This window comes from Thalia democratica, chromosome 9 (genome assembly GCF_965202585.1).
Source record: "Thalia democratica chromosome 9, ktThaDemo2.hap1.1, whole genome shotgun sequence".
NCBI classification, from domain to species: Eukaryota; Metazoa; Chordata; class Thaliacea; order Salpida; family Salpidae; genus Thalia; species Thalia democratica.
The window spans coordinates 34,189,890-34,261,978 of record NC_139173.1 but is presented as its reverse complement, the minus strand read 5'-3'; the positions used below and the strand labels follow the sequence as shown (position 1 = coordinate 34,261,978).

General features: G+C 25.1%; 2 protein-coding genes across 5 annotated transcripts in view; both read left to right on the top strand.

Annotated features, from left to right (window-relative positions):
• The window catches only part of LOC145844077 (uncharacterized), a 16,633-nt gene extending 16,581 nt beyond the window's left edge, over nucleotides 1-52 (top strand). Inside the window, exon 15 of the mRNA XM_082951418.1 lies at nucleotides 1-52. This exon is cut by the window's left edge and continues 680 nt beyond it. The gene's annotated coding sequence lies outside the window, so the exon portion shown is untranslated.
• A 15,304-nt stretch (nucleotides 53-15,356) lies between these two features.
• On the top strand, nucleotides 15,357-58,098 carry LOC145844664 (arf-GAP with SH3 domain, ANK repeat and PH domain-containing protein 1-like). 4 transcript variants are annotated; one of them, XM_082952070.1, is made up of 26 exons: nucleotides 15,357-15,536; nucleotides 16,563-16,635; nucleotides 17,484-17,635; nucleotides 19,569-19,643; nucleotides 21,140-21,189; nucleotides 21,587-21,662; nucleotides 25,483-25,536; nucleotides 26,437-26,522; nucleotides 32,325-32,400; nucleotides 36,159-36,308; nucleotides 36,735-36,860; nucleotides 37,182-37,272; nucleotides 37,536-37,584; nucleotides 39,884-40,077; nucleotides 40,502-40,635; nucleotides 40,949-41,037; nucleotides 46,726-46,915; nucleotides 48,693-48,804; nucleotides 49,569-49,679; nucleotides 49,929-50,068; nucleotides 50,604-50,862; nucleotides 51,470-51,524; nucleotides 51,875-51,915; nucleotides 54,229-54,516; nucleotides 54,989-55,163; nucleotides 56,961-58,098. In XM_082952070.1, the coding sequence occupies exons 1-26, from the start codon at nucleotides 15,399-15,401 to the stop codon at nucleotides 57,139-57,141; spliced, it is 3,165 nt and encodes a 1,054-aa protein (XP_082808196.1). In that variant the 5' UTR covers nucleotides 15,357-15,398; the 3' UTR covers nucleotides 57,142-58,098. The 4 variants fall into 4 exon arrangements, with proteins under 4 accessions (XP_082808196.1, XP_082808198.1, XP_082808199.1 ...); XM_082952072.1 differs by lacking the exon at nucleotides 54,229-54,516 and adding an exon at nucleotides 52,872-53,009; XM_082952073.1 differs by lacking the exon at nucleotides 54,229-54,516.
• The last annotated feature ends 13,991 nt before the right edge of the window (nucleotides 58,099-72,089 follow it).

Sequence of the window (72,089 nt, the reverse complement as noted above, 5' to 3'; positions counted from 1 at the left end):
TTTTCTTTTTCCTTCAAAATATTTAATCAGTGATTAATATTTTTAGTTAATCTACTCCTCTTTTTTTTTTTTTGGTTTTTAAAACTTCTCACCAAAAATTTGTTTAAATTATTCTCAGAAAATACGTAAACTAAGCTTACTTTTCAAGTTCAGCTTTTTTATAATGTTTAGTACAAAACTTGATTAAACATGGTGATTTTTAATTTTTATGTTATTTGCACTTATCAAAATAAAACACAATTTTTTTAAGTTAACTGTCTTCCTTCAAATGTTTAGTTCAAATTATTTTCTCATGAAAACCTAAATATTTAAAGAGGTGTTAATTTAAAAGTTGTTTTAATTTTTAACATTTGCATTTTATTTTTTGTTTTATGCACTACTTTTTAAATTTATTCTAATAATTGACACTTTTTTTTGAACAAATGTGTTTTTATTCGTAACTTTTTAACATTCTTGGACAAAAGTTGAATTCACTTTGCGAGCTTTATACAAAACACTATTATAATGTTTTATTTTAATCTAGTTAATTCTTTGTAAAAGTAGCTCAGTATTTTTTTCATAATTGTCTGTTTGTTTGTAGTTTTTAAAAACAACCAGGATTTTTGCATATAATTTTTTTAATAATTTTACGAATTGGTTATAACTTTAAACAAACTAAGTTCAATATATTTAATAAAAGTTTATGCACACTAATTAAATTTTTTATTTAAATACTTTTGATATTATTCAAAATTAAGTCTACTAAAGTTATTAATGTTAAGTAAACAGTAATATAGTAAGTATATATTTTAACTAGTTGTGCACAAAAAAAAAAAAAAACAAACATTTTGAATGTGCGCAATAGAGTTTAAAGTTGAAAATTAAACCGTTTGCCTACAAATATTTTTACTTCACCCAGAATTGTTGATTAATAGAAATAATATCATTAATAACTATAATCAAATTCTTCTTGCCTACAAAGGTTAGGTTTTCTATATAAAATACATATAACTTCCATTTTAACTAAGTTAAACACGTTACAACAACTTTTATTTATCTTACATCTCTCTAAATTGATTTTTTAGCACAACTCTGATTGTTTACTAAGTGTTCCGCAATAGCTGATTTTTTTATTGTTTTCATAAGTTTATTAAAATTCTCTTCTTTTTCAGCGAAATTCAAAAACTTATCAATGCAAGCATGTATGTTCTTTGACCTTTTTCTTCAGCTGTATAGTAGTAAGACCAAGTAGCTATTGTCGCAATAGCATTTGTATTGGTATACAACTATGCTTTTATTATATGTGGGTATTTGGTCTTTGCCTTCAGGTGCCAACATAGCAGTTGAGGTAAAAACTACTCTGGAAATTGCGGGTGAAAAAGAAGTATTTATTAGTTGCTTAATTTTTATACAGAAACTTAATTTATGTGTGGAATTTTCAAGGTGATTAAACACTTATCTGGTCCAATATCCTTATATATTATTAAACCATCAAGGTGAGATTTAATAGTTCTACTTATTAACTCAGGAGGATATCCATTCCTATATAACAAGGTCTTAATGTAAGTATTTTCTTCTTCAAAGAATTCAGGTGAACAGATTAAGTATGCACGATGACACAGTGTCTGGATTAGATTGACTTTCCGTTTCAGACCACAATGCTAAAATTCAGATAGTTTCCTGTAAACGTTTCTTTTTTAAATAGTAGTCACAAGTTTAGTATTTTGTTATTTCACTATTACATCAAATTAAAATAACTAATCATTCTTTTCTTCTGTTAATTATAAACTTTATAGAATGATGCTGTTCATTTGTTAAAATATAGAAGTTATCCAGTTCGTATTCGTTGTTGGCTATAACAATAATACGCATACCTTAAGTGATGAATTCTATCTTAAACCTTAGAAACCTTGTTAATTAATATTTGATGGGCTTCTTACAGTAAAAAATATGATATAAGATATGAAATACAAATAGTTTCTTAAAAATAGGGCTTAAAGGAGATTCCATAGCGAGACCATTATGTTGTCTATTCATGACATTAATTAGATATTTATGAGAATAGAAGAGTAAAAAATGTTAAATTAAAAAAAAAAACAATTAAACATGGGTATACGAATATAAAAAGATAATTAACTAGAAATTAATTAATTATCGATCTATTTTTTAACAGAAAAACATCATTTTGTCAACTTTAACAAACAAAATGAATATTTAGAATTAATCCATTAAAATGCTTGTTTAAACACTTTATAGTACTTTGATTGTACAGTATATATAAGCACAATTGTACTAAAACTACTCATAAAGACAATATTTATAAAACTAAATTTAATATGAAGCACAAGAAACTGACAGAATCCTAGAGTATGTATTGTTTATTTTAATTTAAATAAGCTGTTAGTAAACTTAAAGTTGTTTAGTTAAAAATAGTCTAAGCAACATAACCTGTTGTATAACAAACTTGTGTTTTTTATCAATATAAGTTTTGTTAAAAGTAAAAACAAGGACTATAAAAACTTGTTATGAAACGAAACATAATATTGTTATTTTTAGTTGATTTTAATCTAAGAAAAAACTCTTGATTAAATCATCAAACTAATTTTATAGCTTATCGTTAATTATTGTAAAATTTCATATTATTTTCATATGTAACATTCTAACAAGCTCTTAATTTTGATAAAAGTCTATAATGAACATATAAATGCAAACTAACAATGATTAAAACAAATGCTTTTATATACTTATAAAAAATGAAGTGAATATTATAAAACTATTGATTTATATATATTTTTTTAACTTAAAACGTTTTGTTTGATGCATTTATGAAAAACTACAAAGTAGTTTAATTTTTTTTTGTAAAAGATAAAATTATGTTCAAGATCTAACCGACATAAACTTTTAAAGCTAGATAAAATTATTAGTTATTCTAAAAATAAAATACATTAAAAATGCGCTGTAAAGAGTATAATGACGTCATGAGTAGAAAAACAAAGAAAAGAAACAAAATTTAAGTATAAAGCTATGCCATTATATACAGTAACGTATCTGGTCTTATATTTAGAATTTATCAGCTTGTACAAACAGGCTTACGTCTCAATAAATGTCATACAAAATTAAAGCCTAAAAACCTGTCTTGTACAACTTAAAAAGTTACATCTATTTAAAGTTTTTAATTTTTTTTCTGTACACTAATATATAATGGATTTATAAGTATCCAGTTTATATTTGTAACATTCTCAAACTTTTGAGCTATTAAGTATTAAAAACACTAAGAAATGATGTTACTTAATTTAATTAAAGTATAACTTAAAATAGTAACTTATAAAAGGAGATAAACAACACTTATAGCAAACATTTGAATACTTGAATGATAGGTTACAACCTCTTTAAAGAAAGCAAAAATGTGATAAGCTGAAATATTTTTACTTTTTACGTTTACTTTTATCAGTATTTTGTGTATAAACAAAAAACATCGGCGAAAGTCAGCAGTGTCGAAGCCTGGACTTTCGTTTGCCGTGAGACAAGCTCAAGTTTAACAATAGGGTTGATCACGCCAATTCGATCATCAGACCACAAGTTTCGGTAGACTGAGACCGGTTTCGTCCTTATTAGGAATCATTAGTCAGTCACAACCGAAAAACTTGTAGTCATCATTCTACAAACGGTTTATCATGCTTTCACATGAATCAACTATTTGCTAGCAATGATCAGTGACGTCAGCATTGTCATTTGCCGTGCAACGTTTAAAACATTGTCCACTAAGCAAGACATCTGGCACGCTCGTTTTAGTACGATCAACAAAATTTAGTACGATTTATATTTTGTGTATAAAGTGTTATTATTTTTACTTCATTTAATAGTTTCAGCTGAACAGTATAAGCATTTTACACTCGAATATATAAATAAACTATTACAAAACTTTTAAATAACTTTAAAGAAATGAATTCTACAATAACTAAACTGATACTTTTTAAATGAAAACAAAAAAGTTAATTACTTTTAAATTTATGCTTCTAATATGAAAACAAAAAAAAAAACAACAATATTAGCAACAAAAAATTTCCTTCTGCTTTAAAACATACTTTTTTTATATTTTGAATTATTGTCTAAGTCTAAAATTTTAACACTACATGGCAAAAAAATATTTACAAACATAAACTTTTTTTTTCTGAATTTCTGAGAAAAAGAGATTTTTTACATAAGTTTGCTTGAAACAGTTATCTCAGCGTACTTTTTAAATACTTAATTTTCTGTTAAAGTGTATACATCTATAAATATTTTTTTACATTGGCATGCTAAAAGAAAAAAACAAAATGTTTTTAAGTATTCTTAACTTAATTCAAAATAGTAATCTTAAAAAATAATCAAAATAATAACCAGATAGAAAATGCTGCAATCTAGACTAAACCACTGTTATTCTATCCAAAAAATTCAACTTTTGAACATAAAAAACTACAAAAAAAAAAGTTGTTTAATAAATGATAAATACTATCAACTCCTTAAACAAAAGTAAATAGACGAGTAACAATGATCACTAATGACTATGTTAATCACTTTTTAATAGATAACTTTTAAGTTCATACTGGAACTTTCCAAAATGAATTATACTTTTTAAACATAATGGTAGCTTAGTCCATAACTTACTACCTTGGAAGGATAGCGATTTATGACTTATTTTGCTATTAAATCTAAATAGAAAAACATTTGTTTCTAAAGACCTGGTATGACAATTATGGACATTTTTTAAACTTTTACAGTAACTTTTTAAGGTATCTGGTAACAAATTATTGTTCAACTTAAACACAAACAGTAATTATTTATATAGATACAGACTTTCAACATCTAATATTATTTTCTGAGTTTTTAATTCTCTTACACTATCATCATATTTCTTATAATGTATGCATCTAATTTCTCTGTTTATGAGAACATTGATATCATTTATACAATTTTTATTTGCTCTTCCCCAGCACAACAAGCCATATCTAACATTGCTCATAAGCAGAGAATTAAAAATCAAATATAATGCTTTTTCATTTAAGAAGTGTCTGGTTTTATATAATATACCCAGTCTTTTTTGTAATTTCATTTTTATAGTTTCTATGTTTTCTGACTGTTTTAAATTTCTGACCCGAATATTTATAGCTATTTTTGTTTGTTATATCTGTTTTATAAATATCTGACAACAAAAGAACTTAGCTAGAATGTTGAACTAAAATAATTGTTTCAATGACTACATCATTAATTTCGAATTGTTGTAAAGTCATTGGAAAAAAAAAACTAAATACATTTTAAGTACTAACTTAAAAAACCATAGAAGGAAAATAAAAAAGTTACTAATATAGCATCTAAAGAAAATTTTTAAACAATTTGAATTTTTTGTTACTTTTTGCAGTAAACAGTTTGAATTAAACTAGTAGGTTAATAAAAAAATTCAAACTCAAATAAAAGAAAGTTAGAAATTTTTTTTTTAGTTTTTTCACTTAAATGACTTTCGTTAAAAACTTATTAATAAAATGTTCAAAAATTACAATACTACGAGACAAAACTTTTAATCTTGCATAACTAGTTTCGTTTAATAAAAGTTAAACGTTTTTACCAATTAAGTTCTTTAACTTAATATCAATAGGTTCATTTTGTTTTTTATATTTTATTACACAAAGCTTTTCAAAATCATACAAGATTTCTTTGTCAAGTGATAAATTTTAAATGAAGTTTGAAAAAAAAATTTCGTTGAGTGAATAGCTTAAAAAATAACTTTAAATTATGACGTATGAATAAATTAAAATAAATACAAAAATTATAGATTCAGTAATTAAAACTAAAGGCTATTAATAGATTGTTAATAATTTTGTTTTACCATTTAATGCTACTTAACTGAACCTATTGATATTAAGTTGCAAATGGTATATAAATATGTTCAAAAACCTTCCTATAATAGTACTTAAGTTCTTTAAAATTTTAGATGTAAGTATTTTTAAGTTACGATATTTATCAAGCTACTATATATTTAAATTTATTATGATGAACACTTTATCTTTTAAGGTTCCAAGCTGTATTAAAACTGTGAAAAATGATTACGGAATCACTGTAGTTAAATACTTATGATGTGCTTAATTATTACTAAATTAGTTACTTGGCCTCCTTCTTAAGATAATAACTCGTTTTGATTTATATTGAATAGTTTTTTTGCTCTAATTTTATTTAACAATTCAGTTTCTATGAACTTTTTAAGATTTTTTTAAGAATGACGAGCTCTTTGAGTTGAACTTAGCTTGCAAATAAACTATGGAAAAATAAAAAGTATATCCACTAAAATAAGGAAACAACAAAAGTTAAGTCAAATTGGAATAAGAGAGCAGCTCTGTTTGACAAAAAATTTACCATGATTTTATTAAAACGTTCTTCAAAACTTTTAGAATTTTATAAAAAGAATCTGATCTAATTTCAAAAACTATAGCTGTAAATGATCTTTTTTTAGTATTTAACATACATAGTGTTATCAACTAAAAAAATTTTTTTTTTTAAATAACCATAAACTATTTTTAGTAACATATTTTGACCTACTTAATTTTGGTAAGTATGATTTTTATTTTTTCTTTGAAAATAAATTCAAAAATTTACTACTTGAAATTTAAAAATTCATGTGAAGTTTAAGAACTCAAACATGTATTGCTGTATGAATAATTGTAATTAAAAATAAGGTTTTAAACTATTACTGTATTAATAACGTTTATTTAAAAAAATGTTTAATGACAAGTGTAAATTGTTAAATTAATACTTTGAAGCTTAAAAAACTAGAATAGTTTATTATTATATAAATGTATAAAAATAACGAGTTAAAAACTCAAATGCATTTAAATATAAACCCAGCAAAACTAATTTTATAAATTATGAATATATATTATATATTATAAATAAATATGAAGTTCATTAGTCTTTTGCCAGACAAATTTTTCAATATTTTTTATAATATGTTTTATTTACGCTGATATTCATTTAACTGAAACAAACTTTTTTGTAGTGAAATCATTATTTCTAACTGAAACTATGTAATAAAATTTTTATCTTAATTCATAAAAAAAAAATTGAAAATATTTTCTTTGCTAATGACTTATTAATCATATTTTTTGTCATCTTCATTATATCCTGACATATTAATGATATATAAACAACTAGTCTTCAAATTGTTCAAAAAAATTTCAATGCTAAACACATATCTTCATAACAAAAACTTTTTTTATATAAAAAGTCAGTCAACTAACACAAATTTAATTTTATGAAGTTTTTACATAGGTTATATTGTATACACGTTTCATTTATCTATATTCCATTATAATAAGATAATCTAAAGTTGTAAAGCTATAAATTAAGTTAACAAAACGAAAACACTACAAACAGCAACCAGGTCTTAAAAACATAGTTTAAAGTTAAACTGTTTTTGTTTATGTTTTTCTATTACTAAAACAATTTAGAACTGTTGAAAAACATCAAACTTTGTTTATTCTGTTTTGTTAATAATTCTAACTTTCAGTTTGTACGAGTTTTAAGTTTATGTTTATTTTGTTTCAATTCACTTACAAAAAACATATTTTACAATGATTTAATACATGTTGTTTTTAAAAGCAAACGTATCTTTAAAGTTTAAAAAAGTAAAAGCAGTTAAAATAATAAAATAAAACAAATTTATATAAATACTAACATTTACCTAATGTTAGTGATGAAGTTAAATAGCACTGCTGCCTGATAAAAGCTAACACAAGTTAAAGTGTTTTTTTTTATTATAACACAACAAAGCAACATATTTATTTTTAGTTGACATTGAAATGTTAAGATATACAATAGGATAGACGATTAAAGTTGCTTTAATTACGAAAAAACACTGTAACTATAAACAACATACACCTTGTTTTTCCTGCAAATTTTGAACAAAATTATTAGAATTAAGCTTAAAATAAAAGCGCACTAACAACTGATATCTACTTATTAAGTAAACAAAGTTGCATCGCTTTGCTAAATTTAATCATTGACTTTATGTTGTTTTGTTTAATTGTTTTTCTCCTTCAAGTTAATTGATCATAGTTGTGAAAGTTCACATTTTTTACTCTTTCGTTAAAAACTTTTTAAATTTTTTGTTTACAAAGATATTTTCTGTTAGATTGCTTTAGATTGAAAAATGAAATTGTAATCAGTGTGAATCAAGTTTAAATTTAAAGTACTAAACAAGCCAAATTTTAAATTGGATTAATCATAGTCAAGTAAACACCAAATAAAATTTAAAGTTTTAAAATTCATACAAAGACCAGCTATGCAAAATATAACAACTATGATTGAAATTATACTGTTTATTGAATATTTTGTTAATTGAAATTCTAGAGATTTAAGTAGTTTGTAATGTAGAAGTTTATAAGTAATAATTATGTATTGTATAAATACCTTTTTAGTAAAAGAAATTTGAACAATATTTTTGAAATGTTAATAAAAAAATTCATTTTTATTGCATGAATAATTTGTTTTAAAAGCGAACAAAAAAACAAACGTTTTGCTAAAACAAACAAAGTAATCAAGCTACATACACAAAAATTTTGTTTAAACATTTTGCTATGCATGCAAACAACATTATCAGTTAACTTATATTTTTGTTATTTATTTAAAAAAAAAAGAATTATTAACTTTAATAAACAATTAAAACATAATTAAAAGTTTTATATTTTTACACATAATATAAGATTACGTTTTTACTGTTACCATAACGAACTAAACATTAAACTTCGCAAGTATTTGTCATTATAAAACAATGTAAACTTGAAAATAACATAGAGCCACAATTAGTTGGAACACAGTGTTAACTATTATGAATCCCTACAAAAGATTAGGTATTACAATTGTAGTGAAATTTTTTTAAGTTCGACTTAGGACTACGCTTTTAACAATTGCAACGAGCCACAACTGCAAAAGATGTCTCTAGAATCTTATACTAAAAAAAACTAATCTATTTTTTTAAAGTTGTGGCGGAGAAATAAAAACTTTTTGATGGTCTTTGGAAGCAATCGATTACGCTTTTGCTCGTACAAACTACCAGCTTCAAAAAATAATCATACATAATACACAGAAGATGATGATGCAGAAAGGTATTTCCTTACAAAGCTGGCAAGATGTGTGCTTTGTTTTGTTCAATTTCCACCAATTTAAGATTTTCGCCTCTTCAGTTTCTTGATTCAAGTTTTTTTGTCTAGCAAAAAAAAATTAATTTTTGCTTCGATAGAACCCTGTTGCTGGTTTTCTTGTGTAGCTGTGTATGGTTCTGTCTTGAAAAAAGAACAATAAGTTAAAAATTTTCTTGGATTAAAATTTGCAAAGAGTTCTGGTTTCACCGATGGTAATGTAAGAGAATCACGACTTTGGTCAACCTAACAACATATATGCTTTTTGTATTTAAACCCAACAGCTTTTTAACATTGTTTTTGAGGTAAGAAGGGAAAGCGGAAAGTCGCTATCGTGGATCAGCAGCTGTTGTGACTAACAGTAATTTGTTGTCATTCATGTGTAAGTTATTGTTATAAAGACTTCTTTCGCAAGTATCTCCTTATTTGGCTAAAGTGCTAAATTTATACAAGCAGTTGATACTTATGCTTAACTATTATAAAAGTAAAATACTTCGTCAGTGATCGAGCAAGCGGAATCACACTTGAGAGCAATACATTGTTTTTACTACATTCCTTTTTTAAAAGTATAAAAAGTTTAAGTTTTCTTAAAAAGTTAAGCAACAAAATAAAGTGATTTACAAGTTGCCATTCTTCAATTGTAACAATCAAATCGGAATCGAATTTATATTTATCAAAACAATGCTGCACACTTAATTTTAGCTTTTCAAGTCTCTTTAACATAAGGTGAGTTGACTTTCACCTCTTGCATCCACACCTTGAGCAAGAGCAAGGCTTTTTATTTTGTTAATGCAGAGTCAAAATCTGTTTCTTTTTTTTAGCATTTCACGCACTATAAAAGAACGGCTGAAATGGAACACTAATTTTCGTGCTTTTGCTAATAGCATATTTATACGATCGTCCACAAACAATGAATTTTTAATGACCAGCTGGAGCATATTGATAAAACAGGGTACCAACGAGGATTTTAACAGTGAAAATGTCAGCTTAATGTTGCGTGTATTGTCTAGCAAAAAAACGTAAACATGATTTAAGGTAATGTTTCAATTGCTAAGCATATTCTGAATGCAATTGCAAATATTTTGGTCAGAGCGATCAACCTCCATATTTCGGCAGTACAAAACACGATGTTTGTACTCAAAATTTACATTTAACCATTGCGATGTTAAACAAATATATAATACATTTGTCCTTGGATGTCCACATATCAAATCAATAGATGTTTTTAGCTTCAGACTATTATAAACCTGTGGAAGCATTGTTTCATTAAAGTAATTAGTACACTGAATTACGTGTATTGCCTCTAATTCAGCCAAGAGCTCTATGAATCCTTGATCATATACAATCCGTGTTAAAACAAATTATATGAATACCGTGTTAAAACTCAAACATTGCTAATAACTTGAAATTTCCAAAGGTGTGCTCGAAGTGAGCTTTATATTTTTGAATCAATGCTAATCAAAAAAGAAACACTGAAGTTAAACACACTGGTATCCGCAAGTAGAAAGATGGTTTTATTGACGTTACATTAATTTACATTCGTTTCAAACTTTAAATGCTTGCTTTTTTATAACCTTGTTTGTTTTACATCCTATTCAATTTAAATTTTGATAATCTTCCAAGTTATATTTTAGAATTAGGATTTGGATCCGAATCTTAGGATCCGGTAGATCTCTACTTAATTATCAAATTATTTTTGTTTACATATTTTAATAGCAAGTTTATTTAGAATTATTGAAGTATCCTCTAATTATACTAAGTCAATTAAATTACTTCATTGGTTAGTTTTAATTTCGATAGCTTGTAGTTATTTGCACAATCAATGTTATTAATTAAATGTTCTGCTATCGATAATCTTCAGCATTGGTGACCGCTTTTATTTTACTGCTCGTCTTTTCTTTCATAAAAGTTTAACATACGTTTAGGTAAACGCCCTTTAACTTTTGTTTTAAGGTGCCTGGTACTGGTAGTCTGCCCAATATAACCTTTTTAATAAGAGCAGCTGAATCTGCATACGACACAGCTTTTGTCTAGTCTACTGGGCTTGAAACAAATACTTACTAGGTAGGTACTAAATGTTTTGTTTTGATGTGTTGAAAACTGTGCGTTTATCCAACTGTCTTTTTGTTTTAAACAAACAAAGTTTAAAACTGTACAACCAGGGTTATATCTATTTAGCAATTAGCAATACTAAATGCATATTAAAGTAAAAGAAAAGAAATGTAACAATTAATCATAAAACTTGAACATTCATCTAAACATGCATGCTAAAATAAGTTTAATATTTAAACAAAGTCAAACATGCTATTGATATTGGTAAACACCCTGTTTTAAACTTTGTAAATTTTAATTGTTTTTTTGATATACATAAAAAAGACAGAAACTTAAAATATTATGATCAAATGCTAGCAATCCTACAGCCTTAAAAAAGATTCAATATTTAAACTAAGGTTGACCAATTTTTTGCAAATTATAGTTTGCAAAAAAAAACTTTAGAAATATTATCATATACTTAAACGGTTACTTCAAGTAGATTTAATTTTTTACTTAGTTTAGTAACTACTTGTTATAATTTCTTTCTTCATAAACAGCTTATGTTTTCGTCATGCTGTATGGCTTTATAATTTACAAAAGCCAAAAAAGCGAGTATTGACAAGCTTATTTATTTTCAATACAACTGGGTGGGTTATAGTAAAATTACACATTTGCATTATTAGAAGCATTGATTTAACATAAATGAATCAAAATTAAATATTTACTTATTTCTGATATTTCACCAATTTTTCTCAAATAAAAAAGTTTAATGAAAATAATTCTTTTATGAATATAAAGGTTCTATATATTTACCATTTGTTTGACATTTTTCTTAAAAGTTACTACTATAATTATAAAAATAAATAAATTTTTAATGGTACCGATGTTTTACACAACTTAACACATAAAAATAGTTTAGTTTTAAAGTTTCTACAAGATAATTTTGTTGTAGTAATTGATTGTTGAACAATTTTTAAGTATTCATTTTTAAACTTTGTGAAAAATAAGAATTTAATCAGCTCTTTGGGTCATAAGTTAAATATTTTCATGCCAAAATAATAACATAAAAAAGTGTTTTTGCTTAGTTTTATAAATAAAACAATTAATTTCTCCCCCAAAGTTCTATATACTTTAGAAAGTGATATTTTTGAACATTTTTATAATTAATGCCTGTTTATTAAACAAAACATGTGTTTTAAAAAGTTTTGTAATACTATTTTTATTTCTTTCAGAAGATAGATTGTTTGTTAAATTAGAAATAATTTCTGAACTATGAAATTGAAGACTATTTGTTTTTAATCAAAACAGTTTTATTACACCAGATCAAAGCAGTGTACTTTTATTAACATAATCTGTGTTGGTATTTTTTTAGCAATGTTTAAAACTTTAATTTTTTATGCAATAAGTTGATAAAATGTAATTTTAAAGTTTAACAATTTAAATCAAAAGCTCTTATGACTAGTACTTTTTCCAAGGTTGCCACTCTCACTAAATGCTTCATAATAAATTTGATTAGTTTAATTTTAGTTTGATATTTTTAAAAGTTTGATTTATTCTAAGATACAATTTGAAAAGATAAAAACTATACTAATTACTTAATTGATCTTAAACACTTTTTGTTCTTAAATCACTTACTAATTTTTACTTTTTTTGCCACTGTATTAGCTAATTTTATAAGCTTTTAAGAACTGAGTTGACTGGTTTTACTTTAAAACTAAGTTTTAATCCATATTTAGTTATATATAAATAAGTTCTACTCTAAAACATGAGCAGATGTAATTCAGCAGTCAAGATTTGTACTATTGAACTAATTAAAAGCTGAAAACTAACATTTAAGTTAATTGTTTCTTACCTTTTGAAAAAGTTATTGGCTTAAAGCTTTTATTTTTTATAACTGAGCAGTTTATACATTCAAGAAGTAAGCAATTGAATTTATGTAATATCAACAAAGTTAACTGATCACATAACTGAAGAGCTATAATTTTCAATTAACTAATTTTTCTTTTGTTTAAGAACTTAATTTTTTAATAAGTTAACAGAAAATACGATTATTTGAAACCAAAACTTTTTGTACTTTAGCAATTATATTAAAAACTGTTTTTTTTTAAGTTCAGTAAAACTTAAAGAGAAGTAAAGTGATTTTATAGTTTTTATAAAAATAAAGAATAATCACACTTTCAAAATAGAAAATTAAAAAAAAAATCATTGCTCAATGAGAGTTGTGTTATTATTTTGAGCTGCTGAGCTGTGTATTATAATTTATTACTAGAAACTGATCATGCAATAATTGCTATATTTTATTTTATTATTAAAATGAAAGTTTTACAATCTATGTTAGTACTGTAATTGTTTTAAGTTTTCGTATTATCATTTCAACTGTAAAATTTTATTGTTTTGTAATTTGAACATTATAAAAAAAGTTAAGGACAAATGTCTTAAATTTTTTTAAGTCTCATTTCAACTTTTCTTTGAAAGTTGTCATTTGCCATAGTACTGTTTTAATCAATTTTTTTAAACAGTTTAAACAACATGATTATTAGTAAATTTGTAATTGACAACTTGTTTTAGTTTTGTTTTATGAAAATCATTTATTCAAATAAAGCTAACTCACTAATATAGTTATGGGAATCTAGAACCAAAAGATAATTTAACTGGTATAAGTAAACACTTAAAAAGTTGTATGGGTTTATTATTATGGCAATAGTAAGAGTTTTAGTGTTTATTTAAATTTGCTGAAATAAAGCTGAAAGCAATCGAACAAAACATTAATACAAATTGTTTTCATACAAATTAGATGGATTTTTTTTCATCACATAAATGATGGTTTATATATAAAATTTTAGCTTGTAATTTTATTGCTAAATTAAGTTTTGTTTTATAAAATTAGCTCACAATTTGTTGTAATAAAAAAATGATTATAGATAATCTCAGTTAAATTTATACCAGTATTTTGTTACTTATAAAGTTGTTTTAAATCAAGTAATTAAAAAACCATAAAAATTAGTTTTTGTTTTTAATATTAATTTTCTTACAACTACTAAAATTTCTTCATTGTTTTTGAGTATACTAAATTATTTAACATAACTTTTTTATTTCTAAAATCTGTATATTTCCAGCCTAGCTTGTAGTTTTTTTTCTAAAATTAGTTTTAAAAATATTGATGCTAAATTTGAGTTTTTGTTGATTATGATAATTAAAATTTTAATAATCTTACTAAAAATTTAAAGCTAAATTTATTTTTATGATAAAAAAAATTATGCAATCAGTACACTACTATGATTTTAAAAATCTTGAAAAAGAATAGCTTACACAGCACATATTAAAAAAATATTATATCCATGGCTCATTTAAGTACTCATAGTTCATTATTATACTTTTGCTCACAATGAATAGCCGCAGCTTATTTTAATTACATTCGTATTATTTAATAAATTGTCTAAAAAAATTTCATGGTTATTTTGTTATTTTTCAGTTAAAAATTGTTATTTATTTAAAGATATGACTTTAAATATTCTACAGCTCAATTTTAATCATTATACATAAAGTCAGATCAACCGTTATGACAAAGAATTATTTTCTTCTCTTGATAACTTTCTCATATAAGTTATGTTAATATTGCTTAATTGATTTATATATTTATTAATTCTACAGCTATTTATAAACACTCATACATATTTTTTAATCAACTGTTTGTGGCAAGAAATTCTGTTCTTCTATATGATTATTATCAACTTAGTAGATATTATTAATATTACTCTTTTTATTTTCAACTCAACAGTAATTTTTGCAGCTTAGTTTTAATCATCATACATAAGTATTTAATCAACTGTTTGCAGCAAACAATTATTTTCTTCTCTTGATAACCTTACAATCATTATTTGTTTGGTTGACATACTAATAATTCTACAGCCAGTTTTAATCACTCATACATATTATTTAGTCAACTGTTTTTGGCAAGAAATTCTGTTCTTCTGTATGATTATTATCAACTTAGTAGATATTATTAATATTACTCTTTTTATTTTCAACTCAATACTAATTTTTGCAGCTTAGTTTTAATCATCATACATAAATATTTAAACAACTGTTTGCAGCAAGCAATTATTTTCTTCTGTTGATAACCTTTCAATCATTGTTTATTTGGTTGACGTACTAACAATTCTACAGCTATTTTTAATCACTCATACATATTATTTAATCAACTGTTTGCGGCAAGCAATGAAGACGGATGCCAGCAACATCATTGCTGTTTCAGATTTTCTCAAGGAATGCAAAGATGACATCAACTCCCCCACAACTTCCACTTTCACCGACAAGCTCTCTCTGTGCAGATCGACTGTCTCATGTTTAGAAGAAGTTAGTTTGAATTAAAAAATATTGATTGAGGCTTAGTTAAATTGCTGAAAATTTGTTTTATTGAGTCTTTTTTTGGTTTAATTGAATATTTTTTAAACAATATAAATGTAAACATATATCAACTCAAACACATACATCTACTGTGTCGTGTTCGGAAGAAGTTAGTTATGTTTGGGTGGTAAATTAGAAATTACAATTTTTTCTTTAGATTTAGTTGATATTTTTCAATATGTGAAGAGTAGATGGTGAGCATGTACTTAAACTGATTAATTAAACATTTTTTTATATCATAAGTTATTATCTCCTGCTTGGAAGAAGCTAGTTCAAATAAAAGTGTTGAAAATTAATATTGTTATACAAACGATTGTAGCTGAGTTACACAGCCAAGTTTTTTTTGACTTGTCATTGTTTTTATAAAGGAGTTCTATTCTGAGCAACTCCTGTTGCCTATACTTGAATGGTTTCTTGCCTACTATTTATTATTGTCAACTGCCTCATATCTAAATAGTACATTTTGTTTATTAATGGAAAAAGTTATGCTGCAGTTTTACTGGTATATAGAATACAGATCATAATAATTCGATCACCAGACCACAAGCATGATAATCGAATATAATCAAATCTTTATGTTAACTTGAGCTTTTCCAACTACACACATAAGTCCAGTCTTTGGCCTCATAGACTTACCCCAATGTTTTTTTGATTATTTTTACTAATGTGGAACTTAAATGCTATGTTAAAATAGTCATTCTCAAAATGAGAGTTGTGTTTTTTTGGTCCATTTTGAAAATTATTGTTTGTTAGTGTAGTACTCAATCTTATATTCTCAGTTAGCAAAGAAAAATCTGAGTAGTTTTTTTTTTTGACTTTTTAAATTGATTACAAAGTATTTGAATATATATACTAAAAAAAAATTTAACGTAAAGTAAGTTATGTGGAAAGTATTACTAGCAAAATTATTATAATTTTCCTTTAAACCAATTTAATATTCATAGTATTAGTTTCTAACAACTTTATTTTTCATAGTGTCTGGATGGAGATAGATCTCAGTTGAAAAAATTAAAAAATTCCACAAAAGCTTACTACAACTCTGGACAAAGTAAGTTAAAACTTTAATTAATTTTATTGTCTTATCATAAACTATTTTGAAATAATTATATTTTACCTACTTTGCATAGTTGCACAAACAATATATATTATATTTATTCATTTATAAAATTGTTACAAAAGATTTGAAATCTTATTCTTTTTACTGAACTAATGTTTTTGTAAACTTTATTGTGCTTTTCACAGTTTCTGTCTCTCCTTTTCATTGTTGTACTTTATTTTAAAGATATTTTAAATAAGCTGTAAAAAACATAAAGCATATTTGCCACAATCATTGTACTAAATATTATAGTTGATTAAATAACTTGTTTATAAGTATCAAACCTAACATAGCATTTAAACCTACTATAAAAGTTTACTTTTAGGACTTATAGTACATTTGTAAGTAGGTTGTTACCTAGCCTGAATAATAGTTTGTTTTTAGATATTTAGAATCAAAAAACTGTCGTTTATGATTAATAGAATTAGATAATTTTTATTTTGTTTTATTCACTATTGTTATGTTATAACTTAAATCAACAATATTTAAAGTAAAATTTTTTTTTAATTATTTGTTTCAGCACTCTTGATATAATCTTATGTATTAAATTATTAGACATTATAAATTAACTGTAGAAATTATAACAAAACTAACTATAAAATGAAACTGTAAAAATTAACTTCTAAGACTTAAAAAACACTTATAAGTGGGATGTCATTCACTCTTTATGTAAATGGTTAATAATATTAAAAAAATATTTATAGAATATAAAACCAATAAAGTTTTATTCTGAATGAAAAAAAAAAAAGATTAATAATATTAATAGATATTAAATTTTCTTTTTTAATTACTTGTTTCAGCGTTCATCAACAACGAGTTGTCCTTTTGTGATAATTTGGAGAAACTGGGCAATATTGAAAACTTGAAACTTCAGAGCAACACAGATGTTTCCTCTGCTTTTATCAAGCTGTCCCAGTTCATGAAGTCCATACATTACCTCGTTGAAAGACTTGTTAGTTTTTATTTACTCTTTTTATTTCAATTCATGAAGTCCATACATTACCTTGTTGATTGACTTGTTAGTTTTTATCAACTCTTTTTATTTGAATTCATCAAGTCCATACACTACCTTGTTGAAAGACTTGTTAGTTTTTATTAACTGTTTTTATTTTAATTCATCAAGTCCATAAATTACCTTGTTGAAAGACTTGTTAGTATTTATTAACTCTTTTTATTTCAATTCATCAAGTCCATTCACTACATTGTAGAAAGATGTGTTAGTATTTTTTGACTCTTTTTATTTCAATTCATCAAGTCCATACATTACCTTGTTGAAAGACTTGTTAGTTTTTATCAACTCTTTTTATTTGAATTTTTAGAGTCCATTCATTACATTGTAGAAAGATGTGTTTGTATTTTTTGACTAAAACAAAGTTGAGTAGTCCGCAAATTACCTAGTTAAAACACTTGTTGTTATCTGATATTTATTTTATTCAAGTTTAATTTCATGGAATCTATACATTATTTAGTTGAGAGACTTGTTAGTTTTTACTAACTGTTTTGTTTATGTTTATATAGTCCATTCATTTTCTAGTAAAGAGAATTATTAGTATATATTATTTTTTTTAAATCAAATATTTTTTAAATTTATGTAATGTATGCATTTCTTCAAAAGACTTGTTATTGTTTATTAATTTTATAAATTAATTTTACTTAAGAAAAACATCATAAAATACAAAAATTATCATGTGAGAAATTTTTTAGTTTTAATAAAAAGTTATTTTAAATAAAAATTTAAATTTCCTTAAACCTATACATGTTCTCATAAAAACAATGGTATATGTTTGTTAAAAAGTTGTTAAAATTTACTAAGCACTATATGTATTTTTTTTCTTAAAAAAACTAAAGCTTTAGCATTGTCTATAAATAGAAATGACTTAGTTTTGTATATATATTTCAACTAGTTTTATGTTTTTTTATTTTATTGTATATAATCTTTAATTTAAAAATTCTTTATATTATTAGTGTGTGATTTATTTTAAAAGTTAAAATTTAAAAAATATATAAGGCTAATGTACTTCAAATATGTTTTTTAAGCTGCATTATTATAAACTTTAAAATTTGCATTTTACATATAGCTCAGACCATTTTTATAAAGAATTTAGCATTAAGTTCTTCAAAGTTGTGCATGTTGATAACATTGTATACTAAAGTCACAGTCTATTGTTAAGTGTTAAATGAATTATTTTCTCCTTATTAATGTTGTTTTATCTGTTATAATTTTATGTTTTCTCATAAAAAATGGTATGAATTAGTTTTCATAATTTTAAGTTAAAAAAGATGATAAATAGTTTAAATCAGTAAGTTTTTTACTTGTTTTGAAGACTTGGTCACAAAATTACAAAAATTAACTTGGTAATTTTAAAATTAGACTGGTTTATGAACAAAAAAATTTATTTTTTTATAACAAACTTGTTTTTTATGCTTGAATAATTATGATTGGTTTAAAAAATATTTTTTATTAATTTACAATTTGTTAAATATTAAGTTTGCTCTATACTATAAGCACAATTTTAGAAAAAAAAATAATTATTTTAAAACGACATGAATTTTCAAAGTCTGCACTAAACAAATATTAAACTGATTACAGCTTAATAACAAACAATTTTTATATAAAATTTTGAAGCATGTAAAACTCTGAAACATTGTAATTATGTATGCAAATAACTACAGAGAATACAAGTTAATATTTCAGAAAATATGTTTAGTCTATAAAAGTTTGGAATAAACGTCTTTTATAAAATTTTAATCATTAACGTTTATTTATTATTTTTTAGTTAAGAGGTTAAAAAAAACCTACACACTCCTTAATTTATAAAATACATAAAAGTGATTAATAACTTTTTTATGTTGAAATATCTGAATAAAGATTATATAATTTACAGAATTCAGGGGTTCAGAAAAACCTGTATATTCCACTGGAATCACTGCTGAAAGGTGATTTGAAGGGAATTAAAGGGGTGGGTTTGAATTTTAAAATGATACTATTTCTTATAGAGTATTGAAAAATATGGTATGTGTAAATGATTAATGTACCGTTTGTTAAATAATACATTTGCAGTTGTGTGTGTAAGTTTAAAAAAAAAAAGAAAATACAATAATTTCAATCTTTTAAACAAGATGAGTTTATTAATCATCTGTTTTTATTTAATTTAAAATACCCAATCACTTTTAAAGTTAAAAAAGTTAAATTATTTGTATTTCAGTAAAGAAATACTTTAAAAGCATACATAATTGTATTCCTTTTATTACAAAATATAAAAAGTGTATATAAAAAAGTGAACAAATCTTCTCAGACATTAATGAGTTTTTTACATTTTCAAAAAGTTTTTTTTTAAGTTTAATAGATGAATAGAAAATAAACATTGAAAAACAAAAGTTTTAATGATTAAAAAAAAATTAATGGTAAACATAATTTCAAGCACTAAAAATTTGGCTAAATAACCTATGCTTGTGCGAAAAATTTTTAAGCGTAAAAATAAAAATAATATCTAATAAGTTTGTGCAAAATTTTACGTAAAACTTATTATCAAAACAATTATACTTTGGCAAATCGTGACAAAATTATAAAAAGTAATAAAATACTTTTCATGGGAAATAAATTGAATTTAATTAGTTTTATTATTATATAGTGTTTTTTGTATTTTGTTAAATTTTTTTAGCTCTAATAGTACTTAGATATTAAACTTTCAAAAAACCATCATATTAAGGTGTACACAAAGTTTTCTTTTAGAAATGTTTAATATAGTTTTCACTTACATATTTTTAGTTAAAGTTTTCGAATTATTTTAAGTAGTTATTCCTCTTTTACCATTTAAAAAATAAATTTTCTAATAATTTTTAACCTTTTTTTTTCCTACTCTCACTGTTTATTCTTTAAAAATCAGATTTGTATTTATATTAAAAGTCATATTTTTACACAAAAAAAAATTTTTTTAGCAAGTTTCTATCACAATATTTTTTTGTTTAATTTGTAAATGTTTTATAATTGTTTCCTTACAATTAAATTAGATTTCCATGGTTGAATAACTTCACATATTTGAAATTTCTGCTTTTTATCAAAAATTATTTTACAATACTTGTATCTAAATCTTGAGATTTTAGCTCAACAAATAGAACTAAGAACGTTAGAATACTGATAGAAATTATTTTTGTTCAAAAAAATTGAAGTTTCAGAAAAACTATCAGAATAAAAATAGGAATAACAAAAGAAGTAATTTTATAGCATCAAATATATAGCAGTTTTTTCTAACATAATATAATTAAAATTTAAATTTAAATTTATTGAATATATTATAAACACCAGTAGTATTTTCAGGATATTAAAAAAGACCTTTCGACGAGACTAATAATGCTAATAATTTAAACTTGAACTCGACAATTTTTTTTTGTATTTAAGGTTATTATTTACTTTTGTTTGTTTTGTAAATAATTTAAAATTTAATGTTTTTTTTAGGATATGAAAAGACCTTTCGACAAAGCATGGAAGGAATACGACACCAAAACGTTTGTTTTTTCATTTAATATATTAGTAATTAAATATTCAGTTCATTTTGTATATTAAACTAATGATTATTTAAAACGATGGTTTTATTTTATTTATATTGGTCCTTAACATTTTAATTTTAAATATCTATGTTTATTAATAAATGTGTCAATATTTCCTACATGGATGCACTTTTTGCTTTACCTATTTTTTGAACTTAAACGTATTTTTTTAAATGAAACAAAAATAGAATTATACTACATTTATATATATTAATAGCCTTAAAAATTTTCAACTTGTTAACTCAAATTTTAAAATCTAAGAAAATGAGAGCATTTATTCGTAGAAAGCTTTAGATAAAAATAAAAGTTAAAAAAAAATAAATAAAAACAATATAAGTATTTTTTCTGTTGCTAGGAAACAAGTAGAGAGGGAAAAGCGCCAACTAGCGAAAGAAGCCGGAATGATCAGAGGGGAAATTAATGGGGCTGAGGTAAGTTAAAAACTTTCAAAAAATAATACTAAATTTTTAAAGTTTATCAACTGTTAACTTAAGTTATAAAACATAATTATATGAACAAAATCAATATAATTCGAATTATGGTCTATAAATTTCAAATAAATAATTAAGTTTAATAAGTATAAAATAATCTAATGTACGTTTGTGATAAAAATGTATTGATGTAAACTAAATACTATTGTACATTTGAGAATTTAGTTTTGGTTTTTAATATTTTGAGGCGGATCTCATTATTTAAATTATAATTATTAGTAACAATGTGTTTTTTATCAAAATGTTTTATCATTTCATAAGCACTAGACTGCTCGACCATCAACAACAGTTTATTTGGAAATTTGTTTCGTCCTGGTATTAGGACTCATCAGTCAGACATTTTCACGATGAGGACAAAAAGCAGTTTAGAATTTCTGATATTGTTTGCGTTTAAACTGTACTTAGTTTTGTATTTGTTATGTTTTTTTTCATATAAAGTAAAGAGTTAATGGTTTGTTGTAAGTGTTGAATCAGAAATAAGCTTATTGTTTTATTATCCAGATATTATTGTTATTCCGTTAATCTAAACAGTAGATTTTTATTTAAAAGGTAAACTTTTTAATGAAATATGTTTTTTCCAGAATGTTTAGGACTCATCAGCCAGACATTGACTCGATGTTGACGAAACATCAGTTTAGAGTTTTTGATTGTGTTCAAATTAAAATAGTACGATGTTTTGTATTAACCATCTCTTGTGTTTTTGAATTGAAAGTTTATAGTTTATTATTAGTGGTATTGTTGAATTATCTATATTATGGTAAATTATTATTTTTTCCTCTAGGCAGTAGTTGAGTAAACAGCTAAGTTTTGTTAAAACAATCTATTTTTCAGAATTTTTGGTTGATTTTCAGAACTACAGAAAGTTATAGAAATGCTGCAGACTCTAAAATTTACTGACGTTTTGACTAACTTAAAAAGCACAAAAGGTAAGTTCAGAAGAAAGAATTATAAGCTGGCAGCAAAAACAAGTCTTTAATAAAATACAAAGTGTTGTATTTATAATCATATTAAAATCATATTTTCGTTTGTTTAGTTATTTGCGTTTGATAAAACAGTGAAGTATGAGTTATTTTAAGCATTAAATTCTAGTCTTAATTGAATGAATTCTTTAATTAGATGTGGTAGAATTATATTTCACTTAAAAAAAGGCATTTTTTGTTTGATTATAAACAGACCTGTCAATCTTTGTATTTATTTAAAATAGTATTATCACAAAAGATAACAACATTTTTGTGTTGAAGTTTATTGTCTTTTTTTATTATGAATTTTGATATGTTGTATAAGAATTATCATTTATTTATGATAAGAATTCAATGTTTAATTTTATCAATAGGATTTAAGTTATCTTATTCAGTAATTGAAAAACCATCAAAGAAAAGATGATTGCTAAACTATTTGTAAAGTTTGATTTGTTATAAATATAATTTTTGATATGAGCGATAGAATAGTGTTTACTGAGATGCATTATTAATAAATATTTTAGATTTCACACGATTAATTAGAAATTTGTTTCAGCATTAAAAGTAAGTTTTATCACTAAGTATTGCTGTAGTTAAATTATTTAAAAGAATATATATTGGTTAAGCTAGCGGTCTGAAAAAAGTGTTGTACATGACTGTAGCGGTTACATGACATTTCAAGTTCAGAAATTTCCAATTGTTATGAGAAGGTTACATCTAAAAATTACTAATGTACCAGAGGTTCCTATGATTAACAGACTATGACGTTTCAACGAGTCATAACCCTAACTAAGGTTATAAAAACGTCATTACAAATCAATATATTAGAATCAACTACAAAATTTTACCTACATAATCTTGCAATGTTGCAACTGTCTCTTTTATTCGGCTGAAGTCCCAGAATATGTGATTATTTGAAAGTCTATTAATAAAACTAATTAAAAAAGGATTTTTTTTTAAATAACTAATAAACATGCTTACAGCTTTATAAATACTTGTTCAAATCCATTAAATGTTATATAACAGCCTTTGCTTAATGTTCTCATTAATTAACCGTTAACGAGTTTTAAATTAAGTTTAGTAGTATTATTGTGTTACTTTTAATAATGTTTGCATTTTAAATTTTTACATAGAAAACTACACATTAAACTGTATCGATTGAGTATGTCTCGAAACCGAAAGGTTTTTCGTACTCCGGATCTTTAAACCAAACTTTTTGACTGCTTGTTTGTTTTATCGTTCAACGAACAATATTAAAATACAAAGTTTCCTTAAATGTTATCCTTAAAACATTTACTATCCTTGGTAAAAGTTGAGAAAGTAGTTAAAAATAATATTCAGCGCGTTTTTATAACTAATTACTCTATGAAAACTTGTAACTTTTTATATAATTTTTTAAGTCATAATGGTAAACTATGGGAATTCTTCAATATATTTTTAATTTATTTAAGTGATGTAATAATATCCGAAATTTAACTTGGTATTAACTTAATTTAAATATATTACTGTTTATGTATAATTAAACTTAATGAACAATAACACTTATTATAAACTTGATCATATAATATTTATAAGTATAGTTGCTAAAAACAAGTCAATTAAACAATAATAAACTTTTTAGTTCAATTTTTTTTCTAAGCAAAAAACATTTTGAAGAAATTTAATCACCAAGATTCTTATCTGTTAGCAAAGTAATTAATCTGAAAACTAATAAATGTAGTTAAGCTTTACATTCTTAAACTTTTGATGTTATATAACAGCCAGTAAAAATGTTACTAATAATTAAAAGGTTTAGAAACAAAAACGATTAAAACACTTTCGAGTTAAATTAAGATAAGTCCTAGTAGTAAAAAAATGTTTAAATCTAATAGCTTTATTTTTAATATAGTTACATAACAAAATACAAAAAAAATTGTATGTACAACTAAAACCAGTTAAAAAAGAATTAAGTAAATAAGAATCAGTATATAATTAAAAAACGAAGGTTTTTTTGCTGAGATTTTCTTTTATATGTTAATTTAATAAATGCAAAAGCTTTCCCTTAAAAGACGCACTTTTCTTCCTATGTTTTTAAATTCAATGAGCTTTAGATAGCAAAAGGTTTAAAAAATACATAAACAGATTACCAAGTTTGATAAAAGACTGGTTATATACCAAATTCAGTTACTGTCCTGGACAAGACGGTATCCGTGGTGTGCGACTCAATAACCAAAAATTTTTTCGTGTACCATGTCCTTGGGTTAAATATTTTGAGTGTTTTTTTTTTTAATAAACTATATCTACATTTTGACAACACTTATATCGGTCTAACAGCTTAAGAAAATGGTTTAGGATTGTATACTTACCTGTGTGGATAAGTATTCATTGCTTAACATTTGGTGAATAATCCAAAGTTGTGCTGATAATTTTGATTTTGACAGATTTTAAAATGATAGAAACTTTTACAATATTTTTTTAAATTAAAATGAAGGCTATCTGTATACTTTTAAGAAAACCTACTCCTTTTAAGAAAAAAAAATTACAGTGTTGCTTTGTATGTATAGTGCGTTATTTATTTATATATTTTTATAATCAATAATTTTTGATCATATTTAATATGTTGATTTATTTTTGGGTAACAATTTCTATGTGATTAAGGTTTGCTCATTATTATTACTACTTCTATATAAGTACAAAGTTACCCTTTCATTTAATACGTGAAAATTTCTTTAGTTTTATTGTATAAATTTTGTTTTTACATACTGTTTTCAAGAAATAGTTTGACTTCAAGTGTTTGTATATTAAAAAAAAATATTATTTAGATCGCTGAAGAGTTGGAACGGGAAAGAAGAATGTTCCAACTTCAGATGTGTGAGGTGAATAATTAATTAATAAATAACTATTTAATTTATTTAAATCAGATGATAAACTTGTAAGTGTGTTTTAATAGATAATGTATAAACTAACAATTAGGTACAATTGTTTCAGTTGTAATTGTCTAAGGTAGAGATTAAATGACAAATTATATGTTAAAAGTAATAAAAACTAATTTTGACTGTACTCTTTCTTTATAAAACTAACATATGTTTCTGTGCAAGAAATTTAAATTATGGAAAAACGTTTTTTTTGATATATAAACTTTGCATAACTTAAAAAGATAAGTTATGTTTTTGTTTCGAAATTTTTCATAAAAAACTATACTGTAAATTTCTGTAAACTTTTGTCACGATCTATATGACGAAATAATTTTGAGAAAGTTGCTAATATTCTTTTAATTACTGCTAATTACTAAAATTTTAATCATACTGTTTTATTTACGTTAAATTATTTAACAATTTTTTTTGTTGTTAAACATTTTACAGAATGAATTCTTCAGTCTAAATTTTTACTGCTCCTCATTTTATAAAATGTTAAAACTATCTAAATAATTTCAAAACTTTAATCTTATAAGCAAATAGCAAAACTTTTAAAAACTCGAAACCATTTAAAAATTAAAAATAACTGTGAGTACATTTATGTATTATTTTATTTTGCAAAAGTTTTATCGTATTTGTTCAAAGCAAATAAAGTTAAAAGTGATATTTAAGTTCGATTAAACAAATTTGTTTGTTCAAACATTGTTACAAAACTAATATAACACTCTAACTTTTTATGTAATTTACTGTAACAAAAAGTTTTAAAATCTTTTCTTTTCAGTTGATACAAATGTTGAAATTTTGTCTTTTAATTGTTAAAAACTTAATGGGACGCATACTTTAAATAAATCAATTTTGCAGTACCTGATCAAAGTGAACGAAATCAAAACAAAAAAAGAGGTGGATTTGTTGCAACATTTGGTAGATGTGTACGAGAATCAGCAATCGTTAGTTTATAATAATTTAATAATAATAAAACTATTGATTGTATTTAATTCTATTAAGTAAATTGTTGGTAAGTTAATGTGCATCTGTATAGACTAGAATAAATTAAGTTTGCACCGCCTTTACTTCAAGTTAAAAAAAACAAAAACAAAATACTTGAAAATTTCAATAATTAGACTTAATGTTTAGTTTTTTAAATTAGAAGTTATTAAACCTTTAATGTTAATTTTATTACTAAATAAACTTTTGTAAAGTCTGTTGAAAAATGTATTAAAAATATTGCAATATACCAAAACTCAGATTTACGAAAAAAAAGTTGTTTACTTTAATAAATATATTTAAACTTAAAAAAAAAAATATTTTGTTTTATAATTAATTATACTTGTTGTCTTCTATACAACAAACTTTGAAACTATTCTTGTTTAAATTACAAAAGCAACTTAGTTTATTTATAAACAGCTAAAATTAAAGATTGTTTTAACTTTTAGATTTGTGAGATGGGCTACGTTCTATAAAAAGTATTAATAAAACAGAAATACTTAACATCAAATAATTTTTGTATATAACCATAAACTTGATATTTTTCAACCATATTTCTCTTATAAGTTTGTAAAATATTCCACTTAAAGTTTATGATAGCTTTTGTGAAATGAATTGTCATATATTTGAGAATGATCTACAATTTTACTTTTTAATCTGTTAATCATATATCCTTAATTTACACAAACTATTAAAAATAAAAATTATTTATAAGTTTCATTGATTGTATGTTCTGAAAACTTACATAACTTTTTTAACATGAATTAAATAAAAGAAATTAAATGAAAATATACATTTAAAAAAGTTAATTTAAATTTACAAAAAATTGCAACATTTTCAGTAAATTTAGCTGTCAAACTTAACAAACCTTTTTACAGACATAATTCTATTTTTATGAAAAGAAAAAAATTGGGTGATTTTCACTTTTCTAATAAATGTAATTTTTATTTGTTTTTTTTAAACTAACTTCTATCTTACCGGAACTGTTACTTTCGTTGTTACTATTAAAGGGTATAAATAAAATGGAATCCTTTTATTTAATAAATGTAATTAGATCACTTTCCGTAAAATACTACTTACTAAAACTAGCCCTTTTCCGGTTTCTCAGAATAAATTTTACAAACTTGTTTTTTTAGGTAACTAATTTGATCAGTATTAGCTATTTTTAAGCAAACCTATTAGTCCACAAAATTTTACTTTTAAATTTATAATTAGTTATTTTCTGGATTTTACCAAATATTTTGTTATATGTTTTTATTATAATTCAAACAATATTTTTTTATAGATTAAATTGAAAAATTACTAACATTAATTTTAAATTGGTATTTTGCTATGATGTTGTATTTTGGGTAATTGTAAACTCAGTGTAGAAATACTTTTTTTTGATGAAAATTGAACAGGAATGCAAAAAAAAAACCAATTAAGTTAATAGCACCAAATTGTTGTAACACTATTTTGTTTTTTTTTTTTTGTTGTTTTATTGTTTTATTGTAAAAATTCTTATTAAACGTTTTTAGTGGTTACCTAAGAACAGTTTAAGTTTAAAAAATTTCAATTACATTTTACAATTGTCAAAGTTAATTAGTTAAACAATAGTGTTTTCTGTGCAAAGTAACTAATTATACTTGAAAAATGCAATAAGATAATAAAACTTTTTGATTTTTTCGAGTAATCTAAAACTATAGATTTTGTAAGTTTACTTTAGTAATATTGCTCCTAAACGAACTTAGTTTGTTAAAAATAAATCATTTCCAAACTAAAACCTAAATTGCTAAAAACTTGACTAAGAAAATATTCAAGTAAACGTTTCTATAAAACTTTAATGTTTGTAATAAATATTTAGTTGTATTATAATTTTATTGTCTGTGAGAACTTTCGCAAAACACAAAGCTAAAGAAGTTTAATTATATGGTTTTTGTTAAAATTAAGATTACAATAACTAGCTAATTAGGTATAATCGTTAAAAACATTCTTACAAACAGTTTATGTATTTATTGTTATATTCTAATTTGTACATTTTAGCTTTAAAAACAAGTTGTTTAAAAAAACTTGTAAATGTCTTTGTTTTTAAACATATTTAGAATTTATTAAAAGAGAAGCTGTTTTAATTAGAATTATTTTAAAGTACTTTTACTTAAGTTTAATACGTAATTTAAAAAATAAAGCTAAAAAAATCGAAAAAAAAACTATTTAACATTTTACATCAAAATCCTGTCACAAACTTAAACAAAATGTATTTAGAAAAAAAAAAAAATTTAATTGTTTATTTATTTGAAAGATTTTATGTTTTGTTTAAAATTTTGACTTGTTATTGTTAAAAAGCTCTTATAGTTTATTGATAAATTTAAATGCAAATGCACAGAAGAAAAGTTTTCAAATGCGTTTAAACTAACAAAAAAAGTTTTTTTAGTTGTAATAGAAAAAAAAAAATAATGCAGTATATTCTCAACTTTGCTTTGTGACGTAATACAAGTCTGCTTTGTACTGTAATTACTCAACATAAAGTTTTAATAAATTCTGTTAAATTGAAAAGTTGATGAGAACTAAAAGTTTCCGTTTATTGTTAACAAAAAAAAAGTTATGTTAGAATAGGAATCATAAACTAAAATTTATAACTTTAATCTCCATAATATGTTTTCGTTTATTTAATTTAAGTTAAAATTTAAAGCTTTTGTACTCAATTTTAACTTTCGATAGTTTTAGACACTAACAAGTTTGAAAATGAAATCTAAACTTGTCTAAAAAGTTATAATTGAAACATGTTTAAATTAAAAAGCTGCGGGCATTGAATTAAATATGTTTTTTTATGGTATAAATAAAATATATATTTAGTCTTGAAGTTTATCAGTTATACATTCAAAAACTAAACCAATATGTCTTTCATAATATTATTAAAAAAATAATTTCTAGTATGAAGATTAGCTTAATATTTGCTTAACTACGTAGCCAAAAGTTAATCTCATGCAATTAAATACCAGAGCAAATGAACCTTTTACAAATAAAATGTTGCCAATCATTTCTTAAAAATGCTTTTGTTTTGAAATGATTAAGTTTACCATAAAGCAATATTAGGAGATATTTAAGTTAAAGAATTATAAGAATTTTTTTTTTTGCTTATAAACATAATATTATAACAAAAAATATTTAAATATGTCATTCAATTAAAAATTAATTCCTTTTTTTTTTGTTGCTTTTGTTTTATTGATTTTGTATTCGTTTTTATTTAGAGTAAAATAATATATAATTATGTATAGTTAGTTACAAAAAACAACCTATTGAACTTTTAGTGCTTCTAGTGAACCTAAATTTTATTTTAATATCAAAATTTTAAGACTGTTTTCTCGCTTAGATCTTTAATGTTAATTTTAAATCAACAACAGGTTCTAAAGTTTAAAATAATTTTAGCAATGTTACTATAATAATGTATAATTATGCATATTGAAAAACTTCTATTAATTTGCCATTAAAAAAGCATTTGATTTTCAAACTATTCAAATTAATGGTCATTTAATGATTTTTACTGCAATTTTATACCCAAGAACTTTTAGTCAATTAATTATAGTTTTTCAAGGTAATTATTGTAAAAATGTTCAGTTATTACTCAATTATATTACATCAGTGTTTTTCAAAGTTTGGATTGCTTGAAATTTAAATTAGAAATGTATGTAAAAAGTGTCTCTAAAGTACATTTAGTTTTTAAACTACATTTTTACGGTTGTTTAGCTAAAAAATGTTATCTTTTAATTTGTGTTTATTGTTTTATAGTTACAAACTTTTACAAAACAAGTCCTTTACATATAAGTAGCTAATATCTTTTAAAAAAAATTTTAAGTTATACACTTGTTCAAACTTTTTGTCTACATTAAACTGTTTGCTTATTGTTGGTATTTTTGCATATTTTTGGGAAAAAGATATAAAAACTATATTAGTATTTTTTAACTAAAAAATATGTGTAAGTATTTTAACTTATATGATTTTATTTAAATAAGAAACTAATTTTAACTAAGGTTGTCATTAATATTCGTTATTTATTGAGTTAAACATTGTTCTATAAATGAATTCGTAAATAAATAATTGTTTTTTGTTTAGATGCAATATGATATTTTTGGTTTTTACTCTTATAATAATTTAAAGTACATAATTAATAGGAATCCATAAGTTATTTTGCTAATAAGGTTTAAAATTTCAAAATCTATGGAAAAGCCGAAATTGTAAATCAAGCTTCACAATAAGTAATGTTTAAAACTGAATGTTATTTAAATTCAAAGCTGCTAAGCGTAACATGTTAGTAAAAATTTTACTCAATCCACTCTTTATCACACTCTTGCGGTGAAATAAAACTTGAATTCAAAACTTTAGTTTCAACAAGTTTGTCATACACGTTTGTAAATGCGACTAAGTAAGTTAAAAGTTGCTTTTGTCGTAAACAAATTTACTTGGTTTTTTATTTGCCTTTTTAAACATTTAGTATATCTAAAATAAATATACTAGCTTAAATTTTGACTAGAGTTTTATATAATATTATTTTACACAATTAATTCTCATTTGGACACAGATAAACAAGTATGCAAGTATTTATTATTTTAAGCATACTAAAATTAGTTTCTGTGAAGCTAGCTGACCTTTTTAAATAATGTGAAACAAAAACATTGTTTTTTAAACTAAAAATTTTATGTACTCAACAGAAATCAGTAAAGTATTAAATTCAACTGAAAATAAATTATGAGTTAGAGTATTCCCATATTTTTTTTTCAAAAGGCTCCCTTTAAAGAAATTTAAGCTATGGTCCACTCCATAAAGATTACTCAAAAAAATACCAAAAGACACCTAAGACCTTTTTTTGCTCTTCATCATCAACTCCAGAATATCTTGTGTAATTTTCAAATTATGATCACATGGGTCCCTTGTGGCCCCTTTACTGCTCATGGCATCCTAACTTTCTGTCATTGCCCCTAATAGGGCCACTTGGCCCACTTTTGGGAAACACTGAGTTAGATTGATTGTTTTGCTTTTAATCAGTGTTTAAAATTTAAGTTTAGTGTAAATTGTTAAGATTTTTTAACATTTAAGTTTTTAAACAGTGTTTGAGGCATGATTTAACTTTAGTTTTCAGATAGTATAAATAAGTTTTTATTTCTTGATTTGGCGTTAAAACTATTTAATTAATTGTTGAAATAAAAAAAACCTTTAAATATTAAGGTATTCATAAAGTAACATTTTTATTTAAAATTAAATTTAAGCACTTTGACATTTTTCATTCAAAATACTCTCTCAAGTAAGTTGAGATATAAAAGTTTGCAACTTTGACGTCAAAACTATTTTGAAAATTTTTAAGTAGCAGCTATTTTATTTTTTATCAGTTATTTTATAATATTTAGTATCTTATTTAAATTTAAAATGATATCTGCTCAAAAAATTTTTACTTATAAAAAATAAAAAAATATGGTTATTACGTAAACAATTTATTAAGTTTCTTACTTATAATACTAAAAATGTATATCTCCTTTTTAATAAATTCATAAAAGTGTCTTAAACTTTAACTTAATATTGTAATCTTAGTTATATTTATCATCTACAACACTAGAAACTTTCAAAAATAAAAGTATTTTAAAACGTTTAAGCTTGTCATATTGTAACTGATTTTTTGTTACCTATAAATAGGTGTAATGTATAAGTTCTAAAAGGTAATGAGCTTTTTTTTAATTTGTTTCAATTAAAATTATATAAATTTTCATAAGTCACTTTAGAAAATTACATTATTTCAGGTTCTTTCTCGAAGGAGCCAAATTAACACAGAAGTTCAAATCCTACACAGACAAGCTTTCGTTGCAAATTAAAACTGTTAGTTTAATGTTGAAGTATTTATTTTTGTATTAGTTAAAGTATTACAGGCAAGCTTTCGTTGTATAATTATTTTATATTTAATTAGATAAGTAAATAAAACCTAAGCGTAGTTCACTTTAAATATATTTGAAATATTTAAACTTCTTTTGATGCTTTAGTTATTTCAGAGTAATGCACTTGTTTTCTTGTAATTGTTTCTTCTTTTTCTTGTTAAAAGTTAATAAAAATGCATTTACTAACTAAGTAGATTAAAATATGTTTCATAAAGCTATATAATATATAGTTCTAACTGAAATTTAAAATTTTCAAGTAAAATTGTTTAAATGCTAATAGTAGCACTCAAGTGTACTGGACAAGTACCGCTTTGATGTTTTACATTTAATACTGCAAAAATTATTTAATTATCACTTATGCAAATGCTTGAAATATTTTATCAATTGATTTTTATACAAGCTGTTTTTCAGACAAAAATTTAGTTGTGTTGTAGTAACAATCTAGAAGTAAGTAGTAAAATGTAAAATTATTTTTATAACGTTTGAATAGTTTTTTGATAAAAAAAGTTTTTTGTTTGAGTAAATGAGTTTTGTAGTAGTGTTGCTTTATAATTAATTTAAATTAATTTGTGTAAAGACATAACCATTTATAGTAGAACCTCTTAAATGTTCATCCAAGCGTTTAATTTAAGCTATACATTTATTTTTCCTAAATTCTAACTGTTTATAATAAGTTCTTATAGTGTTAGTTTAATTGATTTTAACCATTGAATTGATTATTTTAGTGATTGCAATAGCCATATAAGTACATATAAATTTAACAAGTAATTATTATTAAACTTTTAGCACTTACTTATTTTTTATTGTAACAAACACTTTTGTATTGAATTATATTTTGTGTTGCTAGTGTCTGTCTATTTATTTACATAATTTTTTGGCATAAAATATTATTAAAAACACTGAGTTGAAAGAAAATGTTTAATTCATGTATAAAAGTAAGTTATTTTTTGTTTAATTTTGGTTATTTTTTCTGTGTGTTGTTTAGTTCTTTAAAATTGAAAGCTAAAACAACAATTTATTATGTTGGATTAACTTTATAAATCTATGTTATTCTAAAATACTTGCAAATATATTTAAAACAGGTAGTAGATTATTAAATATATTGGAGCAAAATTTAAGTTAATTTTTTTTAATCATAAACATGCAAATATCATTTAGTTTGAAGCATTAAACATTATAGACCTGATTAAATGTTGAAATTTATACAATTAGAAAACTTGAACTTATAAGACAAATAGAGTTTGATTGTATTGCTTTTATATAGAGTTATTTTGTTTTTAATTTGTGTTTTATCTCTATTCAGTTTTTACACTGCTCCTATTAGAATGTAGCTATTAGTTTTATGTTGTTTAGAATTTTTGATTTTTTATGAAGTATCTTTGTTTGTAAGTTGTCTTTATAACTTGTTTTTACGAGATAAGAAATCTTTATTTTAAATATGTTTGATTATAGTTTAAGCACTTTGTTTCTTTGAAATTTGGCTGTGGTTAGACATTATTGTTTTACATTTTTATGTCTGTTATATAGTTTTTTGAAATGACATAAATTTTATGCTACATTGTTTTTCTAAAAAATAAATTTTTAAATATTTTTTTAACTTATTTTTTAAATTTATAACCATAAAACTAATTTGGATATATTTTATTTAGCACAAAAACGAAATATTTATTTTAAACTAACGATTTTAAGTATTAATAATTTTGTTGTATACAAACTTCTTTAAGAAATTTATAAGGAATTAATATAATGTGAGAGTTAAAAATAAGAATGCTTTTTACGAACAAAAGTTATAAATTTCGTTCTAAAATGATTTACTTTTCTATTAAAATATACTAGGCACAAAAACTACTATCAGTATAGATTTTCAAGTCTAATAAAAAAACAAAATTTCAACGGTAAACAGAATGTTGCTTTAATTTTTTACTACATACTTACTTTAACTTTTTTTATTTTGTTGCCAAAAACTTGTGACACTTTTTCAAATAGTTTTTTCAGCTGTAAGAAGTATTGATTTTTAAGAAATCTCACATATACATATTTCACTTGCAAGCTCATACATCTTTGAATAATAAAAAAAAACTTTTGCTTAAATTAGTTCTAAATGCTTATTTTTTCATGCTATGAACTTTAATTATTAGAATATTTTGAGGTAGCGTATTTATTTTATTTATAGTTTTTAAAAACTATAATAGCCAAATGGATGGCTAGTTATAATTTTATTAATTGGAATTTAACATAGGTTATTAAAGTTAAACTGCTTAGTAAATTGTTTTTTACATTACTATGCAGTGCAGTGATTAAAACTTTGGTAAGCACTGGTATTTATTTTGTTATTTTGATTTAGAATTTGTAAGCAAACTTTAAACTTTTATGAATTGAGTTTTTTTTTCAAGTTAAAAATGTTAGTTTTGAATACAGTAGAGGAAAAAATAATAATTACTTCTACCTTAATATCTATTAATTTGTAATTCTATTCAACATCAATTATTTGGTTTTAAATAACAGATATTGACTTTTTAGGAAAACACTATGTTTTAAAACTTAGCTTGGCAAGATTATTAAAATTAAAAGCTATCTAATATATATTCTTAAATTATTATTTTTATATAGGCTGTAATTTTAGTTCAACTAATAAAATATTATTAAAAATATAATTTTATTTATACATTTTAATTACATTTATCACTTTAGTTTTTTTTATGTATATTACAATAAAACTAACTTTGAAATTTAAGAAAATAGTTTTCAAAAAAAGTATATATTACGAAAACGTTAACTTTAGTTTTTAATGTTTTTAAAAAAAATAACTATATTGTTAAATTTTTTATATTTTAAAATAAATTGCGATAAACACGAAAAACATAACTTGATTTTTCCAAGTTAAATTGTAACAAAACTACTTAATGACGTCATGAATTTATTGTCGTTATAAACAAAAGAACCGTTTATGACATCAAAACAATAATTATTCTTCAGCTCTTATAACTTTGTCTGTTTGTCTAACTTGTTTATAAAAAAATCTCATTTTATAACAATTAAAAATTTTACCTTTATTTTGTCCTGGTAATTCACAATATTCTAGTTAGTGACTTTTTTGATAATATGTAAATTAGAAATGAAAAGATAAGTATAACAGTGTATAATCTAAGATAAAAATATTTATAAATGTCAAATTTTTGCAATGAAAAGAGTAATTGAAAACTCTTTATAAATATTTTTTAGAATAGTCAAACATGTCTGTTTATTTATAAAAGCAAATACTGGTTTAACAACAACGACTTTTTTTTTGTAATTATGGACTATTTATCAGTAAACGAACTACAAAAAGACTTATCTTTCGGACCAATATACAATTGAATGTTTTTGAAACCTACAGTAATTTTTTTTGAAATCATTGTGATTTTTTATAGCTTTCGTTTTAGTTTTTCTCAAAATCTGCCAAAACTTGAATCGTCAGATATTGTTTAGATGTCTCGAAAAATAAAAACAAATTTTGTCAGAGCTAATTATAAGAGAAAAATGTGCTCACCTACAACCGTATTATAATAACTTTTAATAAAATATTTATGACGTCAAAATAAAAAACAATTATGATCTCCTAACAAGCTGCATCAGATTTAGAGATATTACATAGCTTCTTATTTTTGTGTGACAATTATTATTTTCTATGACGACATACTAATACTTATTGTGACGTCACAGCTGCGTCAGGGACACGAGAAGGAGAAGAAGGAGCTGGTTGAGATGAGGTCGATGCTGAAAGCTTCATTCAACGACAGGGACGACAAAGATCACAAGGAAGCGAAAGAGAAGATGAAAGACACAACTGTGTATAACCTCCATCAGATGCAGGTTTATTTATTTGTTTATTTGTTTACTTTATTAGTTTTTTATTAATGAAAGACACTACTGTGTATAATCTTCATCAGATGCAGGTTTATTTATTTGTATATTTAATTTATTTTTTAATGAAGGATGCAACTGTGTATAATCTCCATCAGATGCAGGTTGAAACGTGTTTGTTTATTTAATTTATTTTTCCAATGAAGGACACAATGAATCTGCCTCAGGTGAAGTACTTTTTTATAAAAGCTAAAAAAATCATTATTTTAAAAAATCTTTTTTATTTTTTTTTTATGCCTTGCATTAAACCCTTCTCCAATGGATATATTTTTTTGTAGTCAAAAATCTATAAAAAAGAGGTGCTTCCATTGGCATAGGGCTTTAAAACAAATAAAAACCCAGAAAATACTAACAAACAATCACTAATGTTACTAGGGTAACGAACATCTGGGTACTGAAAAGGAAGGGTACCTGCAAAAAAAGAGCGAAGGTTTGAGGAAAACATGGCAGAAGAGAAAGTGTCTCGTTAAAAATGGAATACTTATTGTCAACCACCATAATGTGAGTAAAAAATTATTTAAGTTTATTAAATAGATTGTCAATCATAAAAATGGGAGGAAAAAAGTATTAAGTTTGTTAAATAAATTGTCAATCATGAAAATGAGAGTAAAAAGAAAGAATTTAGTTGTTGGTGTTCTTACGTGTCGTGAAGCACGGGATACTAATTGTTATTATAATGTATGTTTAAAATTTTTAAAGTACTCCAACCGATTTAAAAATGTTTAAGCTGTGTGAAAATTTATTTTGTTGCAAATAATTTAAAACTTATCAAATAATAGTTATTATCCAAGGTTTTTGAATCTTGTTTGTTTTTACAAACAGTTAAGTTCGAAGCCTCCAGTCCAGTTGAACTTACTAACAAGTCAAGTGAAGCCCGCACCAGAAGACAAAAAACAATTTGACCTCGTTTCACGTTAGTTTAATATATTTATGCAAAATTAACTTGGTCTTGCTTTGCGTTAGATTGGTTTAATTGTTAACATATTTTAGTTGTTTTGTTTAGTCTGTAATAATACAAACTTTAAAAGTAGAAATAAATTATTCATATTTAGGATTAGCATGAACAGGTTGTATGTTTTTTGAAATACTATTTTTGTATTCCATTTTTGATTAATTAAAGTTAGTTATACTATATTACCACACAATATCATTTAAAACTTTAAATGTTTTTTGCAGATAACAGGACATACCGATTTATGGCTGACAATGAATTCGAATCAAAAATGTAAGTTTTACATTTTACAACTGTTAAAAAATGTACTGCATTATATAAATCTTTATTTAACTAGTATTTTATTTAAACGGTTTAATGTAAGAGCTGTAGGACAGCAAATTAAAACTAAAATTTACCAGACATAAAGTGTTTAGAGCCTAAAATTGAGACGTTTGCTCAGTTTAAAGCCATTAAAAAAGTTAAAGGAATGCAATCCAATAAAAAAATTAAACTAATAATAAACTAAACCAAATTTCAAACAGTTTGTTATCAGAACAATTATGGAAACTAAAAACGTTAAGAAGCATAACTAGATATTTTGCTTTACTTTCTTGCTAACTTGAAAAAAAAAATTAGTAATTGAAATATTATTTGAATAGTTTGGTTTTGGTACTGGTTTTAATTAAAAAGTTTAAACATAACTGACTCATTTTCGAAAAAAAGTTTATTGATTAATTTCGTTTAGCTCTCTTCGGAATAAAATTGCTAAAAACTATGAATATTGTAGAGTAAATTCAGTTATATATAATGAATTTGAAAAGTCTAACAAAAAATAGTTACGTCATAAAGTATAAAAGTCTGTTTAGAAAAAGTTTGAAAAATAGAATAGAGCTGTACTGAATTAACTTGAAGTAATTTATAAGACAAAATTGCTAAAACAAAAACATTTAAAATAGTAGAAATTTTTACCTTGAACTAAATTAAATAAAAAGCACATTAAAAAAACACGACAATAACGACAACAATAATACTACTAAAGACCCTATTTGTAAGGTTTTAAATTGTAAAAATCTCTTTGTTTGCAAATTTTTGGCTCGCGAGATCTAATGAACAAAGATTCTAGAACTGAAAGATGGTAGGTGTTTTTAGCTCGGGATAGGATTTCGAACCTATTATCCAGGTAGTTCTCGGCACAAACAGGGTTGTTGAGGAGGTGCTGATGAATAGATGACTGTTCACCTTTAGGCTTCACATCGTCATTAAAAATAAACCTTTAAGCTTTTTCGTGACATGCTGCTCTCGCCTGACGTGGAAACGTTGAAATGTTCGACCTACGTAGTCATTTCCGCAATGACTGTTTGAATCTAGAACTTGACAACATCTACACAATTTTTCTCTCACTAGGTTACCCCGAAACAGTCATCAAGAAGACAATTAAGACAACTCAGTCCAAAATGAATCGCTTACCCTCTTTCGGCCCACATCCTTGCCCAGTGTACCTCCGCCTTCCTTATATGGGTGAAAACTCAATAAGACTGGCTAAGCAAGCTTCATTGGCTATAAAATCCACCTTTAACAGCGTTTCGCTACGTGTTGTGTACAACACCAACCGCCCGCTTAACGGAATCGTAAAAGATGCCACACCTACCCATGATTTGAGTAATGTAGTTTAAATATTTAAATGTCATTGCGGAAATGACTACGTAGGTCGAACATCTCAACGTTTCCACGTCAGGCGAGAGCAGCATGTCACGAAAAGGCTTAAAAGGTTTATTTTTAATGACGATGTGAAGCCTAAAGGTGAACAGTCATCTATTCATCAGCACCTCCTCAACAACCCTGTTTGTGCCGAGAACTACCTGGATAATAGGTTCGAAATCCTATCCCGAGCTAGAAACACCTACCATCTTTCAGTTCTAGAATCTTTGTTTATTAGATCTCGCGAGCCAAAAATTTGCAAACAAAGAGATTTTTACAATTTAAAACCTTACAAATAGGGTCTTTAGTAGTATTATTGTTGTCGTTATTGTCGTGTTTTTTTAATGTGCTTTTTATTTAATTTAGTTCAAGGTAAAAATTTCTACTATTTTAAATGTTTTTGTTTTAGCAATTTTGTCTTATAAATTACTTCAAGTTAGTTCAGTACAGCTCTATTCTATTTTTCAAACTTTTTCTAAACAGACTTTTATACTTTATGACGTAACTATTTTTTGTTAGACTTTTCAAATTCATTATATATAACTAAAATTACTCTATAATATTCATAGTTTTTAGCAATTTTATTCCGAAGAGAGCTAAACGAAATTAATCAATAAACTTTTTTTCGAAAATGAGTCAGTTATGTTTAAACTTTTTAATGAAATATTATTAAGTTAAGTAAATAATTTCAAACAGTAATCTGAAACCAAGATAATTTAAGTTAACTTTTAATTTCAATTTAGGCAATGTTTGTTTTCAGCAAACAAACTCAAACTTAAAAATAAAAGAATAGAAAAGTAGGAATGGATAAAACAAACGCGAATTCACACAGCTGAGTAAAAACCAAATTTATTTTTGTATAAAAAACTAGATAAACAATACTATCAAACAGATGGGTGTCAGTACTGCAGAACAGCAAGCTGAAATCTCTCAACGAAGTGTTCAGCCAGGAAACGACTACAGCGCCTTCTAGCGGTGACAATATCGTGAATGACGTATCAGGTTTCAACGAACTGACCAGAGCCATAATCGATGAGGTGAAAGTGATCAAGGGAAACGACGTATGCTGCGACTGTACACAGAAAAGTTGGTTATCTTATTTTTTTACACTTTGTTTATTTTTTTTACTATGTAAAGGTAGATTTATCTAAAGTTTGCACAGAATGAAATTGATTTATTTTTTTGATTTTAACTTTTTTTAACTGTGTTAACATAAAACGCTGTATGTTGCGACTGTACACAAAAAAGTTGGTTGTTTGACCATTTTACTATTTGTTTCTTTTTATCATTCTAGGAGAAATTAACTTGAAGATTTATAGATGCTACATGGTTATCTACGAACTTGGGTGAACTGTTATGTATATAGTGTAGTGGTATCCATAAACTAGTATTAGTTTAAAAAATTTTTTGTTAAAATTTACACAGACCCAACAAGATTGTCAACGGGCTTGAGTGAAGCAAAATAAATACACCAAAAATATTTTAAAATTTTATTGCATTATTTACACAGATCCAACTTGGCTATCAACGAATCTTGGAGTTTTACTTTGTATAGAGTGTAGCGGTATCCACAGACAAATGGGTGTTCACATCAGCAGAATTCAGTCAATTACATTGGATGAACTGGGAACTTCTGAATTATTAGTAAGTTTCTTAAGCTTCGAAATTATTCATTTTTGTTAATTTACATATAAAGTTTTTAATGTTAACTTCCTTGAATTCTGAACTATTCGTAAGTCTGATATATTATTTGTAGATAAAAAAGATAATATTTTTGAATAGTTTTTTTTTCAATTAATTAGTTTTGTACAATTTTTTATAATTGAAAATAAGTCACGGGAATTTAAGATTGCTTAAATTTCGGAATCTGGCCCGAAGGCTATAACTACCTCTTTAAAGTGTTAGATAATTTAATAATAAGTAAACATTAAGTTTTAAATGGATTTTATTTTAACAGTTGGCAAGAACAATTGGTAATGAAAAATTTAACGATGTTATGGAGCAACACATATATGCGAATCATAAACCAACTCATGAGAGTAACATGTAAGTTTAGATGTTTGTTTAAAATAATAGGTATACGAACATATATATGCGAATCATAAACCTACTTATAAGAGCAATATGTAAGTTTTAATTAATTATTTGAATATAATATAAACATAAACACATACTGCTAGTCATAAACCAACTCATGAAAGCAGTATGTTAGTTTTTGTTTATTAATTTCAATTATTTGTTAATATATATTTACGCAAATCATAAACCAATACTTAGGAGTAATATTTATGTTTTGTTGTGGACCTAAATAAAGCACAAAAATTAATATATGCTGATGAAAAACCAATACGCGAGAGTAACATGTCACTTATAGATGTTTATTTGAATTACACTTTATACTTTATATAAAAATTTTAGACAATAATTCATTTTGCAGTATATTTTATTTTTGTTAACTAAAAATTTTTCAATCTACCCTTTTCAATAGTTTTTGTAGATAACTAAATAGATTTTTCTAAAACAGTAAAATTAATAAAATTGTAAGATTATGCGTCATAATAGGTAAATAAAATTACATGTACTAGGCGATGCTAATATAAAGTTGTTTAACAAAATTTAAAGTATAAAGCTTAAGTACTAGAAATTGAAAGTATTAATAGCAATCTTAATAAGAGGAAACCGACTTATTTAAACTTTCTTAAAATAAAATTAAACAACAAAAACAAAACATAGTAGCGAATTTACAATAATTTAAACAAATTAGAGTTATAAACAAATTTTTGTTTGCATAAACTTGGCTTATTAGTTTTAATAAATATAGACTCTAAAACACTTAAATGATACATGTTACGTCCTTTACAAACAATTGAAAACATATTATCGTTATAGTTTTTTGCGCATTCTAAATTATTTAACAGATGTTCACCTATTGCCGATTGACTTTTTATTGGCTTATTAGTCCCATAGATCATCCAGTTTCTCAATGCGTTGGTCACGTGTTGGTCCCTTCTTATGTGAAATCGTTGCGAAGTTCTCCCAATATACTCACTATCACAGTGGCATTTGTATTTATAGATTATATTGCATTTTTCGGGATCAGGAGTGAGATCTTTAACAATTCCGTTGAGTGGTTTTCTAGTGGAATGGGTAATTCTTAAATTAACTGCCCCAAAAGTGTTATGTACGGTTTCTAAAACTTGGTTTTCAAAAAGCTTAGCTTCCTTTCCTAAATATGGAAGTCTTAAATATACTACACATTTATTTGGGCCGTGTTTTGTAAGGCTGACAAGCTTCGCGGTAGTCCTATTGATAGTTTTTTCAATAACTTCCAAAGGGTAACCTAAGGAGCCAAAAATACTTTTAATGTGACTGATTTCTTCACTTAGTTTCACCTTAGAACATATTTTATGTGCTCGAAAAACTAAGCACGATATTAAGTTGGTTTTTTGTGAGGTGGGACAAAAAGACTGCCAAGGAATGTATTGGCCTACGAAAGTTGGTTTTCTATAAATGGATGTGTTTAAAGAGGTTGGTGTTCTTTGAACTAAGACATCAAGGAAAGGTAAAGAGCCATCAGCTTCATGCTCACGAGTGAACTTAAGTGAAGGATGTAAGTTGGAGATTTGCTCAAATAAATCATCAACATTGTAGTCTGTCTTGTAAGAAATAAAAATATCGTCAACATATCTAAAGTAATTAAGAGGTTTTTCTATATTCGTAAATAAAATGGACTCAAAATAGCCAACAAATATATTTGCTAACACAGGACCTAGGGGGCTGCCCATCGCGACACCGTCGACTTGTCTATAGATGTAATTGTTGAACCTAAATTCTACGTTCTTAGCTGCCATGTAAAGCAAACTCTGGCATATCTCTTTTGGAAACATTGGTGGACTTAGATTTGAATTATAAAGCTCGTTTACACATATGTTTATGGTTTCATCTAAAGGTACATTTGTAAAAAGACTTTTTATATCGAAAGAACACATTTGGTCGGATAAACAGGGGTTATTACGTAGATTGTCAACAAAATTAAAGGAATCTTTTACGCAAAATTTGGAAAATTTGTTAGAAACTTGACTTAAGATAGGAATTAAAAATTTTGCTATTTTATATTGGGAAGAATTTATCATATCTAAGATGGGTCTGCATGGAAGGCCTTTTTTATGCGTCTTCGGAAGTCCATAAAGTTTAGGGCATTGGGATCCAGTTGGTCTAATAGACTCATAAACATCTTGGGAAATAAAACCTTTAACATACCAGCTTCTGAGTTTCTTTTGAAAAGCTTTCTCAATTTTAACAGTTGAGTCAGCTTTTTCAACCGGGCCTAGCTTAATAAATTTAGATTTGTCATCTAAAATAGCATTCATTTTGTTTATATAATCCTCCTTATTTAAAATAACAAAAGAAGTACCTTTATCTGCTTTTAAAATAACAATTTGATTATTTGATTTCAACGATTTGTAGGCTAAATTGCAACTTTTAAACATTTTAAAATCTGCATTGTTTATTCTACTATTTTGTAAGGAATGAGATAAATCATATAACTTAGCATAACATCTATCTAATTTATTTTGCGAAAAAGGTTTGTGGTGTTTTAACTGTCCAGTAAGAATTTCAAATTCTGAGAAAATACATTCTCGTTGTTGTTTAAAAGGTACGGAAAAACGTAGACCATTTTCTAAAACAAACTTTTCATTTTCATTTGGGACGTAGTCAGAAAAATTTAATACTTTAGTTTTACTTGTTGCAAATTTACCAAATCTTTTAACTTTTAAATGAGACAGACTTTTATCATCTTTAATAATGTTATTTTTATTTGTTTTAGTGTTAAGAGCACTCAAGTATTTTAAAAACCTTAGTTTATCGAGAGTTGTAAACCAATTTTCAGTTTCTTCCAAATCTACATAATAATTTGCTTTTCTTTTATTATGTAGATTTGGAAGAAACTGAAAATTGGTTTACAACTCTCGATAAACTAAGGTTTTTAAAATACTTGAGTGCTCTTAACACTAAAACAAATAAAAATAACATTATTAAAGATGATAAAAGTCTGTCTCATTTAAAAGTTAAAAGATTTGGTAAATTTGCAACAAGTAAAACTAAAGTATTAAATTTTTCTGACTACGTCCCAAATGAAAATGAAAAGTTTGTTTTAGAAAATGGTCTACGTTTTTCCGTACCTTTTAAACAACAACGAGAATGTATTTTCTCAGAATTTGAAATTCTTACTGGACAGTTAAAACACCACAAACCTTTTTCGCAAAATAAATTAGATAGATGTTATGCTAAGTTATATGATTTATCTCATTCCTTACAAAATAGTAGAATAAACAATGCAGATTTTAAAATGTTTAAAAGTTGCAATTTAGCCTACAAATCGTTGAAATCAAATAATCAAATTGTTATTTTAAAAGCAGATAAAGGTACTTCTTTTGTTATTTTAAATAAGGAGGATTATATAAACAAAATGAATGCTATTTTAGATGACAAATCTAAATTTATTAAGCTAGGCCCGGTTGAAAAAGCTGACTCAACTGTTAAAATTGAGAAAGCTTTTCAAAAGAAACTCAGAAGCTGGTATGTTAAAGGTTTTATTTCCCAAGATGTTTATGAGTCTATTAGACCAACTGGATCCCAATGCCCTAAACTTTATGGACTTCCGAAGACGCATAAAAAAGGCCTTCCATGCAGACCCATCTTAGATATGATAAATTCTTCCCAATATAAAATAGCAAAATTTTTAATTCCTATCTTAAGTCAAGTTTCTAACAAATTTTCCAAATTTTGCGTAAAAGATTCCTTTAATTTTGTTGACAATCTACGTAATAACCCCTGTTTATCCGACCAAATGTGTTCTTTCGATATAAAAAGTCTTTTTACAAATGTACCTTTAGATGAAACCATAAACATATGTGTAAACGAGCTTTATAATTCAAATCTAAGTCCACCAATGTTTCCAAAAGAGATATGCCAGAGTTTGCTTTACATGGCAGCTAAGAACGTAGAATTTAGGTTCAACAATTACATCTATAGACAAGTCGACGGTGTCGCGATGGGCAGCCCCCTAGGTCCTGTGTTAGCAAATATATTTGTTGGCTATTTTGAGTCCATTTTATTTACGAATATAGAAAAACCTCTTAATTACTTTAGATATGTTGACGATATTTTTATTTCTTACAAGACAGACTACAATGTTGATGATTTATTTGAGCAAATCTCCAACTTACATCCTTCACTTAAGTTCACTCGTGAGCATGAAGCTGATGGCTCTTTACCTTTCCTTGATGTCTTAGTTCAAAGAACACCAACCTCTTTAAACACATCCATTTATAGAAAACCAACTTTCGTAGGCCAATACATTCCTTGGCAGTCTTTTTGTCCCACCTCACAAAAAACCAACTTAATATCGTGCTTAGTTTTTCGAGCACATAAAATATGTTCTAAGGTGAAACTAAGTGAAGAAATCAGTCACATTAAAAGTATTTTTGGCTCCTTAGGTTACCCTTTGGAAGTTATTGAAAAAACTATCAATAGGACTACCGCGAAGCTTGTCAGCCTTACAAAACACGGCCCAAATAAATGTGTAGTATATTTAAGACTTCCATATTTAGGAAAGGAAGCTAAGCTTTTTGAAAACCAAGTTTTAGAAACCGTACATAACACTTTTGGGGCAGTTAATTTAAGAATTACCCATTCCACTAGAAAACCACTCAACGGAATTGTTAAAGATCTCACTCCTGATCCCGAAAAATGCAATATAATCTATAAATACAAATGCCACTGTGATAGTGAGTATATTGGGAGAACTTCGCAACGATTTCACATAAGAAGGGACCAACACGTGACCAACGCATTGAGAAACTGGATGATCTATGGGACTAATAAGCCAATAAAAAGTCAATCGGCAATAGGTGAACATCTGTTAAATAATTTAGAATGCGCAAAAAACTATAACGATAATATGTTTTCAATTGTTTGTAAAGGACGTAACATGTATCATTTAAGTGTTTTAGAGTCTATATTTATTAAAACTAATAAGCCAAGTTTATGCAAACAAAAATTTGTTTATAACTCTAATTTGTTTAAATTATTGTAAATTCGCTACTATGTTTTGTTTTTGTTGTTTAATTTTATTTTAAGAAAGTTTAAATAAGTCGGTTTCCTCTTATTAAGATTGCTATTAATACTTTCAATTTCTAGTACTTAAGCTTTATACTTTAAATTTTGTTAAACAACTTTATATTAGCATCGCCTAGTACATGTAATTTTATTTACCTATTATGACGCATAATCTTACAATTTTATTAATTTTACTGTTTTAGAAAAATCTATTTAGTTATCTACAAAAACTATTGAAAAGGGTAGATTGAAAAATTTTTAGTTAACAAAAATAAAATATACTGCAAAATGAATTATTGTCTGAAATTTTTATATAAAGTTAGTACCGAAAAGAAATTATTCAGCACTTTATACTTTGTGTTTTCATTTAAATTTAAAGTTTTCATTTAAACTTTGTGTTTTCATTTAAATTATGTTTGTATATATATATATATATATAATTTATCTTAAAGTTTTAAATATAAGTTTATTTTCTTTTTCTCTTTTTGTGTGTTCTGTTTAAGTGGCTCAGGTTTTGATGCCTGAGTCCAACATTGCACAATAAACAATATAATAATAATAATAATAATTATACAGTTTCATAAAAAACAAACTTTCACAAAATAATTACAGGGAGGAGAGAAAAGCGTTCATTCAGGGAAAGTACCAGGATAGAAACTACGTTTTGCGAACTTGCGACAACAGAGAGCACCTCCTAGCGGATGAATTGTTGCAAGCGGTTGAAAGCAGGGATCTGCAACAACTGCTGCAGAATTTCGCTGAAAGTCAGCAACAGGATCTGTCTGTACCGTTGCCTGGATTTGTTAGTTGTTTTTTGTATAAATTAATGTGTCTACTACTAAAAATTATAAATATTTAGTAAATGTTGTAACAATTATTGTAATTACTGTCCAGCTTTGATAAAGGTTTCTTCTCGGATATGTTGGTTAGTATTGTTGTCAATTAGTTTAGTTGGTATAAAGTGTTTAGTTTTTATTGTTATTAATATTAATTAACATTTTAATACTTTAATTAATAGTTAGCTTTGACTAACTTACTGCCTTTATTTGTTCGTTGATAAAACATTTTGTTTGTTTTTATTTATAAATATTTCATGCATGTATTACTACGGTTTTTTAATTGAATAACTTTATTAGTTTTTACTAATATTTAAATTATATGTGTTTACTTACTAAATATATTTAGTTTTTAGAAACTTAAAAATTTATAACAACACTATTTTCTTTTAACTTAGTACACAATCAAACGTAAATAAAAACTTCAACTGTTTTAATTTAATTTTTAAGTTTTCCTTTGTTTTAATTCAGCTAACTTTAATACATTATAAATACCAAAAGCTTTTTTTTCAAATCAGTCCAGCTAGTAAGCACTGCGGATTTGTAAGATAATTAAATGTAACTTTATTTAAAATTAGTTTAAACAAAAACAATTTTGAAACTACGAACGCAATACAAATGAAAAAATTTTACAAAACAAGCATCTGAGGCTTTCAGTGACGTCACAGAGTCTAAACAGCAAAATGTGTTTTTAAAGTTTGTATAAACTTTACGCGCTTATCTATGAAATACAAAACATTGAAACATAAACAATTTAACAGCCGTTACTTAACTGGCTAAGTAAATAAGACCTAATCTTAAGAACGCCTTTAAATACTTCTTCATAATAATATATTCATTCTGCTGAGATTATGTTCAGATTTTTGTAAGTTACCATTGAAATAAAATTCTCCTACTGTCATGAGCAATATCTACAGTTTGGTTTAAACTTACAAAAAAGAAGTAGAGTTACACCTTTCGCACAATGAGAATGGTGTTTTTAAGCATTTCAACTTCTAAAAGAAACCATACTAAGTTTTACTTTTTACTGTGATCATTAGCACCAAATTTGTAGTAAATTGTATACACTTGGATGATTACAGTACAGTTGTGTATTTAAAATTAATGTATCAGTTTAAATATCAGCTAACTAGCGACGTAATGTAGTTTAACTGAAAGTTTTATCTTATAAATTTGTATAAATTTAAACTTGTTTTGAGAAGCAGTAATAAAATATTTTATATTTTATGTCACATTTAAGTTTTTCAATTTTATGTATTTAAAAAGTTAAATAGTCAAAGTTTAACTATAAGCAAATAAAACATGTTTAGAATAGTCAACTATAACACAATCTTTTTTAATTTATCACGTACATTTTTATTACCAAATTTGTATTAGCAAAAAAGTCAAATTATCCTTACAAATTAAATTGTTTCGTTATAATTATGTTATAACTTTTGATTAAATTGAAGTATAGAATATTTTGTATTCTAAATTAAAAAAATTGTTTTAAACTTCTTTGTGGAAAAGTTAAATTTTCATTTTCAAAAGTCAGCTATCAAAGTGTACTAAACTACAATGCGTTTTAATGATAAATTCTAAATATTTTAAAATTTATTACAATTTATAACTTTTATCACTATAGTTTACAGGTAACTTGTATATCTCGAAAGCAACTTAACACTTAATTTTCTCCACAACTAGTTTGTTTTATACAACTTGAATGGTTAAAATTAATTTTATTTACAATTAATAAACTTACAGTCGAATGAGGAAACAGCGCTGCACGTGGCCGCTTCAACACCCATCGAAATCCCCTCCGTCGACTCCATACTGCCCCTGGTGGACTTCCTCGCGCAAAACCTCGGCAGTGCGGGTTTGTTACATATTAGGAAAATTACTTTTAAAATACATAACGTGTTAGGGAAATTCCCAAAACTGAACATCTTTGTTCATTTTTTTGTGTCACCTGTCGTTTACTTTTAAAGCAACAGTTCCTAACAAAATAGGCAATATGGCCTTTTTTTCATACAGTAAGTTGGTCATGCTTCAATTGTTTAGTGAAATCCAGGTTTAAGTAAAACTTTCGACCTGCCACGGTTCTTGGCCCCTTTTAACCGATTGGTTTGACATGCGGTATTAAGTGGCAAGTTGTTGCAAAAATGACAAATTCGGCTCAGATTTTTTGACTTTGTTGTTAATAAACTTTTCTATTCTAAAGTATAGTTATAAAAAAGCTGTAAAAATCCATTTATTTATCTAGAAATAAAAAGCAGTTCGATTAAAGCTAGATCAGGGTTTCCAAAAGTTAGCTGAGTGACTCCCTTGGGAGCAATTACAGAAATTTAGAGGGCTACAGTAAAGGGGCCACAGGGGTAGCCATGAAGCAATAATTTGAGGTTTTAAGTATTTTTAATGGTAGTTTTTTGAGAAATCGTGTTAGAGGGGGCCACAGCTTTATTAATTTATTTAAAAGGGGCCTTTTGACAAAAAGTTTGGGAAATCCTAAGCTAGGTAGTTAAAAGAACATTAATTTATTTGTATATAATAAATAAAAAAAAGTAAATTATTTTATATAAATAAAACAATGAAAAACTAAATTAGTTTTCATACACAAACAACAATGTACAAATGTAACAGGACTGAACAAAACGACACTAGATGGAAATACCGCATTGCATATTTGCGCTGAACTTAATAACACTGAAGCAATGAAATTACTACTAAGAAGCAAAAGTAATACTAATATAAGTGAGTTAATTTTTTGTTTTACAATATTTATATGAAAATTAGATTTTTTGTTATTCGACTACTAATGCTGTTTTTTTTTTCAAATAGTAATTTATAATTTTTTTTTTGCACTTTTTCTTTCTAACCAACAAACAATACTTAATTAATCAATTTTTTAATATGTAATTGAAATTTGAAATTTTGTTTATTGATATTATTTATTTTTTACAGGAAAATAAATTAAAAATACTTATACATTCATTCTTACAGGAAACAAAAACGGTGAATTGCCATTAGACGTGGCGAAAAGGCTTGGTAATGATGAATGCGTTGAATTGATACAACAAAGCGTACACAGAAGCAAAAAGTTACTATACATCGATATTGAGTGGAATCTCACTTCTAAATGGGTTAGTACAATTTATAGATGAAGATATTTGATAACAACTTTTTACAAAATTGCTTACAAATAACTATAAAAAGCATTGGTACATTTGTAAAAGTGTTCGTAAATTCTTTTTTTTTGTACAAAATAGTTTTCCGTGCAACAACAAGTCGCATAGAAGCGCTGTAACATTAATAAAAAAAACAATACCAAAAAATTAAATACCTAAACGAATATTTTAAAATTGTTTATATATTGAAAATTTTAGCTTAACTTTTAAATTTAATAGTGCAACTAGTAACATAAAAAACACTAACACAGAAATACCCATAAATTAAAATCCAGTTGCTTCTTCAGTTAAACCCAAATAATTTTAGATCAAGTTTAATTAATTAACCTTATTCTAATCATTCTGCACTTTGATAAAAAGACCAAAGAATTACATTAAAAAAAAACTAAAAGTTTCCAAGAAAAGAAACAAATAAAATAAACTAAAATCAAAGCATAACAAAATAATTTATTTTAATACATCACAAAAATCTTATTATTACGTCACACAGGACGACGATGATTTTGTGAGCGACGACGAACTGGAAGACAAGAACCTGCCGCTTCAGTCCCCCCAGTTACCTCCCAGTATGACGTCACACAAGCTTCCCCACAGTGACGTCACAAAGAACAACCTGTTGAATAGTAGCAAGAAGGGCGACATGCGCGGGAGGAGCCTTACTTCGGGGATTTCCCTGCAAAAAGCGCGGGAAAGTTTGCGGAAGTCGAGTGACGTCACGCAAGGATACACGAGTCAGGAAATTGATGCGGGTGAGTTAAAAATAAGTAAATAGTAAACAAAACAATGATTCGTTAATCAATTTTTTACTTAAATGAATTTACAATGATGCTAATGGAATCTTCAATTACAGCAAGTTTGTGTTAATCAAAGTTAAGATTCTAGAGGTTTAAGTGTTTATTTATTTATGTAAATAATTAAAGTTACTTTGTTTAGAGTTAATTTGTTTTTGTTTATTGTATTAGAAATAAATAATTAAAAGACAAAATTAATAATTTGTTAATTAATTTATATTACAATGTTTTACTCGAACAGTACTTAATATTAATGGGATCCTCAATACCGAAAACTTTGTGATAACCAAAGCAAAAATTCGACATTTAAGATTTAAATGTTTACTTGATTTGTGTAAATAGTTTACGTAAATTTTTAATACAGTGTTGTTTTGAATAAATTGATTTCTTTATCATTCTTAACTGAAATTAAACAAATATAGTTCTAGCATTTAAACTGATCAATAATTTTATTGTTAAAAGCTTGTTATTTTACTGATAAATATTTTCTTAAAAAGTTAAATTTTAGATTGTTAGTTTTTTGATTGTTTTTTTAATAAATAGTATTTTATATTTTAATTTTCAGGTCATAAACCACCCCCTAAGCCTCCCTTGACGCCAAACAATAAAATAAACCCGAAGTTTGTTTTTATTTTTCTTTTAAATTTTTTACTAGGTAGTTTAAGTAATTAACCATGATTCGAACACAAAAATTAAAATTTGTATTTTATTTTATTCTAATACACTTATATTAGATACATGTTTTTAAGTCCTTATCAAAAAATAAAATAAACCCAAAGTTTTTCATTATTTTTTATGTGTGCAGTTAAAGTAAAAATGTTATTTTTTGTAAACGACAAGTTTTAATATTTAATAAACAACATGTGTGCTAGTTAACTAACAAGTTTATTTTATTTTTTGTTGTTTCTGTAGTTCACTAAAACAAATTTTTATTGTTGCGCGTAAAAATCAAGATAAATCTCAACTTTAGGCGCCCAACTGATTTTGGAAGCGACAAATTTACTCCGGCAGGTATGGTTTGAAATTATTAAAAAAACATTATTTAAAACTAGCATGTCGTTTTGTAGTGCTTTTAAATTTGCATTTCTGTAAATTAGATGTTTAATTAAGAAAAAGTTAGCATAAATACAAAGTTTAATTGTGAAGTATAGTAGTTAAAACTTTTAAAATGGAGCAATTTTTCAAGCTTTAGTTCAGCGTTTATAAGCTAGACTGGAAAGTAAAACCAGTCTTTAAAGTTTTACATACTGATAGTTTTTTTGGCTTACACTTTTTTAGTTTTCACTACACACAAGTGGAAAAACCATTTGCACACATAACTATTTAAAGTAGAAAAGTCTTTTGTATATTACTACTTTTTAGCTATCTGTATATGTGCTAAGTACATTTTTATGATAACATTGCTAAGCTTATATAACACTTTATTTGATTTTGGAATATTAATGGTCATTGGTCACGTCGAATTCAACGCTTTTAGATTTAGAAATAGGTTTATTAAACATATAAGTTTTGATTAACTTTGATTGCTTTAGTATAATCATTTGAATTTAAACTAAGTTGCTGTAAGAGTTTTAGCAAGTTCAAAACTTTAGAAAAAGTTTAAAATTTGTTGAATAAACTATTTAAAGGGAGAAAAATTTGTTAATACAAATAAAACGTAAGAATATGTATTGCTTTTTTTATAAATTAAAACTTACTGTTGGTTATAAAATAAAGATAGAATCTAACAAAATTTTCAAATACAAATAAGTTTTCAGACTAACCTTTATTATTTTATAAAAATGTCTTTATTCGTTGAAAATAGCTTAAATATTTTTTACGATATTAGATTACGACATACTTATACTTTAAGTTATGTACCTAAATTAAAAAGTTCTAACAAAATTTTAGTTATTATTTATTTTAGTAGCAACATCTTTTCAAATGTTTAATTTTTTAATATTTATATATTTTTAAACATTTGATAGTCAAGGGCAAAAGCAGATTCCTATCAAAATCTGTTTTGGTGAGAAAAACGCGCCAAATGAGCATTTCGCCCAGAAAGCACTCAGTTTCCGCGCCAAAACTTAAAAAAGCCCCGCCACCGATACCAAGTAGAAAAAACAGTTAGTACCAGGAATGTATTCTCGGAAAAAAAAAATGTTACTTTTGAAACTGGTGATTACCATCTAATAATCGAAAATATATTATTATTTCAATTGGTCATTTAAGTTAAAAGAAAAAACTAAGTTATAAAATCAGTAAAATATGTAGTTTGTTATGTTTTTTGTTCAAATTCTTCAAGATTTTTCTTAGATGTTGATCAACTTTAAATTATATTTGGTGTTATTATTTAGTTTATATTTTAACTCGAATATGATTAATTTCGGGATACTTTTGATTTATAATGAAAAATTGATCATGCATCAGTGATTTTCAAAAAAGCGGATTTGGGTTTTTTTTTAGGTCTCAGAAGGTATGCAACTTCAATAAAATAAAATTCTAAGTGCTGCCTTGATCTAGTTATAGTTAGACAAACGAAATAAATATACAATTTTAAAGTTTGGCTACTTATTCCCTTGATGATACTATCGAACAAAAATTACATTTTTGCAATTTTTTATGTATGTTGCTCCCAAAGTTTAATTTTTAAAAGTGCCATCAGTGAGTACAAAATACTGTGTTAAAAAACGTTCAAAAATCCAAAACTTGTTAATATAAAAGTGAATATTTAAAACAAATGTGAAGGTTTAAATGTACCCTTACTAACAAGTAAAAATACCAACAAAATCGACATTAAAGAAATATAACGCACAAGTTAAGAAAATAATTGATAAAATACATACAAGACTTATGTTATTAGTAAAATAAATTATTTTTTTGCAATTAAATCAACCAATCTCTTAATTTATTTGACTGTTGAAGTCCTATAAACCTTCAAGTCTCAACTTTCCACAAACTTTATAACTCAACATATATCCTTGGCTAAAACTAAAAGATCATCTAAAGTTTTAACAAATGAAATTCACCTCTGAAATCGGAACTATAATTTTAACCTCCTTAATTTAGCCTCTTATCAACAATCACTCCCTTTTCATTGAATTTCTTAAATTCAACCCCTTAACCTTGCCCTCTGAATTAACTTGTTGAAAAAATCTAGAAATAGATACAAAAAATAACTGTGATAGTTTCCCGACTGCTAGTCTGGACGTAATAGTTTTTTTTTGAGGCTAAACACCTCACTAACGAAATCAGTTTTAATTGTTATAAAAATATTTTATTTTCAACCAAAGCATGTGTTTTTTCTTTTTTTTCTCTCATTTCACGTTATGACGTCACACAAAGGTCAGAGAACTTCGTCGTCGGTGCGCATGCGCAGCTCCCCCCACCAAAACCGCCTCCATGGCAACCAGCAGCAGAAGCGGCACAGCAACGGGGTGCAGAACCGCTCCTTCCTCCACCCCAACACCGTGGGGAAATCCCCGTACTCGTCCGGAGTCTCACTTCAGGGGAAAACCACTCAGTCGAGCAAGAGGCTGAGTAGCAGGTTTGGAAACGGGGAAAACCCCTCAAGTTTCCATGGCAACTACGGAAACAAGAGGAGCTCGGTGACGTCATCGGCGAGTAACCAGGGTAACGAATTTGCATGTTGAAATTTTAATTTATTTATTTTATTGAGTTCTGATAAGTGATTGTGATTTTTGTTGGGCATTTTTGTTTGCACATTTTTAATTTATTTTCTTTGTTAATTATTTAGATAGTTAAAAGTGTGTTAGATACTTTAAATACACATCTAATACTATTAAGAAATTATAACTTAATCATTGTTTTACTAACTAACTTTTGTAAAAAGTTGTTATTTTATACAAATGTAACTTTTTTATCCTAAAAAAAGTTAATTTATCAAGAAACTTTAAATAATTTTAGGCTTTTAAACAACAACAATTAGTTTTTAAACTAACTAAATGTTACTTTTTATTTATAAAAAAAACCTCGCATTTAAAATCAGTTTAACTAATTTACAACTAGTTACCTGCAAAACAACTAAAAAAATTATTTTAACCTGAACTTCTGACAGTTTTGTTTGAAATAATTTTATTTTCAGAACAAGTTCGCCCTTCGAGTTCGATGTCGAGGAACTTCGCGGGGAATATAGGTAATTCCCCTACTAATTTTGGGAATTCCCCAACTAGTGTAAGGGACGTCCCCCCACCTCTGCCCCCACCGCTGGACCCCAAAATACTCAACAAGGAGCTTCCGATACCCGCCCCGAAACCCAGGTATGATTGTGACGTCACAAGCTTTGTAACAATATGATATTTCTGTATATTTTACGTACTTAGTACTTATTGATGTAATGTAGTATGCATTAAATTTTGGTATGAGTGTGACTATTTTTATTATGAAATATTATTACTAATTATTATAAGAAATATACCAATTTGTATAACTTTATATAAATCAAAAGTTATCAAATTTATAAAGTTATTTCAAATCTTAGGTACGCACCTTGAACACAGCAAAAAAGAGAGCACTTTGAAGATTTTTTTTTATTAGATTTAAACGGTTTAAAAATTTGAGTAAAAGTCAACAAAAAACTAAAGTATTTTATTTTATTATAATCTAGAAATAGAATTTTAGGTTGATTAGTATTTATCAACTTAATTATGCAGGTATGAAAGGTTAAAAACATTAAAAAACGTAAATATTAAAAAATTAACAATCTAAACTTTTTCACATTTGTAGATTCAAACAGCAACAGTGGCTGAAGTAAAACTTTCAGCTTTTTTCTTGAAACAATTAGCTTTTATCGGCCTGATAGCACAGTACTTCAAAACATAAACTAGAAAATATTTTAGTTAAATACTATCAAATATAAAAATTAAAAAAGTTAAAACACTTTGCAAAATCTTGAACAAGCGGCAGTGGCTGGGACAAAGACTTTTTATTGTGACGTCACACTTTTTAAACAGCAAGCAGCAGCTTCAAAATAAAATAAAATTACCAAATAGCTTTCGGTGACGGCAGCATACACAGTTTTAAGTAGCTGAAATTTTAAAAAACGACATTGATTCTCTTACCAGTCGTGTGAAATAACTAAAATATTTAAAAAAATTGAAAGCAAGACAATTCTATTTTTTTTTTTGTAAATTTTTACATTCCAAACTATTAGATGCACTTTTAAAAATGATGTGACTATCAACTAGAAAAATATATTGCGTTATCGTGGAAGATTTTTGTATAATTTTATAAATTTAAACATGAAAAATTTGTACTGTTTAATTTTTGTAATAATGTTAACATAAGCTTCAAAACATCATTCGTATATATTAGAAATTCAGAGTAGTTTATGTGCAGTTTATATAAAACCAACTTTGAAACGCGTAAACATGTCAAAGCATATCAAAATAAAAGTTTTAAGACTTTAGCAACAATTTATTGCGCTTTAAAGTTAAAGATAAATAGAAAAGTGTTATCAAAAACAAATCAGTAGTTATAAAAATTGAAATAAAAACTTTCACTCATTTTAAAGTTATAGCATTAACTGTATTGGTTGAAAAAAAAACATATAGAAATTTTCAGAACTTCCAGAGTTATCGCATTGTACGATTGCAAGTAGATAAAAACAATATTTGTTAGTAAATGAAAGTTTTTAATTAGTAATAATAATTATTTTCCAGACCATCTCGTGCTATAGCATTATACGAATCCGAGTAAAAACAGATAAATAAATAAACAACAAATAAAACTTATAAGTTTTATAAACGAATAATGTGATAAATAATTATTCACAGACAAACCTTGTACGATTACAAGTAAATATAAAATAAAATAAAAATCGAAAATAAAAACATATAGTATAATTTTTGATTGATATATTAGAATAAAATAAATTACAGACCCACCCGAGTATTAGCATTGTATGAATGAAAGGCAGACAAATAGTATTTAATGATAATAAATAGTTAAAATTCAGACTTTTAAAAGTAAGTATAAAGTAAACAAGTAGAAAGTATAAATAGAAAAAAAATACACTTTTATAAAAAAAAAAGTAAACAAACAAAAAACTTTATTAGACCGACCCGCGTCATAGCGTTGTACGACTGCAAGGCCGACAACCACGACGAGCTTACTTTCGTTTGCGGGGAAGTTATCGTGGTCACCGCCGAGGAGGATGCCCACTGGTGGATCGGGCACATCGAGGGGATTCCCAACAGGCGCGGGGCTTTCCCTAAAAAGTTTGTCGATCCTCTGTGAGGGAAATTCCCTAAAACTTGTCATACCAGGGATTGTTTTAACTAGAAGAAATATTTTTTTAATTATTTTTGAGGGAATTTCCCTCGATCGATAGTTTTTATACCAGCGACGCTTTTGAGAATTAGAAGATTTAAAAACTTTAACTTTGTTCTTTTGCTTTTTTATTTTTATATAAGGAAAACTTCATATCGTCCCAAGATCTGAAAACATTCAATGTTATGTTAAAAAGTTTCTTTAAATTTTTAATTTAGTATTTTTTCGATAAAAAAAAGCAATCTTTTTTAATAAAAAGATTTGTATGTGTTTGTGCATATTGTATTTCGAAAAGTTCGGTTACTTTTTTTTTGTACATTCAAACTTTTCGAAACTTTATTTAATGGATTACTCCAAGAATACTGCTATTACAATTCATTTATTTCAAATTAACTAAAAAAAATAATTTTAACATTCTTTAAAAGTTGAAGTAGATGTTTCAAAAATTAATTTTAATTTTATAGAACTTTTTTTTACACAGATGATAATGTAAAACTAGAGTTTTTAGTTTTTAACAGATGTAACTAGTAATATCAAGGTGAAATAAATGTTTTGAAATGTTTTTCTTATCAAATTACTTCTGTTACTTTAAGTGATTAGAAAAACATGTTTTTATTTTTAAGTGCTTTTATCACAAAGGTATAGAATTTATTCTAATTTTTTTGCTAGTTTTTTAAACAATTTTAGTCCGAATGAATATGAATTAACTTTTTTTTATAAAAAATCATGACTACTTTTTAGAATTTGTATTGTTTTATCACATTTACATAAAAACTAACACAATATAAAATTTAAAGTTCTGTTTTAAAGCTTAGCAAAAGGAATAAAACTTAAATTTATATTAAACGTTTTGATAACATTCTAATTATAAGATACTTATTTTTATCTAAATGTTTAACTTCATTGTAAAGTTTGCAATTTTTTTAAAGTTCAAACACTTTTTTTGCTTTTTCTTTAACGAAAACGAGCTTATAAATTACAACTCATATTTATATAAACTGCAATATAGTTATAAAACTAATAATTACAAGTTACTTATCTAACACTACTCTGTACTTTATTAAAATTGAAAACATTTTTGTGCTTTTAACAATACAATTTAGTGTATGTTAAAAGTGAAATTAACATTGTATTATGTTGGTGTCAGCTAAACGTTTTATTTTTATTTTCTTGATTTTGAATTTACTTCATATATGACAGAAAATAAAAAAAAACTTTGTTTTTCAATTAGTCTAACTTTTGTACTTTTACAAAGTTTTTTTTAATGAACACTAGCAATTGTGATTTTTTATACTTGCCTAGATTATACAAAAATAAATACTTTAGACCGTTTTTGTAAAAATTTATGTTTTATATTGTTACTTTTTTATATATCTGCTGCTTTTAACAGTTTTCTAACAAATATACTAATAAATTTTCATTTAGTTTTTAATGTTTTTTGGATTCAAGTTTTTATTATTCTGTTTTCATCTTTTTCTAATGCTTACTAGAACATACAAGAGTTAATTTATACGATTTCTATTTAAAATAAATCTACATAATATTTTTCGTCATTTAAGCGTATAAAATAGTAAATATTGTTACTATATAACTTTAAAACATTATATATTTAAAAACATTCTGTTATTTACTTATAGTGTTCATTTATGTTTATTTTAAACTTTCATTTCGTATTAATTTTTAATTTATTCCTTTCTATATACTGACAACATTTTTATAAATACTATTTTGTTAGCACTTCTGTTTTATAGTTCTTTTTTATTTTTGAAACAAAATATTTTTATGCTTTTCTAAAGAAGGTACAATCTTCATATTTAATACATTTTCTAATAACACCTTTTTAGGCATAAAAAATTTATTCAAATTCATAACCGACTGAATTAAGACTTTTTATTATTAGTATTTAACTTATTTATCCAGCAAATAATATAACTATGTATCTCTAGTTTTTTAAAAGTTGTTTAGAATTTTTTTTTTAATTTTGCTGACTTTTATTCTGGGTTAGTAATTAAAATCATTGTTTCATGACAATTTAACTTTGTAACCTTGTAAACCTTGTTTTTATGTGTATAATAAAGTCAATATAAACAACTCTTTTAATTTTTATATAACTACTTTTAGTTTGGACTGTTTGAAAAAAAACCTTAATTCCTAAACTATTAATTTTTAAGTTGTGAGTTAGATAAAAAACTACTTAAAGTTGAGTATCTAATAAAACATTTATTCAATTCTAACAAAACTACAAATTAAAAGTTCCTTACTCAACAACTTAACTAAACTTAAAGCTACTTTTGAAACAGTTATTAAAGCATAAAAATAAAAAAGAAAGTACTAGTAAATTTTTATTATCTTGAACAATTATAATTTATTTAGTTTGCAAAATGAGTACACAACCTATGTTGTTATTGACAATAACAAAATAAAAGATTATAAAAAGTTTCAAATTTAACTAAAATACATTAAAAAAATTTGTAACAGTTAAAAATATAAGTTTAGAATAAGTACGCAAGTTAAACTAATTTTGTAGGCGAAAGAAAAATTGTGCAATGTTTTCTTAAACTAAAAAATATTTACTGGTTTTAGTTACTATAAATTATGTTTATTAAATAAGTAGCCGTTTTAAATTTATAGTTAACGAAACAAAAACAATCAAATTTTTAAATATATTTTTTCCTTTTTTTCGATCTACCCGATCCAGTATTCGGATCCGGAACTGGGCAGATAGGGTACTTTCAGGTTTATTTTTACAAGATTCAGATTTAATAAAAAATTAATGTCATATGGTATATATCAATCGTATATATTGCTCAGAAATTAGTAAGTATTACATAATACTAGTACTTATTTTCAGTTATTTGATTATCACTATAAAAATTCTTAGTAGTTTAATTCATGCAACAGTTAAAAGACTTAACTAATTAGCTTGTGCAAGAATAATCAGCGGTTTTTTACCTACCAACTCTTGCCTAGAGGACAATAGATAATATTAAAAGTAACTGATAGTTTAATCTGTAAAAAGCGATAACTTGGCTTAACTTTTTAAAGTAAAAAAAAGATAAAAATTTACATATGTTCAAAATCTTTTTAAATTAAGCTAGTAGAACTTTTTACAATTTAAAAAAGTTAAAGAGCGTCAGGTAATTCTTCCTAAAAAACACTTATCATCACTAATTAGTTTTATTTTTTACAAAAAATGTAGCCGTAGAAAGTGATTTTACAAGTGACTGATGATCACTGGTAGTGACCACTGTGAAACTGTAATCTTAGAACTAACTTAAATAATTAGTAGATTCTTTATAATAACAATATACAAGTTTTATACTAATTGTTAGTACTAAATTTAAATATAAATTACATAGTTTACTAGGAAATAAAAAAAAACTATACAACGTATGGAAAAACAACAAGTCTTTGTTTACTGTGTTTATATCTTCCATAAAAAACATAAAATGTTAGAAAATTTTCAAGCTCAGGTATGTATTAGAATATTTGAATAAATTTAGTTCGAGATCTTAGGTCATTATAAATAAGTCTGAAAAAAAAGAACTTTATTTGTATTATTGTTTTTATAATAATCAAAGTTGCACTTGCGGAATGACAGTAGAACCAACACGAACTTCATATCTTTTAAACTATTTTTAGATAATTTATCTTTTTCCACATCATAAAATAAAGCTGATATTTAATCATTTGTAAAGATTTAAAGTTTGCTTCCAACTGAAAATTGCTCAGTTTCTAAAACAAAGAGTTCTGCACAATCTTTTGATATACTTTTCAACGCAACAAATTTGTTACAAACAGAACCGAAAGATACATACTAAAGCTGTTTGTTACATTGAACAATTTGATAGTAGTCAATGAAGCACCCAATTTTTTAGAGCTAGAGTTAAATTTAATTTCAATTATTATTTATAGTTCTGAATTGCGTATTGATTCGTAACTAGAAATTTCATATGCAGCTGATAATTGGGTGAAATATGAATATGTTAATAGAAACAAATATGCAAAATATATTTTGTTAAAAGTTCATCTTCCGATGTTACCGGATAATCATTTTAACAGCGTTGCAAAAATGGATTTGTTCTTCAGCAAAATTGATGATTGTGTTGCATTACTGATAGATATTTCACAAAACAGTAAAAGTGTTCATAAAACAAAGTCAAACGATTTTTATGCAAACAGGTTTTGTGGTCAAAACTCGTTTAACATCATGCTTAGCGGAGGTTTCGCAAATGATTATCATGGAAAGCGTATTTTCTTTAAAAATAACTTGAATGCAAAAATTTCACGTTTTTAAAGAGCTAGCATAAATGGAATCAAGTGATACGAACATCAGATAATTAACTGCAGAGATAAAATTTTATGTGATTGGTGGGTTTGATGAAAGCTATAGACGTGTAAACTCAATAGAAAATGTTCCTTTATTTCTAACAAATGGAAGAAAATAACTATGAAGTATGGTTATCAAAATAACTTTTGTGCGTGTGCTTTTATGAGTTACATTTTACTTATTGAAGGTGGTGTTTATCTTGATTCTTTCATTTAGGTAGATACTAAAGATGACAGTTAGAAACAATTTTCCACAATGGAGAAGGCCTGACAATATGCAGCTTTAGTTCGAAGGAAGAGTTGCAGTAAATAGTGGAAAAATCTAAACAACACAGAAAGATTAAACACTTTTGAGGCTTATTTCAACTATTTGAAATCTATTTTCATTTTAAAAGTTCTTGTTCCACCAATCCTTTCAAAAACATAATGAAAGAATAAGTGCTGTTTGCAGTTTATCCGAAATTTAAAACAACTTTGACAAAAATACTTACAGTTATGACTATGAGGAAATTGTTTCTGTAGCTACATTCAGTTTTGAAGATTAAAAGTTTGGAGATGGTAAGACTGTACGGAAGAGTTCACAACAGAAGGTTGTTTGCAACAAAGAACTTTATATTGAGTCCGTTTGTTTTGCGTGAATTTAGAAATATGTTTGCTAAACATTTTTAAACATTTACTTTAGTTATTTAGCGCCTAATTTTAGTAAGGTTTTTTTATTATAAGGCTACCAATGCAAAAATCTTTTTGATTAATTAAAAGTTTGTTCAATTTGTACTTTATAAGTCTTTAAATTTCTTATGCTAAGCTTATAATTTTGCTAGTTATAAGTTTTGTTTTTCATTTAAAAAAGTATTAAATTTTTTATTGAAACTTTTTTCAACACTAGTAAATTAAAACCTTAATTCTTAAACTAATAAGTTTTTATGAAAACTATGGCCATAGACATATAACCGTTATAAAAATTTTTCCATAAAACGCTTTTTTTTTATTTTCAGTATTACAAAAAATTGTATAGTAAATTGTATCTTTATCTATAGTATTTTTTTATTATGGACCAAGTTTTTTTATTTAAAGTTATAAACTATCACAAAGCAGTACACCTATACTGAAAAAAATTTAACAACTTACCTAATTATTCCGAGCAAATCTATATCTTTTTATGATAGTAAAACACATTTTTTTTTCAAGAATAGCTTATACACCCTTAAGGAGCAAAATTGTTTTTTATTTCAACATTGGAAATATTTAAAAATTCTTCCATTTTTAAAGATGAGTAACGCAAGAATTATAGATCATTAATATCAAACTTGGAGTTCTTAAGTCAATAAATAATATAAATAAATAATTTAATATCGACCACTATCAACTTATCAAAGTCATCTTGCAAAAGCTAACAAAAATTATATTAGTATTAACACTACAAGTACACAAAAATACTATAACATTTAAAACACTAAAAATATAAAAACTTTATTTTAAAATTGTTGTATGTATATAAAAATGTTTTTCAATCTGATTTTTTTTCAGTAGAGTTAAATATTAGTTTTTGCCACGTTACCAGTTATATTATAGTTATATTTGCACATGGTGTTTAAAGTGAAAAAATTATAACAAAAAACTCCAAAATAATAACGTTCTTAATAAAAAAACCTCACGTGTCAAAAATATAACTAACAAAAGTTTTGTTAGATTACCATTTCTTAGAAAAAAGTTAAAATTTGTTGCCCATACAAAATTTTAAAACCTTAGTTAAACATTACTAGCTAGACACTTTCAGAGCAATCAGAAAACTTCTATGTTTTAAACGGTGGGCTAGCACAAAAGTAAATGTAAATTAATGGTTAAAGCCTAAGATGAACACATAGGTATTAGTACATCTTAGAACATTTTAATTCAGTTATTATGTAGTGTAAGAAAATAAGTTGTTTAGATCAAGTTTTGGCTAAATCAAATAAGAAATTGTTGAAACTAACTCTAGATATTCTTTTAATGTAATGAAACTATTGGTTGGTAATGAAGAATTAAAAAAGTCATGTTGTAACTAAAACTACAACTTCGGTAGACAAAACAAAACGTTTCAAACTTGGCTTACGACCACCAAATGCTTGCCAACCACTTCGTTAGATTAATACACTTTCACTAAAATAGTTTTGTTCTAGAAAACTTTAAGTTTTTTTAACTTATATTTTACAAAATTAATATTTTTTACTAACTTGTTTGTAAATTAAACATAAGAAAAAGGAAAAATTTGGATAACATTAAAAACACTTTATTTAAAACTTTTTCCACAATGTTTATAACTTAATTAATAATCATTTAATTTAACATCACCTAAAGTTTATGATGTAGAAAAATATAAACAATGTAAGGAAAGATTTCAAAATGAAACAACTTGTCGTTTTAGTTGTACTGTTAATCCAAAAATCCAATTATTACTTGACTGCCCTTTGTATGCATAATGGTTTTCGATTTAGAGCTGAAAGCTGAATAATATGTTTTGCTAGTTTAAATAAAACAAAAGCAAATAAAATTGTTGCTTTTCTATAGATTACAAATTTTCATGTACGAAATAGCTTTAAAAGAAAATTTTTAAAAACAGTTAAAATTTTGTAACATATAAGGGAAAATCATCTATTGAACAAAAACAGAATAAGGATAAACTTTTTTACCAGCAAAAATACAGATTTTTTGTAATATTTTTCTTAAATAGATTAACTACATGTACTTTTTAAAACTTTTGATCTAAAAACTACTTGGCTAACCTTTTTTTTTTGTTTTACGTCCCGCAGTTACCCGATGCAGTTGTAAAATTTAGTACACTAGGGGTCGGCAGCCCTCGATGCGGGCCAACTTTTCTAGAATAAGTTGTTCGCGGACCACAGTGTGTTAAAAAAGGTGGTCCACGGGTCGCATTTATTTTGAAATTTTTGGAGTAGTCAACATAAAAACACTAATTTAGGCCAAAAATAAGATAAAATAAGCTATAGTAGAGAATTATTAATGAATAAATATTTAATTAAAAGCTTGTTTGTAAGTTGTTACCATAATTATTTTTCTCATTGCTGTTTCTAAAATATGTATATTTTGAGCTAATAAGAACCTCACGAGCTGCAGATTTTAGCTTTGAGGGCCGCAATTTGCCGACCCCTGCCTTAGACCTTATAAATAAGTTCTGGTTGTTTTGAATGTGTACTGGACAGTTTCATGAATTAGCTTATGTAAAATAATGTTTGTAAGAGCTTGGTTTTTCCGTAAATAAGTATGATAATATTTTTTTAATATTGCATATAAATGTTTAAAATAACTAATTACAATACACTAATGAAAAAATAGATAAGACATACATAATTTAAAACATTTATCACTCTTTTATACTCGACCAGTTTATTTTAAAAACTTCAATGTATAAAACAGGAAGTGTCAGCCATTTGCATGTAACGTTTCGGATAAACAAAAATTAAAAATCAACTTTGTTGCAAGGCTCTGTATTTTTGAGTGAAAATCTACAATCTAGTTTTGTTTGTTTATAACAACCTTTTTGAACCTAAAAATTCATCTAATGTCGCAAGTTGTAAAAATATTTATTTAATTAACGTTTGCAATTGTTGGATTTCATCCCATTTACTTCTCGCATTCGAATTAGTAAAAATACTAACTTTAAAACTACAGAAAAGTGTGTTTTTTAACTTTTAAAATTTGTCAAAATGCTGTTTTATATTTTTGTGTAAACAGCAATAAAGTTAATCATGTTATTATTTTAGTAATAATTTGTAAGTCATTTTTGAGCTCCTCGAGGACATACCAATTTAAATACGACCGTATCTGAATATTCTTAAAAATCAAGAAATACTTTCATAGACTTTCACAGCTCCGTTGAAGTGTGTTAACCCGTTAACACACAGAAACATGTTTTAGCGTAATAAAGAAAGAATACTGTTGAATTTTGTTATTATTATATATCCTATTGAACTTGTTTCGCTAGGATTTTTGTTAGCAAACGCTCAAATTTATATTTTTGAATATTTATTCTTAGAAATCAACATTTTGCTGCATCTAAATGATTTAATATTTTTAAGACTATCAAACTTAATTGCAATTTAATTATTATTTTTTTGTTTGTTGTTGCTTACAGTATGAATGGCAAGAATTTCTAGCCGACGGGCCAGATTTACTAGAAAAAACTTCCATGGGCAGGTCATATTATAAAAACGAATCTCGGCTAGCCGCGTAGTTTCAGAAAATCAGTGCATTTTGTAAAGATTATTAATTATTAATTTAAAGCACTGACGAGCTCTTTAAGCGAAACTTAGTTGTTTTTTTAAGTACATTATTGTGAACATTGCACTCTGCATAAAACCCTGTTTATATTAGCAAACTCAAAATGTAAGATTATACTTTGTAGTTTAAACGTACAGTATACTGAACTTTTAGTTTATAATTCTGTAAACTTGTTGATGCTTAGTAGCTTGCTTATACCTCATTTCACAGAGCGTTTTCTTATAGCTTTAGTGAAATTCTCTTTTTTTTAATTTACAAAAGTTAATTAAATTGAGTTCAATTTCAAGTCGATCTTTAATAAAAAATAAAACCCATGTATTCAAATTAAAATTATTTTGAAATCAAATTCTTAATCATTAAAAGGAATTTATACCATTATATGGTCATTAACAAATAAACTTGAGCATGTCTGTTTATAATAGACTGTTTTTATTTCCTATTATTTTGCAATGAAGTTTTAGTTAGTACAGGTTTACTCATGTAATTATATTACTGAATTCATTTTCCAACTTAGTTTTTGTCTTTAGTTTTTTTAAACTTTATAGAGATTATTTTTTTCTTGAAGTCTTAGATTTTAACCGTTTAAAACTATCATTTAAAGCGTGCTATATAATTAATGTAAGCATGTGGTGTATAAGTCGATGATGGAGAAGTCTTTTTGTACACCAGATCCTTAGATCAATTTTTTTTCGTTATTTTTGTTATCAATAAAGTTGTTTTTATAACAATAATCATATTCAAAAGCCTAAGCGTAGTACAATAAACATCTTACTATATTTTTTGTATTAAAAAGATTTGTCTTGGTACTAACTTCTATCATAATATCTATGCATAAATCACTCATTTTGAAAGTTTAAAAGAATTTAATAATATTTATATAGCTACTCATCAGACAAAGACTGCTAAAATCTAACCTGAGTATTATTAAGATATATAATTCAAAAAGACTTAAATTTACAACAAGAATAAAATATTATTTAAAATAAGTTACCAATTTAAAGTTAAGTTTAATCGAATAAAAAACACTAAAAAATAATGTTATTAAATTTTTTTTCTAAATTTTAAATAAAAAAGTAAAATATTACAAAATTAACAATAAAAACACAGTACTTTAAGTTATCGAATTAGAATATAAACATTTTAATGTTTAAAGAATTTTTAACGCGAGTTCTATCTAAACGATTTTAGAATTGAGAGCTACTTAATTATTTCTATTTTATTTTCAATGAACTTTAAGTGTTTTAAGAATAAAAAGCTAGTTTTTCAAATACAACAGTTTGAACAAACTTTAGTTGAAAACCTGAATGCTTCATAGGGGCTGTTTAAACTAAGTTATAATATTAAATTAAAAATATTTTATATAACACAAAACTAGTGTTTATAGTTTAGTCAAATGTGTTGTGAAAACAGCTGTGAAGTACATACAAAAATACAAGAAAACAGTGTATAAAAGTTAAGCGGTTGTGATCAGAATTAATTATACAGTTTTAAACTCAATATACACATAAAAGAAAAAAAAAAAAAACTAAAACCCTCACGAAATGTTTATTCATAAATAACTTATTATACATTATTTATTCATAGCGTAACTTGTTATCAAATTAAAATCGAAGTTGTTTTATTTGACTTTTAAACACTTTTATTTACAAAAAAATCAGATCCTTAAACTAGCCTCGTCTATTTTAGAAAAATATTCTAACCACATATGTAAAAATATTTAAGTAAAGGTTCTCAGGTTTGTAATGTTCTCTGATTTTTAAACTTAACTGTAAACTGACCATTGACAAATAAAACGTCAAGTGTTTTATAACTACTTTCTCTATGACAAAGAATATTTTTTTTATTATGACCTTTTGTTTGAAGTTTAACAAGCGTTTACTCAACTTTTAGTTTTATTTTTTGCTTAAGATTTTGCACTGTAACATACTTATTTTTATATTTTATGTGTTCTGAAAACATCTAGCTCAGTTGGTTTTTATAAAATTTATTCAGCAAATTTTAAACTGATATTTTATAATAACTTCCTCATTAGTTAAATTAGGCTTTATGTTTAAAGAAGATATAAAAAAGATAGTTTTTGTTATTGTTTAACATGACAACAGTTAAAAAAATATTTTTTACAAAAGATTTTTAGTTTTCATTCAAAAGAAGTAGAAAATTAAATCTAATAAACAAAAAACAAGCTAAATAAACTTATTAATCCAGCAGGTCAAAGTAATAATTCAAAATTGAATAATTTGATATTCAAATAGAAACATTAATTAGATGTTATAGTAAGAAACTTAAAGAAAAAGCAACAGTTTTTCTTATTGTTTAGTTGAAAAGACAAGTACTTAATTATGAACTGATAAAAAACCGAGAAACAAACAAAAGTAAGAAAGTTTAATCAAGTACGAATTTTTTTGAAAACAAATAAAAATTTAATTAGTTATTATTCTGTGTTTAAAATTACAAACTATTTACCTTTAAGTACAACAAAAAAATGAATAAAAATAAAAAATAACTCAAAAAAATTTTGAAATTTCTTTACGATAATGTTTCTTCGTTTTAAATTTGAATTCTTAATTTATTATCAACAAATTATTAATTAACTATAAAACGTTTTTTTTTAATTCGATCTTCACATTGACGTTTTAAATATTGAATTAAATATAGTTGATATACTTTTTTTTTTAATTTAGTATGGTTTATTTTAAGTATCTAAGTTATTTTGTATAGCATTAAACAACAAACATGAAATCTTTATGTTCTAGAAATGTCTTTATAAATACAATTATTTATTTAAGTTTAATTAAATTAAAAGCCACAAAAACTATACTTTTATGATTTGGTTTTAAGTATGGAACGATAAACTTCAAAACGAAAAAAAAAAAAATGAAGTTTATTAAAATGAGTGAGTTTTAAAATTGATTAATTTTTAAGTAAAATTTCATTTAGCATCAATTTTGTTTTTACATTTTTTTTAAGTGGTTTTAATTTATGATAGCTACACAAGCACCAACGTAATTTTTTTAAATAAACAAAAGAATTAATCTTATATGCTTACATTGAATTAAATAATAATAATTTTGTTTATTTCTTAAATAACAAACAAATTATTACTTCTTTTTTCTTGGATTAATTTAATTTAATGTGTTTTATTTTTCGTAAAACTTATACTAAAAACTCATCTTTTTAATTTAGCAGCTTTTAATAAACTTTAAAACAATTTTGCAAATAATTTTTCGATTTTTGTTTAAAAAGCTACTTTTTTTGTTAGAACTGATGAAGAACTAACTCAAAGCAAATCACTGCACACAGCACAAAAAATAAAGTATGATCGAGTTTACAAAGAAAACACTGAAATAATAAATACAAACACGGGTTTTAAAAATCCAGTAAACAAAAGTATTAGTGAAAATAAAACCAACACAAAACGTTTTAAAAGGTAACAAAAGTTACCTTATTTATATAAGTGTAGTTATATTATCTATACTATAGCTTTACACATAATATCAAACTGACAAGATTTTTAAGCAATGAATAAGTGTTTTTTCTACCCAATTTAAATTTTTTTTTACTAAATTATTTGACAAAGTCAGTTATTTATTTTTATTTTTACATTTCATTTTTGCAACAAACAGCTAGAGTTATTTTGATAGCTTTATAATAAACATTTTGCTTTGTAGAAAACTGTACTTAATTTTGTATTTTATAGAATATAAGTAGTAAAAAAAATCATAATCTATTATTTTACACTGTTTTAATTTTATAAAATACAGTTTTTTGAAATTATTTAAACAAAACTCAGCTTTCTGTTATTTTTACGTTGTTTTTGTTATAAAAACCTTAAATTAAAACAGTTAAAGCTTTAAATAGGTTTACAAAACTTCACCGATCAATTAACAAACGCTGTACATTAATATTAAAAATATTATTATTAATTGTTTTTTATTTATTAGCACTAATATCCTTGCTGCTGTAAGATGCCTGAACTACAGGGTAAAAGTAAAACCTTTTAACGCAAAAACACTGAAACATTTAAAACCCGAGAGTACATAAAAGGGGGAGCCGATCATTTCTAACCCACTATCATTTCTAACCCGATCACTTCTAACCAGATCACTTCTAACCCGATCACTTCTAACCCGATCATTTCTAACCCGATCATTTCTAACCTGATCACTTCTAACCCGATCACTTCTGACCCGATCACTTCTAACCTGATCATTTCTAACCCGATAATTTCTAACCCGATCATTTCTAACCTGATCACTTCTAACCCGATCATTTCTGACCCGATCACTTCTAACCTGATCATTTCTAACCCGATCACTTCTAACCTGATCACTTCTAACCCGATCATTTCTAACCCGATCATTTCTAACCCGATCACTTCTAACCCGATCATTTCTAACCCGAAAATTTCTAACCCGATCATTTCTAACCCGATCATTTCTAACCCGATCACTTCTAACCCGATCACTTCTAACCCTATCACTTCTAACCCGATCATTTCTATCCCGATCATTTCTAACCCGATTACTTCTAACCCGATCATTTCTAACAAGATCATTTCTAACCCACTCACTTCTAACCCAATTAAACCCGATCATTTCTTACCCGATCATTTCTAACCCGATCGTTTCTAACCCACTTTACATATGTTACGTTTTTATTTTTTAATCTAAATTTCATGCAAAAACAAACTAGTCTTAATGAAGTTATTAAAATAATAATAAAAAAAATTAAACTTTTAGTTACTTTAAACATAATGATTTTATTGTTTTACGTAAAAATATTTTTAGTATAAATTTTAATTTCAGCATTAACTTAACATAATCTTAATATATTTTTATTACTTCATTATCCTACACATACTTTTAGTTTTTTTCTATTATTATTTTTTTGTTTTTTCAATACACTTTAAGAGACGTTTTTCGTTAATCATATACAATTTACTAAATTGTTTACCACCTTTAAGTATTTTGAACTCTTCTTTGTAGGATTTTAAAATAAGCAGTGATAATTATATCTTAGTTGGATCTTAGTGTAATTAACGTGACTCAAATAGTTTTAACATAAGCAAATTTTAAAGAGTCAACTCTTACAATTGTAATATTCAGATACAAAAATTTTTATATTACGGTTTAAAAACGGCATTGAAAGTCTTACGTAAATGTTTTATTATTGCTTACTAATATATTAACCTTTTTTAGTAGGGTAGTTTTAAGTTTCATCTTAATAACTTATACAAATTGTTATGCAACTTGCATAGGCCTAATAAGATAATGGAATTCAAACAAACATTAGGAGAAGCTAAAATCTTTTATTATGTTAAGTGGAAAAACATGGTTTTTAATATAAACTAGCTATTAAAACAGTTATGTCATATAACTAAACCGCAAAAGTTGTTATGTCGATTGACCGTCTGGATTTCACATCATTAAAAATTCCTACTTAGTTTTAGAGCAAAAAAAAAATGTTTAACACTAACAGTTAAACAGACAAGTTTATTTATATAACAAGTTCGAGGGTAATTAAGTCTCGCCTATGTTTTAATTGCGACTTAAATTAGTACTTTAATTGACAAACACTTCTTTAAAATTACTTTATTATGAGCAGTTGAAATAATGTAAGTAAAAACAAAATAAGTATTAAAAATTAAACATTTTGAAATAGAATAATAAATTAATTATAGTTGAATTAAGTATAATTATGAGCAGAATTTTATAGAAATTCCATTAAGTTCTTTGTTTGTTTTAATCAAACATTTCTCAGACGATTATTACACAAAACATATTTATTTTTTATTCATTACAGTAAAGCCAGCTTGCAGTCTATTGACTTTATTTTCGATGGCTTTTTGCACCTCTAAATTTCTATAAATATTATGAGTTTTTCCTTTATTAAAAATTTAAACCTATATAATAGGTTTCACAAAACAAACTGGTTTTATTATTTTGTTATAAGTTTTTAAGTTATATACTTTAATCTAGTTATTTATACTTACATTTCAAATATAATGATCGCTAAATAATATAAAGATTTTGTGTTTTTGAAAACATTTAGAACAATAACTTTCAAAAGATATCAAGAAAATTATTTTAGAAATATCTACTATTAATCGTGAGAATAATCGTGTTTTTGCAAGTTTAAATTTTGAAAACTTTTAAATTTTTATAAAAAATGTAAATTTATTTTGCCCTACATAAATTTTATTTCAAAAGAAAAAGTAAAAATGCGTAATAATAAGTTTTCGACACTAAACTTTCATAGTTAAGTTTATTATAACTAAATATAACTTAATTACAGTTATTCTTTATATG

What these genes read in the sequence shown, in the direction of transcription:
- LOC145844664 (XM_082952070.1), top strand. Translation starts at nt 15,399, where the DNA reads ATGAAGACGGATGCCAGCAACATCATTGCTGTTTCAGATTTTCTCAAG. An exon ending in ATAACCTCCATCAGATGCAG is followed by an intron (nt 36,309 to 36,734) that starts GTTTATTTATTT and finishes TAATGTTACTAG; the next exon opens with GGTAACGAACATCTGGGTAC. An exon ending in ATACCCGCCCCGAAACCCAG is followed by an intron (nt 55,164 to 56,960) that starts GTATGATTGTGA and finishes AAACTTTATTAG; the next exon opens with ACCGACCCGCGTCATAGCGT.